The sequence below is a fragment of the Patagioenas fasciata genome, chromosome 30 (genome assembly GCF_037038585.1).
Source record: "Patagioenas fasciata isolate bPatFas1 chromosome 30, bPatFas1.hap1, whole genome shotgun sequence".
NCBI lineage: Eukaryota > Metazoa > Chordata > Aves > Columbiformes > Columbidae > Patagioenas > Patagioenas fasciata.
This window is the reverse complement of record NC_092549.1, coordinates 556,111-626,789: the sequence shown is the minus strand read 5'-3', so window position 1 is coordinate 626,789 and position 70,679 is coordinate 556,111. Positions and strand designations below refer to the sequence as shown.

At 47.6% G+C, this 70,679-nt stretch overlaps 2 protein-coding genes, 1 long non-coding RNA gene and 1 pseudogene across 3 annotated transcripts in view; 3 read left to right on the top strand and 1 right to left on the bottom strand.

The window, feature by feature from the left end:
- The first annotated feature begins 20,601 nt into the window (after window positions 1–20,601).
- LOC139825898 (uncharacterized) lies at window positions 20,602–27,723 on the top strand. Its single transcript, XR_011736053.1, has 3 exons — window positions 20,602–20,827; window positions 26,724–27,172; window positions 27,591–27,723. It is a non-coding gene; the product is annotated as an uncharacterized lncRNA (long non-coding RNA).
- An 8,941-nt stretch (window positions 27,724–36,664) lies between these two features.
- LOC139825889 (ral guanine nucleotide dissociation stimulator-like 1) lies at window positions 36,665–46,746 on the top strand (annotated as a pseudogene).
- A 15,045-nt stretch (window positions 46,747–61,791) lies between these two features.
- LOC139825888 (ral guanine nucleotide dissociation stimulator-like 1) lies at window positions 61,792–63,731 on the top strand. The gene is made up of 2 exons (XM_071800305.1): window positions 61,792–61,989; window positions 62,669–63,731. The coding sequence occupies exons 1-2, from the start codon at window positions 61,792–61,794 to the stop codon at window positions 62,849–62,851; spliced, it is 381 nt and encodes a 126-aa protein (XP_071656406.1). The 3' UTR covers window positions 62,852–63,731.
- Window positions 63,732–67,626: 3,895 nt separating this feature from the next.
- The window catches only part of LOC136112994 (procollagen galactosyltransferase 2-like), a 16,033-nt gene continuing 12,980 nt past the window's right edge, over window positions 67,627–70,679 (bottom strand). The window contains 5 exon segments of the mRNA XM_065857936.2: window positions 67,627–67,822; window positions 67,825–68,033; window positions 68,639–68,845; window positions 69,325–69,434; window positions 70,612–70,679. The exon segment at window positions 70,612–70,679 is cut by the window's right edge and continues 65 nt beyond it. Of these exon segments, the coding sequence (XP_065714008.1) occupies window positions 67,758–67,822; window positions 67,825–68,033; window positions 68,639–68,845; window positions 69,325–69,434; window positions 70,612–70,679 (659 nt within the window). The 3' untranslated portion in view covers window positions 67,627–67,757.

Below are 70,679 nucleotides of genomic sequence, written 5' to 3'. Positions count from 1 at the left end.
GAGGTTGGAGTAAGTGAAGGAACTTAGATCTTTCATGCTGCAAGAAGTCTGACAAACCTTTCTTAAACTTCTGGATGCTAAGAAAGCATCCGGGGTTTTTGAATGGTTGGCCCTGTTATGAGAGAATGGTCAGTTTCAAAGGCAACCAGGAGATTACAGCTTAAGCACTGGAAACACTTGCCTGTTTCAATAAGAAATGTCTTGATTGTCCTCCAGTATTTGATACAGCATTTGGTGTTTGGAGAGCCCAAACCGACAAAATTGTTTAGTAACTAGAGATGGACTATTCCTGTGAAAAGGTGGAATGGAATCTGTGTTTCGTTGTGCAAGCTCTGTCGGGGCTCTGGCTTCTGTCTGAGTTTTGTGCTTTGTCTTTGTTTCCACTTTGTAGGCTGAAGGGGACCAGTTCCCTGCAGGACACACTGTCAGCCCGGACGAGACGTGCAACAGCAGGGCCCTGAAAGCTGGAACTTTGGAAAAGCTGGTGGAGACGCTTCCGACGGCCTTTGCCGATAATGACTTCACATACATCAGCATCTTCCTCTCCACGTACAGGGCCTTTGCCGATAATGACTTCACATACATCAGCATCTTCCTCTCCACGTACAGGGCCTTTGCTTCCACCAGCACAGTCCTGGAACTGCTCCTGGACAGGTGAGAGCCGGGACAGAATGGAAACTGAGCCGTCATTTATTATACACGACAGGGGGACGTTGACAGAAAAGAATCCTGCAAAATTCAGGATTTCAGCGTAAACACACCATGTGTAAATGCACGTTGCCCACATCCCAAATCTCATTAAAGCTTAAGCGCCAGGTGGGGAAAGCGTGCGTGGTCTGACCGCTAAGGAACCAAACTGGGACCGACACAAGAAAACCAATACAGCTTGTCCCTTAAAAAAAGACCAGTGCACGGGGGATATGTGCAAACCCTTCATCTCTGCCGCAGCTTCCCCAGCCACGGTGGAATTGTCCAGCATGAAGCCCTTGTCTTCATGGCAATTGTATATGAATATGCCAATATCTATATGTTTATGCCAATTGTATATGGATTACGCTGTTTGGGTTGCTCAGTAGAGGTTCCTCTAAACAGCCATCTCATTTTTTCAGATACGGAAACCTGGAGATCTCGGGCTCTGAAGAACATGGAACCCAGAATTCCCCCGGATCCAGCACAGTGCTCAGGACGTAAGTTTGGTTTTGCAGCGCCCAGCGAGCCCCAGTCAGGGTTCGGTGCTGGAGCGGGACGTGGGCAGCAGAGCTGTTGTTTCATTTGACAATTCACAGCCCTGTTTGCTTCAAGGAGCTTGTGTAAAGGCCAAGTATCAGCTGTCTCATAACACATCCAATAATACAATGCAGAGAAAATATGAATGACTGCGCTGGTTTCTCAAGGTGTAATTGAAGAAGCAGCCTTTAGTTTCCTATGAAGTATTATCTTAATAATATTTCTTGCCTAAAAAGAACAAATTAAATTCTGTGCTCACAGAAGTGTCCATACTGCCCTCACGTGGGGGATGAATGTCTCAGTGTTCCTGTTGTTATATTAGGTACAGATCCATGCGATTGCATCAATACCTGCTGCATACAACCCATGTGTTCTCTCTGAATTTGCTCACAGTGCGATGACATCGATTTTACAAGCCTGGCTCGACCAATGTGCCGACGATTTCCGAGAGCCGCCCGACTACGTGTGTCTGCAGAAGGTGCTGAGTTATCTGAAGAAGAACATGCCCGGCTCTGACCCGGAGAAGAGGGCGCAGAACCTCCTGGAGCAGTTCCAGAAAGAAGAATGGGAGAATGATGGTAAAGTACCTTTCTCTGCTGTCTGTGTGTTCTCCCAGCGTCAAGCCTGACACATCCCCTTATCCAGGGCACAAAGCTTCCTGTGCCGTGAGCCGAAAAGTCGTAAGAGCTCACGTGGTATGTGAATGAGTACTGGAATCAACTTCCAGCCTTAGTAGGCAGACTGAGTTCTACTACATGCATTTTTCTCACGTTACCTGCGTGTTTCTCAGACCCCGTTGGCTCTGGAGCGCATAACGGTAGGACTGGTGTGCAGAAAAGGCCCAGGTTTAGACTTAGTGCTGCGGCAGCCAAGGCTGCTGATCAATTCTGTACAGCCCTGCAGCCCTGAATCCAGCTCTGGTTTAGTGCCGAGTCCAGCCCAGGGCGTCCGGGGGCCTGTCCTGAAGCTGCTGGAGCCACGATTGGTTTCGTATATTTTGCATTACTTTCTCTCCTCATCAGTAGTACTAGCAAAGCACCTTTTAACTTTCCAACTGGTCTCTCTCCCTTCTCCTCCTCTTCCCTTGAAACGTGGACGTAAGAGCATTCTCAGCGTAATATTTTGGGGGTATAATTGCAGTCTTGTCTCTTTGCAGTTCAGCTGTTTTTCAGAGTATAGAATGCGTAGATGCTGACAAGCAGATTATCAAAGTTCTGCAGTGTTAATAAGGAGTTGTTGTGGGGGGGTTGGTGGGTTTGTTCTTTCCAAAGAATGGTTAGTGAATGGGTTAAGGCACTTCTCAGCTAAGAGACCCTGAACAGCTCAGTTCTCCCTATTTCTTTTTCTTCTACCTTCTCTTTGCCCATTTAATCTTCTGGACCTTCTCTATCTCCCTAAAATATGCAGCACGGTGAGGCCGTTACCCCAGGCAGGTCCCTTTGCATGTTCTGTTCTTCTATGTAGTGATTTTCCAAATACCTGCTTTGATTACTTGTTTTCTGTATAAATTCACTGACTCGTGTTTTCCCCGCTGGCCAGACGCGTTCCACAGCCTTTCTCCCTGCACCCCGGACGAGGAAGAGGAACTGGAGATCAGCGGCCCAGAAGAATTCTCGCTGTCCCAAGAAGACCTGGTGGCAGAACAGCTGACATACATGGATGCGGTATGTAGATCATAGGTATTACTTGAAATGCTCGGGGAAAGAGTTCTGGGCTTCTCATTGTTTGTTTGTTTGTTTTTTAACTTATATCGGTGTAAGTCTGTTGTTCCAGAACCGCTCTGTTGCTGGGACACAGAGCGCAGCTCTGCTTGGTTATCCAGACTTGCTTCATTGATTGGGCTTTTCCTTCAGTTCTTCTGAAGGTGTTTGTCATTTTGTTATACAGTGTGGATGTAGACTGTGTGGCCTCTTTTGCAAAGTTTAGCATTTGACCCCTCAGAAATAGCGTATTTTGACTGTATCTTAGGCTACCTCACCTGAAGATGTAGAAGTACTTTGTAACTGTAGTGCTCCGATTTGGCTTATTTGTATCGATCTCTTTCAAAAGTATCATTATATGGAAATCTTTCCCCCTGGTAATGTAAGTGATAGAAAGGTGTCTTTTATTTTTCCAGGACAGTTTAGCTGACGGTTCTTTTAGGGCGTCAGGCCTAAAGAGTTATACCAAAGTGTATATTTTAAACTGGAGAGAAAACCAATATTTCCCTTTTAATACCATACTGGATTCAGCTGCAGTTTGTACTGTAACCGTGCATTTCTTGCTGTGGGCAGTAGCGCTCCAGGCTGAGTTGGACACCTCTGTTTCCCTCTAGACACTCTTCCAGAACGTTGTGCCCCACCACTGCCTGGGCTGCATCTGGTCCCGAAGGGACAAGAAAGAGAACAAACAGCTGGCACAGAGCATCAGAGCCACCATCTCGCAGTTCAACGCCGTCACCAACTGCGTGCTCAGCACCATCCTGGAGAGCAAAGAATTAAAGACACAGCCAAGAGCGAAGATCTTGGAGAAGTGGATCCGTATCGGACGTGTAAAGCGTTTATTCGCGACTGTTTAACGTTCCTTGTGCGGGTGCCGTGGAGCTGGGAGGGGACAGGGGGGTTGTAGCGGGGAGTGATATTTTTGATGCTCAGTATTTGTAGAGGTGCCCGCTTAGCAGGGAGAATGTGCAGCAAGCAGGACACGGGGCAGACAGAAGAGCACTGACTATTGGTGATGCTGACGTTTAACGCTCCTGTGTTTCTAACCGCTCCTTTCACAGCAATGTAGGATCCTGAACAACTTTTCGTCTCTGAAGGCCATCGTTTCCGCCTTGCAGTCCACCTCGGTTTATCGCCTGAAGAAGACCTGGGCCTGCGTTCCAAAGTAAGGCTGTGCAGTGTGTCACTGGATGTGTTTTGGTGCTTTTATCTTTTCTGTGCCCAACTGTTAACGATTCTTGAGAAAAAAATTGTACCCTGGTCTGATTCAGAGTGCTTACAAACAACTTAAATCATTGAATCTTTTCCTGTACAGGGACACAATGCTGATGTTCGAAGAGCTTTGCGAAATCTTCTCCGACTGTGACAACTTTGCGACGAGCAGGGAGCTGCTGCTGAAGGTGGGAATGAGCTTGAGTTGCCAGGTTGTGATCTCACCCAAAGCCGAGCTCAGCCCTGTTCCTGACCAATGAGCTCCCGTATGCGGTGCTTTGGGGAAGACGGGTCTGTAAATCCCGGCTTTTCTGCTGGGGCGAGAGGTGCCGCACAGCGAGATTTGACGCAGAGGAGTTACGAATGAGCACTTTGGCTTATATACCGCTCTGTGCAGACATGAACCGCTGGCTGAGATACCAAGGATGATGTCGTGAAAGCATCATTTACAAGAGCGCTGTTTGGTGAAGCAGACTAGTTGTATTTGGTTTGCTTCCACAGGAGTATTCTAATTAGTATAATTATGACTTCTCAGTCAATTAATCCACCATTGCTCTGACCGTTTGCAGGGAGTCACACAAGGCACGGTACCTTACCTGGGTACCTTCCTCACTGACCTCGTCATGCTGGACACAGCCCTTCAGGACTATCTCGAGGTAATTTGGGGCAATTTTTGGAATCCTAAATCTCCTCCCTCCCTTGCAGACACTGTGTCTGCTCCTGCATCTTCCACTGGGTGCTAGTGCAGTTCTTAAAAAGAGAGGAATGTATTTAACAAATAGACTCAGGTACACGAGTGCTGTGGCTTATCCTAGAGCTGGAAACGGGTCTTTGTAGAGGCCTTTGGTCAGGGCAGCTCTGGCCTGTCCCTTGGTGTCGCTACTTCATCCTGTTCATCCTGTTTGTGATCAACTCCAGCCGAGCCTGTGCTCTTCTCCTCTGATCCCTTCTCTGTCCTTCCAACAGGGCGGCCTGATCAATTTTGAGAAGCGGCGAAGGGTAAGTGGAACGGTGACTGTTCTGTGATCGTTAGTGCCTGACGCTCTCTGCTAGAGCGTTCTCTTGGCGAGGCCTGTTGTCTTTGCTGGGCGTATCCAACAGCCGCTCACGTTACTCAGAGGGTGAGGAAGGAACAGTCCCCGGCACGCTGTGAACCTCTGCCGGGCTGTGCGGGGCGGCGCGGGAAGAGAAATTCCTTTTAGATGCGGGCAGCAGGGGAAGAGGAGCCGCAGGGCACTCGCTGCCGCGGGAGTTACGTCTGGGGCACGTTCCCCCCGTTTGGTGTTCACGGGAACACGTTACACGAGCGTGTTCTGTGTGCTGGGAGCGCATCAGACCTGCTGGCGTGAGACCTTTGCTGGCCACAAGATGCAGTCTGTGACCATCTTCCTTGTGCTGCAGTAAATAGTTGTGGGTCAAAGGTGCAGAGAGCGAAGCGGGTACCTGGGACCGAGAAATCAAGGCTGAGCGTTGCCTTCCAGCCTGAGCCTTGTTGGTCAGAGATCAGTAGGAGCGAAGGTGCCGGGGTTTCCTCTGTCCGAGGGCAGTTTGTCCTGGATCTGTTGCTGCGTGTGTTTAGTGTATTAACGAGACTGGCTTGATTTTTCTAATTAGAATTCCTATTTTATTATTTGTTTTCTTAGGAGTTTGAAGTAATGGCACAAATTAAGCTGTTGCAGTCCTCATGTAACAGCTATTGCATGAGAGGAGATGAGAAATTCGTGCAGTGGTTTAGGAGGCAGCGGCATTGAAGTGATGAGGAGAGGTAGGGTCTCAGCCCAGCTGGCGAAGCAGCTTTTCTTCCCCCGCAGGCAGGTTCAGGTTCTCTCAGCCTTGAGCTCTGCGCTGCCAGGAGCTGCTCCCGGAGAGTGGAAATACACACGCACAGAGCTGCGCTCCTCCTCGTGGGGATGAACCCTCTGGGACGTGGGAGTGACCCAGGGCTTCTCAAATATGGCCACTTTGAGATATTTAACTAACGGTATTGCCTGTTCTGCAGTTTCCGTCTGTCACGTGAAATCGAAGGAGCAGCTCCTGACCAGAGCACCGCAGCGGGCAGAGCTCAGAAGAGCGTGGTGAAGAGATTCAGCCTGTGAGTACAACGGGGAGGGGGTTTGGTGTGTGAATATGAACTGGAATAAATCAAACACCAGCTGACAAACCTGGCTGGGGATCCAGAGCACTGCAGTGCTGCGAGGAGACACCGCCAGCTAGAAATACGTATTGCTGTTGTCTCTTTCTATTGGTGTAAGTAGCCAGGAGGGTTATCGACTAAAGACTTCAGAAATAACTCTAAGGTGTCAGACAAAGGAACGATTTTAGTGCTGGATTATAAATTCAATTCAAATTTGCAGCAGCAAAACAGAGCAAATAAGGATAGAGTCTAATTTGCTATACACACACAAACAATAGGCCACTCGAGATAGGAAAACACAACAGCAGGTCAGATTGTTGAAGCAAGTGACAGCTGTGCTCAGCCCAGCTCTGTTGTGCTTTCTTTTCTCCCCTAGGCCGTTCCTGGGCTTGGGGGTGAGCGCCCTCAGCACCCCCGTCAACGCGCAGCCCAAACCTGCTCCAGGTGGGAGCTCTGGGGACAGCACCGTCACCATCGTCCCTCCCACCGACACTGCTGAGGAGCCTCAGCACAAGGTAGGGCCCGGGCCCTGTGTTCAGCACAAACAGCCTGTGCGAGGCTGCTGACGCTGCCGGCGGCCCCAGGCGCTTGCCCAAGCCTGTGGATCTTGACTGGAGCGTTGCTGGCAGTGGAATGGAGGGACCTGAGCTCTGGGAAAGGCGATTTTGGGGGGAGGGCTCATGTACATCAGCCCAGCCTAATTCTGGGGCAGGCAGAGCAGCTGAGCAAGTGAGAAGCAGGTGAGGTCAGAGCTCACCAGCCCTGTGGTTTGACCTGCCAGGAACTGCCCAGACCAAGCCTGGGCTGGGCTGGGTTCCGTTCCCAGGGAGCTTTGTCCTGCAGACTCTGCTCTCTTGACCTAAGCTGCCTTAACTGGGTTGCCGAAGCCCTTGTTAAGGCTGTTGTGCTGAAGAGTGTCATCTTTAGCTTTTGGATCTTTGAAATTCAATGGTAATGAATGTGTTTGATCTCGTCTCCCCCCTTGCTGCCATCTGATGACAAGTGCTCCAAGAAGTGCCCCGGCTCCGTGACTCCCGTTCCATCAAAAGAAGTGCCGCCAGTCCTGCCAGTCTACAACCAGCAGAGCGGAGAGAGCTGCGTCATCCGCACCAGCGTAGAAGAGGACAGAAGCGGCAACATCTACAGGAGCATCCTGGTGAGCGGTGGGAACAGCAAAGCGCTGTTACTGTGGGTGGTGTTTTCACCCCAGGTGACTTGAATGGTGCTTTTAGTTTCGGAAACACCTATTCCCCGATCAGACCTCCTTGACAGGGAACGTGACCGATGTTACAAATCAAAACATGCGGAGCAGGGGATGAATGAGAGGTTTGCAAAGAGCATCTCTCAAGGTTTCTGGCCTTGAAATTGAAGCTTGTATTTGATCAACAATGCCAAGGGAAGCACTCTGAGCAAGTGCCGGCTTTGCTGCCCCTGCTCTTCTGCCAGCGCCGGCTGTTGTGTGTCCAGCTCAGCACTGGGGTGTGTGAGCTGTGACACAAGGTGCCCCTTCCCCAGCAAACCCAGCTCCAAGGCCCAGAATCTTTGCAGGACATCGCAGAAAGTGTTTAGCAGGGGAGACTGTGGATTAATGGATGTCTGCAAACAGCAGCTGGGGCAGCTCTTGCTGCGGATTCGATGGCTGCTGAGAACAAGGTCTCACCTCTCCGAGCGGTTGCTCAGGAGAGCAGAGGCTGTGATTTCCTGCTGCATTTCTAGAGCAGTGTCTGTTGTCTTGAACTAACTCCACCCCCAGGTGTCGCAAAGAGCGTGTTTTAGCGTCTGGCAGAATCTGCGACTTGGTTACCAAGCGACTCCTTGCAACTCCCTCTTTGCAGCTGAGTAACCAAGAGAAGGCTCCTGCTGTCATCCAGCGAGCCATGGAGAAGCACAACCTGCAGTCTGGCTCGGCCGAGGATTACGAGCTGGTCCAGATCATCTCCGAGGACAAAGGTGGGGAAGCAGAACTCTGCTGCTGCTGCTGCTGGAAGAGCTCTGCTGCATTTTGCCGGCAAGAGTAACATGCGAAGCGACGTCAGAAACGCCATCGCCACGTTGTCCCAGCTGCCGGTGAGAATAAACCCCCAACGCTGAGTGGGGCGCCCATGAACGCTCGCTCTGCTCCCTCTCTTGCGGAGCTGGCGATCCCACCCAAGGCGAACGTGTTCTACGCCATGAGCACCCAGGGCAACTTCGACTGCATCCTGAGAAGAAAAGCTGCAGCACAGGAGGAGCCCGCACTTCATGGGTTGTAATGGCTGAGCTCTGGATAGGATTTACTGTTTATATCATAAGTATGTAAACTTTTTTCCCCCCAGTTTTAGTCTGGAGTTCATATATTTTAATATGTGACCTGTATATAATGTTTGAGCTTTGTATCATATTTAATATTTCTATAACGAGTATATTAACTTTTTTCCAGTGTTTGTCTGCAGTTAATGTATTTTAATACTCGATGTGTTGATCATATTTAATCTTTCCATACTTCTACAGAAACCTTCAATATTATATCATCTTTTTTCTACTGATGTCTGCTTGGAGTTACTATATTTAAATAGCTTAGCTTTATAGAATATTTTAGCTTGTATAATATTCAGTATTCACAGAATAAGTACGTAAACTTTTTTCCACTAATTTCTCCTTGGAGTTAATATATTGAAATGGTTTAGCTGTATCTCGTATTTGAGCTTTATTTAATGTTTTTTATTTAACATACTGATATTTAATATTTATGTGATATGTTTATTTAATGTACTAATGTTTAATATTTATTTAATATGTTTATTTAATGTACTAATATTTAATATTTATTTACTATGTACATAGACCTTCCCCAATAATTATTTTCTGGAGTTGATATATTTTATTACTAAATCTTTATACAATATTTGATCCTTGTATAATATTTAATATTGATATGATAAGTATATCAACTTTTTTCAACCCATTTTTGTCTGGAGTTAATGTATTTTAATGTTTCTTCTGTAGATAGTGTTTGAGCTTTATATCACATATCTAGAGATGCATATAAAATAAATAGAGAAACTTTTTTCCACCCTTTTTTTCTGGAGTTAATAGATACCAATAACTGAGCTTTATAGAACACATCATCTTTATTTAATATTTATAGAATAAATACTTGAACTTTTTTCCACCAATTCTTGTCTGGCATTAAAATATTCTAATATTTGATCCCTATGTCATATTCAATCTTTACATAGATGTAACATCTCTATCATAAATACGTCACTTTTTTTCCACTAATTCTTCTCTTGAGTTAATATATATTAAGATTTGAGCTTTTATATCATACATAATCTTTATTTAATACATAATCTTTATTTACATAATAAATATGTGAACTTTTTTCCCCCACCAATTCTTGTCTGGCGTTAAAATATTTTAATATTTGATCCTTATGTAGTATTTAGTTTTTATAGATATGTAACATTTCTATGACAAATACATAACTTTTTTCAACTAATTTTTGTTGGAGTTAATATAGTTTAATATTTGATCTTTATATCATATTTAATCTCTATATATTATTGAATGTTTCTATAAAAATACGTAAACATTTTTCCAGTATTTTTTGATCTGGAGTTACTAGGATTAATATTTAAGCTTTATATAATACATAATCTTTATTTAATATTTATATAATAAATACTTGAACTTTATTCCACCAATTCTCGTCTGGAGTTAGTAGATTTTAGTGTTTGATCTCTAGATAATATTTGATCTTTATATGATATTTAATCTTTATCTCATATTGAATGTTTCTATAATAAATGGATTAACTTTTGACCACTAAATTGTGTCTGGAGTTAATATATTTTAATGTTTGATTTTGTATTCTATTTAATCTTTATTTAATATTTAATACTTATATAATAAATATGCAAACGTTTTCCCACCAATTCTTGTCTGGAGTTAGTAGATTTTAATGTTTGATCTTTAGATCATGTTTGAGCTTTGTATAATATTTAATGTATCTATAATAAATAGATGAACTTTTTAACACTATTTTGTGTCTGGAGCGAATGTATTTAAATATTTGATCTCGTGTAACATTCCATCTCTCTATAACCTTTAATGTTTCTATGATAAATACGTCAACTCTTCCCGCTCCTCAGTGTCTCGTTCATCTCTTTTCCTCTCTGAGACTGCACCGCGGTCTGAGAGTTTCCACCTTTTCCCCGTTGTCTCCATCACGGCATTTGTTGCTCCTGGCAAAAAGACGACCCCGAATTTAAGCTGCCTCTTGCGTTCTGGTTGTACTTCAGCTGCCCGGGGAGCCAGCACACTGTTGTCAGGTTGTCAGGTTCTGGTGACAGCCTTAGAACCGGTGACGTGCACCAACCCTGCCTGTGCCCTTGGTGTGAGCAGCTCCACTTGCTCCTCACCCTGGGGAAACTGCTCCTGGCTCCGGGTCTGTCACCCTCGCTGCGGGGTCTGCACCAGCCGGGGCTCCGGGGGCTTCGCTCTCGTGCTCCACAGCAGAGGACAAACCCCACGCTCACAGGAGAACACAATAACTCATGGAGCAGCTGAGCTTCACGGGAAAGGGGAAAAAGAGCAGAAAAAGAGCAGAACAGCGGAGAAGGGTTTGCACTGGCTCCTGCCTTCCCAAAACACAGTCAGTGCTGAGCAGGGAAAGCCCGGACAGCACCAGCCCAGGAGCTGAAAGCACAAGTGCGGTCACCTGCTGAAGTGAAGGGTGTTTGGGGTTGCACTGGGAAGCAGTTTTAGTCCTTCTGGGTGAGCAGCCTGGGTGGTGCTCACCGCATTGGGAAGAAGAAACCCAAATGAACAAACAAGTAGAATTTCTGGTAGATATGGGGGCAACACTAATGAAAACCTGGATAGAAGAAACTCCAACCCCATGATGGGAGGGACCTTTTTCTTGTTTTGTTAACTACAGAAACAGCTGTTGGGAGGGCAGGGAAAGGATGGACACGCGTCTCTCGAGTTAGAGGAGCCCTGACGGAAGAAAGAACCTTGAAAGTATCTCAAGAACCGGGCAAACTGAAATTGAAATTGACACGGGATTGGTGATGTAACTACTATTAGTGTTATTGATGTGAATGCCCAGTATAAACGAAAATGAGAATGGCTTAATAGCTAAATGTGTTGAACCGAGTTGTATATGTAATTCTCATTTTATATCTGATGTTTAGGTTGTAAATGGACTGTGGTATAAGCATATCCACAAAGGGAACTTACCAACAGGATTGTATAAGAAATGTCTAAGAACACAAGATCAGGAAACCAGAGCTCGGTTGAGGATTCCAGTTGCCGCTGGAAGAATAGAAAAAGAATAGCGGAGAATGGTGGGAGGTATTTACGGAAGGGGTGAATGGGAATTTAGAGCCCACCAGTGATGAGGAGAACAGAGTGCAGACAGAGAAACCACATTCCGTGTTGCTCCTGTTGTTCCTGGGAAGTGAAGGCCAAGAGTTGGGAAACGATAAAAAGTCGCCACGCTAACGGTAAAAACAGGAAAGGCGGGGACACGGCCCTTGCTGCCGAGAAGATGACGAACTCGGCTGCGGCTGCAGCCTGGTCGGCCAGAGAGGCAGAGGGTGCAGAACCCTGGACCTGATCCCCTTGCTGGCAGTGGTGACTTATTGTTCCCAACTTAGCCTGGCCAATCCCTGTACCAAGTGCTACGAGCGTGTGAGAATAGGAAGACTAACCCAGCATGTTCTACATTATCACGCTCCTATTAATTCTGGATGTTATGGTAGAACAAAATTGGAGAAGTGTGAAATCCAAGGGCAGGAATGATGGGTAGCAACTAACCTAGAGAAAGGTGGACTCGCTGTAGGCTCTGCCTCCTGCCCTAGGGGAGAACAGAGCATCTGTTTTACACAAGCTGGTAGGAGGGGCTATTCAGATGGAGGGGGAGTGCAAGATCAGTAGAAGGAGGAGTTAGTTAAGAGTGCCACTCAGGAATTAAAAGGAAAGCAAGAGCAACAGAAATTGGTACAGAACAGCAGTGATTGGTATGAGGAAATAAGGCAAAAAGACAAAGGATTACAATTACCGACAGCAGGGAAAAACCTGTTTATAGATCTTATGGAAAAGACAGCCCGAGAATTAAATGTCACCTCGTGCTGGATATGTGGGGGGTCTCAAATGACTGAATACGTTGGACGAACCCCTTGTCAGTTAGCGTTGAGGGCAAATTCGTCAAGTACCTCTATTCCTCCCACTTGGTGGCCAGGTCCACCTAATGGATATTGGTCTCGAAACTGTAGCCTGGTGGAAGAAAATAGGGTTCGTGATAGTATGTGCATTTCTGCGTTTACTGTTTGTGCCATGCATGATCCCGTGCTTTATTCAGTTACTACATTCAGCAGTCCAAGGCATGCAAATCTCAGCCATGCCTATCGATCCTGAAATGGCAGCAAAAGGAACGGGGTATAAATTAATGATTTTAGGCAGGTGCTGGCTAACTTTGAAGTCAAAGCACGAATCAATGGGATAAAAAGCAAAAAGGGGAACTGTGAGAAATGCAGCTGTGGTTCGTGCTGAGAAGATGTTTAATGTTTACAGATATAACCAAATGGGGCACGGGCTCTGAACCTGGAAAAGGAAAAGGTGGTGAAGTTCTATGTAAAAAGTTAGGAAACTTGTTTATGAAGTTCTATTGATAGAGGGAAATAACATTTTAAAGGGTTAACCAACTACATAGTAAGAGCCTACTAACGAACTAACACTTTAAGCCACAGAATGAATATCTAGTTCAGAACTGTATGTAAGCAATTGTGCTAAGAATCTTTAAAGGGCCAGGAGTAAAATCCCAGCGCGTGGTGCGTGTGCGTGAAGCAGCTCCGGGAGCGCTCGCCCCGGGCTCTGCCGCAGCACACGTTGTGTTCCACGCACAGTCTGATGCCCACGCTCCCGGCTCGGTCCGTCCGTCCCGCTCCCGGCGCCTTGTCCGGCTGAGCAAGGGCTCGGACTGCGGGCGGGCTGAGGGCGGGGCAAGGGGGCGCGCGCGGAGCGGCGGCGAGCTGCGATTGGCCGGCTGCGGGCGGCGCGTGCCGCCGCGAGGCCGCGTCCGGTCGCCGTGGTGCCGGCGGAGCCGTCGCCGCCGTTGGCGTGGGGGCGAGCGGTCGGTGCGAGAGAGAGCGGGAGTGCGGGGCTGGCGGAGCCGGCAGCAGCCCTGCCTGCGGACGCGGACACAGCGCCATGTGCGGGATCGGCTGCGGGCCCTGCTGCGGACGGGTATGAGCGAGCCGGGCCCCGCCGCCCGCCCTCCCCAGGTAAATTGTCCCTTTAGTGCTAAAAAATGTAATAGTTCTTTTTGCAGTTTCACTTAATAAAAGGGATTTGTGTAATGCTTTCTCATTTCTTAAAAGGCATGGCTAAAAAAAAGAGATTAAATTTGAAATATAGTGTGATACATCACACTGAGGAAGGAAAACCATGAGCCAGCACTGGGCCCTTGTGGCCAGGAAGCCAATGATACCCGGGGTGGGTTAGAAGGGGGTGGTCAGTAGGTCAGAGAGGCTCTCCTGCCCCTCTGCTCTGCCCTGGGGAGACCACACCTGGAATATTGTGTCCAGTTGTGGCCCCTCAGCTCCAGAAGGACAGGGAACTGCTGGAGAGAGTCCAGCGCAGCCACCAAGATGCTGAAGGGAGTGGAGCATCTCCCGTGTGAGGAAAGGCTGAGGGAGCTGGGGCTCTGGAGCTGGAGAAGAGGAGACTGAGGGGTGACCTCATTAATGTTTATAAATATGTAAAGGGTGAGTGTCAGGAGGATGGAGCCAGGCTCTTCTCAGTGACAACCAGTGACAGGACAAGGGGTGACGGGTACAAACTGAGATACAAAAGGTTCCTCTTAAATTTGACAAGAAACTTCTTCATGGTGAGGGTGTCAGAGCCTGGCCCAGGCTGCCCATGGGGGTTGTGGAGTCTCCTTCTCTGCAGACATTCAAACCCGCCTGGACACCTTCCTGTGGAACCTCAGCTGGGTGTTCCTGCTCCTGGATGAGCTTTCCAGGTCCCTTCCAACCCCTGACATTCTGGGATTCTGGGATTCTGTGAAAGGGTTATTAGACATTGGAACAGGCTGCCCATGGCAGCGGTGGGGTCACCATCCCTGGAGGGGTTTAAAAGGGACATAGATGAGGTCCTGAGGGACATGGGGCAGTGCCAGGGGTGGGTTGACGGTTGCACTCGATGGTCTCTTCCAACCAAAATGTTTCTATGATCCTATCTATTTTTTGCATTGTAATAGTGTCTGAATTTCAGGGTTCATGTGATCTTGTCCCGGTACTTTTGCAAGGACGTTAAAAGTAAATGTGTTGCTATCTGCAATTCAAAACTGTTTTTCCGTTGTTTTCTAACAGGCTCGGAACTTCCCCTTTCGGAACCTGTCTCTTTGGAGATGCTGGAGAAGACCAAGGAGGAGGACACCCAGGCAGAAGAGACACGAGGAAGATGTGGAGTCTCTGCACAGCCTTGAGGAGACTCTGACCAAGCCAACCAAGGAAGAAGTGGAGAGCCCAGAGTGTACTGAGGAGCCTCCAGAGCGCGTTGAGGAGACTCCAGAGCGCATTGAGCAGACTCTAAGCGAGACAAGAGAGGAAGATGTGGAGACTACAAGCAAGGTATCAGACAAAGACGCAGAGACTCCAGAGCGCGTTGAGAACGGTCTAAGCAAGGCAACAGAGGAAGACACAGAGACTGCAGAGTGCACAGAGGAGACTCCAAGCGAGCCAACTGAAGAAGACGTGGAGACTCCACAGAGCCTGGAAGAAAATGTGAGGAACCAACCTGGGGAAGACGTGGAGGTTCCACAGAGCGTTCAAGAGGCAAGTCACTGGTGCACAGACAGTTCTGTATGACTTAGGGATATTTTAGAGTTAAAAGAGGTAAAAAAAAACCAGAAAAGCAACCCCCAAAAAAACCCCAAACCCCAGCTTCCCCAAACCAGGATTTGGTTGCACTGCACTCAAATCCTTTCTAATTGAGTTGTTGCTGTGCTTAAGGCTATGGTAGTCAGTAAAGCCCTGAAACTTTAATTATTCAAGTGGTATGTATGCAGAAAAAGCATTATGTGGTTGCAGGGGGACCAGTATATGTATTTCTGAAGTTAATTGTTACATCTATTTTCAATTCTCTAGTGCTTTGCTCCTCAACATGTATCAGCATGTTAATACAGCGGCTGTTAGTGGTGGGGTTCAGGAGATCTGGACTCTCTGGTTTAATTCTTACCTCTTTCATTGACTTGTGCAGTAAGTTGTGCACTCAGCTCCTCTCTGCTTTCAGTTAAAAGCCCAAAAAGGGCCAGGTAACTGAAGGCAGCTAAAAAGTGGCAACTGAAGTGAGCGTTGTTGAGGTGTTGTGAGATCCTGGTGCTGGCATGCTGGTGTCTGCAGCCTGCGCTTGTGCAGGGACCATGTTCCTTTCTCTCTGACTTGTTTCTCTTGGCCCTTTTCCTGGCAGAGCACAACTGAGGATGGAGCTGAAGACGCACAAGAAGGAGCTGTTGACTGCGACAGCCTGAGAAGAGCGCAGATCCAGCAGACTGACAGCGAAGGAGCAAGATGGCTCGGGGTAAGTAAAGCTGGCATGGTGGCCAAGCCCCCAGCTGATCAAAGTGTCCTCACTTCATTGCAATCGGTGCAGCTGTGGCAGTTTGAGCCAGAGGGTCAGGAGGTGGGTAGAACTTTCATGTTATGTTGCGATGTTTCTACATTTTCTTCAGGATCCAAGGCAATAATATAAGAACTTGCTTTGGTGTAGTGTCCAGGTTGGTAGTATAGAGACTTTGAGTGGCAGATTTCCCATCTCTGCCTCCTGTTTTTACCGGGAGAAACAGCAGAAAGTATTTTTGACCTCCTGTACATTTTCCAGCTGATGGGAAGAGTTCTTAGTGATGCTGCATTTGTAGAGTGATTTGGAGGCTTTTCAGCTGAAAAGCGTTGGCTGGTAGTGGATGTGTCTGAGAGAAATGCAGCTCTAACTGAAAGTTTCATAGAACCCGTGTTGAAAGGAATACAACTGGTTTTGTTCATTTTGAGTGAGTTGGGCTTTATTACCAATTCCTTTAAGTACTGAGAAGCTTGAAACCTTGCTTAGTATTTTCTTGTAGAGGTTGGAGTAAGTGAAGGAACTTAGATCTTTCATGCTGCAAGAAGTCTGAGAAACCTTTCTTAAACTTCTGGATGCTAAGAAAGCATCCGGGGTTTTTGAATGGTTGGCCCTGTTATGAGAGAATGGTCAGTTTCAAAGGCAACCAGGAGATTACAGTTTAAGCACTGGAAACACTTGGCTGTTTCAATAAGAAATGTCTTGATTGTCCTCCAGTATTTGATACAGCATTTGGTGTTTGGAGAGCCCAAACCGACAAAATTGTTTAGTAACTAGAGATGGACTATTCCTGTGAAAAGGTGGAATGGAATCTGTGTTTCGTTGTGCAAGCTCTGTCGGGGCTCTGGCTTCTGTCTGAGTTTTGTGCTTTGTCTTTGTTTCCACTTTGTAGGCTGAAGGGGACCAGTTCCCTGCAGGACACACTGTCAGCCCGGACGAGACGTGCAACAGCAGGGCCCTGAAAGCTGGAACTTTGGAAAAGCTGGTGGAGACGCTTCCGACGGCCTTTGCCGATAATGACTTCACATACATCAGCATCTTCCTCTCCACGTACAGGGCCTTTGCCGATAATGACTTCACATACATCAGCATCTTCCTCTCCACGTACAGGGCCTTTGCTTCCACCAGCACAGTCCTGGAACTGCTCCTGGACAGGTGAGAGCCGGGACAGAATGGAAACTGAGCCGTCATTTATTATACACGACAGGGGGACGTTGACAGAAAAGAATCCTGCAAAATTCAGGATTTCAGCGTAAACACACCATGTGTAAATGCACGTTGCCCACATCCCAAATCTCATTAAAGCTTAAGCGCCAGGTGGGGAAAGCGTGCGTGGTCTGACCGCTAAGGAACCAAACTGGGACCGACACAAGAAAACCAATACAGCTTGTCCCTTAAAAAAAGACCAGTGCACGGGGGATATGTGCAAACCCTTCATCTCTGCCGCAGCTTCCCCAGCCACGGTGGAATTGTCCAGCATGAAGCCCTTGTCTTCATGCCAATTGTTTATGAATATGCCAATATCTATATGTTTATGCCAATTGTATATGGATTACGCTGTTTGGGTTGCTCAGTAGAGGTTCCTCTAAACAGCCATCTCATTTTTTCAGATACGGAAACCTGGAGATCTCGGGCTCTGAGGAACATGGAACCCAGAATTCCCCCGGATCCAGCACAGTGCTCAGGACGTAAGTTTGGTTTTGCAGCGCCCAGCGAGCCCCAGTCAGGGTTCGGTGCTGGAGCGGGACGTGGGCAGCAGAGCTGTTGTTTCATTTGACAATTCACAGCCCTGTTTGCTTCAAGGAGCTTGTGTAAAGGCCAAGTATCAGCTGTCTCATAACACATCCAATAATACAACGCAGAGAAAATATGAATGACTGCGCTGGTTTCTCAAGGTGTAATTGAAGAAGCAGCCTTTAGTTTCCTATGAAGTATTATCTTAATAATATTTCTTGCCTAAAAAGAACAAATTAAATTCTGTGCTCACAGAAGTGTCCATACTGCCCTCACGTGGGGGATGAATGTCTCAGTGTTCCTGTTGTTATATTAGGTACAGATCCATGCGATTGCATCAATACCTGCTGCATACAACCCATGTGTTCTCTCTGAATTTGCTCACAGTGCGATGGCATCGATTTTACAAGCCTGGCTCGACCAATGTGCCGACGATTTCCGAGAGCCGCCCGACTACGTGTGTCTGCAGAAGGTGCTGAGTTATCTGAAGAAGAACATGCCCGGCTCTGACCCGGAGAAGAGGGCGCAGAACCTCCTGGAGCAGTTCCAGAAAGAAGAATGGGAGAATGATGGTAAAGTACCTTTCTCTGCTGTCTGTGTGTTCTCCCAGCGTCAAGCCTGACACATCCCCTTATCCAGAGCACAAAGCTTCCTGTGCCGTGAGCCGAAAAGTCGTAAGAGCTCACGTGGTATGTGAATGAGTACTGGAATCAACTTCCAGCCTTAGTAGGCAGACTGAGTTCTACTACATGCATTTTTCTCACGTTACCTGCGTGTTTTTCAGACCCCGTTGGCTCTGGAGCGCATAACGGTAGGACTGGTGTGCAGAAAAGGCCCAGGTTTAGACTTAGTGCTGCGGCAGCCAAGGCTGCTGATCAATTCTGTACAGCCCTGCAGCCCTGAATCCAGCTCTGGTTTAGTGCCGAGTCCAGCCCAGGGCGTCCGGGGGCCTGTCCTGAAGCTGCTGGAGCCACGATTGGTTTCGTATATTTTGCATTACTTTCTCTCCTCATCAGTAGTACTAGCAAAGCACGTTTTAACTTTCCAACTGGTCTCTCTCCCTTCTCCTCCTCTTCCCTTGAAACGTGGACATAAGAGCATTCTCAGCGTAATATTTTGGGAGTATAATTGCAGTCTTGTCTCTTTGCAGTTCAGCTGTTTTTCAGAGTATAGAATGCGTAGATGCTGACAAGCAGATTATCAAAGTTCTGCAGTGTTAATAAGGAGTTGTTGTGGGGGGGTTGGTGGGTTTGTTCTTTCCAAAGAATGGTTAGTGAATGGGTTAAGGCACTTCTCAGCTAAGAGACCCTGAACAGCTCAGTTCTCCCTATTTCTTTTTCTTCTACCTTCTCTTTGCCCATTTAATCTTCTGGACCTTCTCTATCTCCCTAAAATATGCAGCACGGTGAGGCCGTTACCCCAGGCAGGTCCCTTTGCATGTTCTGTTCTTCTATGTAGTGATTTTCCAAATACCTGCTTTGATTACTTGTTTTCTGTATAAATTCACTGACTCGTGTTTTCCCCGCTGGCCAGACGCGTTCCACAGCCTTTCTCCCTGCACCCCGGACGAGGAAGAGGAACTGGAGATCAGCGGCCCAGAAGAATTCTCGCTGTCCCAAGAAGACCTGGTGGCAGAACAGCTGACATACATGGATGCGGTATGTAGATCATAGGTATTACTTGAAATGCTCGGGGAAAGAGTTCTGGGCTTCTCATTGTTTGTTTGTTTGTTTTTTAACTTATATCGGTGTAAGTCTGTTGTTCCAGAACCGCTCTGTTGCTGGGACACAGAGCGCAGCTCTGCTTGGTTATCCAGACTTGCTTCATTGATTGGGCTTTTCCTTCAGTTCTTCTGAAGGTGTTTGTCTTTTTGTTATACAGTGTGGATGTAGACTGTGTGGCCTCTTTTGCAAAGTTTAGCATTTGACCCCTCAGAAATAGCGTATTTTGACTGTATCTTAGGCTACCTCACCTGAAGATGTAGAAGTACTTTGTAACTGTAGAGCTCCGATTTGGCTTATTTGTATCGATCTCTTTCAAAAGTATCATGATATAGAAATCTTTCCCCCTGGTAATGTAAGTGATAGAAAGGTGTCTTTTATTTTTCCAGGACAGTTTAGCTGACGGTTCTTTTAGGGCGTCAGGCCTAAAGAGTTATACCAAAGTGTATATTTTAAACTGGAGAGAAAACCAATATTTCCCTTTTAATACCATACTGGATTCAGCTGCAGTTTGTACTGTAACCGTGCATTTCTTGCTGTGGGCAGTAGCGCTCCAGGCTGAGTTGGACACCTCTGTTTCCCTCTAGACACTCTTCCAGAACGTTGTGCCCCACCACTGCCTGGGCTGCATCTGGTCCCGAAGGGACAAGAAAGAGAACAAACAGCTGGCACAGAGCATCAGAGCCACCATCTCGCAGTTCAACGCCGTCACCAACTGCGTGCTCAGCACCATCCTGGAGAGCAAAGAATTAAAGACACAGCCAAGAGCGAAGATCTTGGAGAAGTGGATCCGTATCGGACGTGTAAAGCGTTTATTCGCGACTGTTTAACGTTCCTTGTGCGGGTGCCGTGGAGCTGGGAGGGGACAGGGGGGTTGTAGCGGGGAGTGATATTTTTGATGCTCAGTATTTGTAGAGCTGCCCGCTTAGCAGGGAGAATGTGCAGCAAGCAGGACACGGGGCAGACAGAAGAGCACTGACTATTGGTGATGCTGACGTTTAACGCTCCTGTGTTTCTAACCGCTCCTTTCACAGCAATGTAGGATCCTGAACAACTTTTCGTCTCTGAAGGCCATCGTTTCCGCCTTGCAGTCCACCTCGGTTTATCGCCTGAAGAAGACCTGGGCCTGCGTTCCAAAGTAAGGCTGTGCAGTGTGTCACTGGATGTGTTTTGGTGCTTTTATCTTTTCTGTGCCCAACTGTTAACGATTCTTGAGAAAAAAATTGTACCCTGGTCTGATTCAGAGTGCTTACAAACAACTTAAATCATTGAATCTTTTCCTGTACAGGGACACAATGCTGATGTTCGAAGAGCTTTGCGAAATCTTCTCCGACTGTGACAACTTTGCGACGAGCAGGGAGCTGCTGCTGAAGGTGGGAATTAGCTTGAGTTGCCAGGTTGTGATCTCACCCAAAGCCGAGCTCAGCCCTGTTCCTGGGATCAGCTGCCTGAAGCCAGCTCGACCGGAGTGCGAGCGAAATCTCGACGCTACAGAGGTGGGTGAGGGTAAAGAAAGGGGTTTCAGGTCGCGTTTTCGTTTTCGATTTCGCTACCCGGAAGCCCCCGGCAGCCGTTGCGGAGGCGGCTGACGTGGCGTGGGCGTTACCACGGTGACGGTGGTTACGCCCCCTCCACTTTGCCTTGAAAAAGCCTGTGGGAGGGCAGCGGTGCGCTGCCCACCGGGTGCTGGGAGGTGAGCCAGCCTGTGAGGCAGGAGGGTGCTACCCACGCTCTGCCGCAGCAACGACGGTGGTAGCTCGTGCAGTGGGGTGCAGAGGTTCTGTTCCCCCTTGCTGTTAGACCTCTCACCTGTTGCTGGTGACACAGACTGGGGCGTGGCAGTGCAGGTAGGCTGGACACAACCAGCTCTTTTAGGTGAGTTTGTTGGGGGTTTCATTTCGTTTGGGTGGTCTTTTTTGTTTGTTTGTTTGTTTTTAAATAAAGGCAGTAATGGTTTCTAGAAAAAGGAAAGCTGTTGCTGCTGCTGATACAAAGAGTGTGTCTACACAGGAGGTGTCTACACAGACACTACCCTCCAAGAAGGATGCAGCCACCCAGGTTTCTGGCTGTGCAGAGTGTCTGTGCCTGGCATTGGTACCAGAGGATGGTGTGGGAGGCACCTGTGTACGATGCGAGCAGGTCAATGACTTACTGTGCCTAGTGGCAGAGCTCAAGGAAGAGGTGGAGAGACTAAGGAGCATTAGGGAAAGTGAAGTGGAAATTGACTGGTGGAGTCAAACCCTCTTGGCTCCTAAGGGTGTGCAACCAGAGATGGTGAAGCCCCATCCTTCCTGCCATAAGGCGGATGGAGCAGAACTAGCTGATGAGGGGGAATGGAAACGGGTCCCTGATCGGAGAGGCAAAAGAGCACTCTCTCGAACACCATCACCACCCTTGGTGCCCTTAACAAATAGATACGAGGCCCTGGACCCAGAAAGTCCATCAGAGAACAGCCAAGAAGATCTGCCTGGAGAGCCTCCTAGACAGACCTCATTTACAAAAAGAATTACAACCGCAACTATAAGGAAAAAACAAAGAAGGGTGGTTGTAGTCGGCGACTCCCTTCTGAGGGGAACAGAGGCCCCTATATGTCGCCCAGACCCATCCCACAGGGAGGTCTGCTGCCTTCCTGGGGCCAGGGTGAGGGATATCAATAGAAGACTGCCGGAGCTAATTCAGCCCACAGATTATTATCCCCTGTTAGTAGTCCAAGCTGGCAGTGAGGACATTAACAGAAGAAGTATCAGGGCAATTAAAAAAGACTTTAAAGCACTGGGTCAGTCAGTTCATGGGACAGGAGCACAGGTGATATTTGCCTCAGTTCCTGTGCTATCCGGAATGGATGAGGAGGCAAATAAAGAGAGAAACAGAAAAGCCCATCTCATTAACAGATGGCTAAAGGATTGGTGCCACCATAAAAATTTTGGTTTTTTTGACCATGGGGCAAACTCCATGGTACCTAGTCTCATGAAATCAGATGGGCTTCATCCCTCTGGGAAGAGCAAGAGGACTATAGCCCATAAGTTGGCAGCACTGATCAAGAGGGCTTTAAACTAGGTTTGAAGGGGGAAGGGATTGAAACTGGGCTCTCCAAAGATCAGCCTAAGGACAAAAAGCCTGAATTAAGAGTGAAATCAGCAGCCCACTTGAAGTGCATGTACACTAATGCACGCAGTATGGGCAACAAACAAGAGGAGCTGGAAGCCATCGTGCAGCAGGAAAGCTATGACATAGTTGCCATCACAGAAACGTGGTGGGATGACTCGTATGACTGGAGTGCTGCTATGGGTGGCTACAGGCTCTTCAGAAAAGACAGGCAGGGCAGGAGAGGTGGAGGGGTGGCTTTATATGTTAGAGAGTCTCTTGACTCTGTTAAACTTGAGGTCAGTAGTGACAAGGTTGAGTGCCTGTGGACCAGAATCAGGGGCAAGTCCGACAAGGCTGATGTCCTTGTGGGTGTCTGTTATAGACCACCCGACCAGGATGATGAAGGAGATGAATTATTCTACAAGCAGCTGGCAGATGTCTCAAAATCGACAGCCCTTGTTCTTGTGGGGGACTTTAACCTGCCAGATATCTGCTGGGAGCTCAATACTGCACAGAAGAGGCAGTCTAGGAATTTCCTAGAGTGTATAGAGGACAATTTCCTTCATCAGCTGGTAAATGAGCCTACCCGGGGTAAGGCCTTGCTAGACCTACTGTTTACAAACAAAGAAGGGCTGGTGGGAGATGTAGTGGTTGGCGACCGCCTGGGGCATAGCGACCACGAAATAATAGAATTTTCAATAGTTAGAGATGCAAGGAGAGCCACCAATAAAACCTCTACACTGGACTTCCGGAGGGCAGATTTTTGCCTATTCAGAAGTCTAGTTCAGAGCATACCCTGGGAAACAATGCTTAAAAACAAGGGGGCCCAGGAGGGTTGGACATACTTCAAGCGGGAGGTTTTGAGGGCACAGGATCAGGCTATACCAGTGCGCCGAAAGGCTAGCCGACAGGGAAGACAACCGGCTTGGCTAAACAGGGAGATTTTGAAGGAAATCAGAAATAAAAAGAGAGTTTACAGACTGTGGAAAAAAGGGCTGGCTACCTATGAAGAATTTAGGAAAATAGCTAGATCGTGCAGGAAAAAAATCAGGGAAACAAAAGTGCAGTTTGAAGTTAATTTGGCCAATTCTGTTAGGGATAATAAAAAGTCCTTCTTTAAATATGTTAATAACAAAAGGAGGGGCAAGGAAAACCTCCATTCTCTACTGGACTTTGAGGGAAATATAGTTAACAAAGATGAGGAGAAAGCTGAGGTACTTAATACCTACTTTGCCTCAATATTTACCAGTCAAACAGATGGCCCTCAGGATAACTGGCCTCTGGAGATGGTTGACAGGAATAGGAAGCCAAATAGTCCCCTTGTATTCCAAGAGGAAATAGTTGGTGGCTTACTGAGCCATCTGGATCCTCATAAGTCTATGGGACCAGACGGGATCCATCCTAGGGTGATGAGGGAGCTAGCAGAAGAGCTCGCCAAGCCGCTCTCCATCATCTTCCAACAGTCTTGGCTCACTGGGGAGGTCCCAAATGATTGGAAACTGGCAAATGTTACCCCAATCCACAAAAAGGGCTGCAAAGCTGACCCTGGCAACTACAGGCCTGTCAGCCTGACCTCGGTGCCTGGCAGGGTGATGGAGCAGATCATCCTGAATGCAATCACACAGCACCTCCAGGATGGACCAGGGATCAGACCCAGCCAGCATGGGTTTAGGAGGGGCAGGTCCTGTCTGACCAACCTGATTTCCTTTTATGATCAGGTGACCCACCTAGTGGATGAGGGGAAAGCTGTAGATGTGATCTATCTAGACTTCAGCAAAGCCTTTGACACTGTCTCCCATAATATACTCCTTCAAAAGCTGATAGCCCATGGCTTGGACAAGTGCACTGTCTGCTGGGTTAAGAACTGGCTGGAGGGCCGGGCCCAGAGAGTGCTGGTAAATGGGGCTGCATCTAGCTGGCGGCCAGTCACTAGTGGTGTCCCCCAGGGGTCAGTGTTGGGTCCAGTCCTGTTTAACATCTTTATTGATGATTTAGATGAGGGGATTGAGACCACCATCAGCAAATTTGCTGATGACACCAAGTTGGGGGGCAGTGTTGACCTGCTGGAAGGCAGGAGGGCTCTGCAAAGAGATCTGGATAGACTGGAGAAATGGGCTGATTCCAATGGGATGAAGTTCAACAAGGCCAAGTGCCGGGTCCTGCACTTTGGCCACAACAACCCCCTTCAGCGCTACAGGCTGGGCACAGAGTGGCTGGAGAGCAGCCAGACAGAAAGGGACCTGGGGGTACTGATTGACAGCAAGCTCAACATGAGCCAACAGTGTGCCCAGGTGGCCAAGAAGGCCAATGGTATCCTGGCCTGTATCAAAAATAGTGTGGTCAGCAGGACAAGGGAAGTGATCCTTCCCCTGTACTCTGCATTGGTGAGGCCACACCTGGAGTATTGTGTTCAGTTCTGGGCCCCTCAGTTCAGGAAAGATATTGAGGTGCTGGAGCGGGTCCAGAGAAGAGCAACAAGACTGGTGAAGGGACTTGAGCACATGACCTATGGTGAGAGGCTGAGGGAGCTGGGGTTGTTCAGCCTGGAGAAGAGGAGGCTTAGAGGTGACCTCATTGCTCTCTATAACTACCTGAAGGGAAGTTATAGTCAGGTGGGAACTGGTCTCTTCTCCCAGGCAGTCAGCAATAGGACAAGGGGACATGGGCTTAAACTCTGCCAGGGGAAGTTTAGGCTGGATATTAGGAAGAAGTTCTTTACGGAAAGAGTGATCAGGCATTGGAATGGCCTGCCTAGGGAGGTGGTGGACTCACCGTCCCTGGAGGTTTTTAAACTGAGATTGGACATGGCTCTTAGTGCCATGATCTAGTAAATGGGCTGAAGTTGGACCAAGGGTTGGACTTGATGATCTCTGAGGTCCTTTCCAACCTGGCCAATTCTGTGATTCTGTGATTCTGTAATGAGCTCCCGTATGCGGTGCTTTGGGGAAGACGGGTCTGTAAATCCCGGCTTTTCTGCTGGGGCGAGAGGTGCCGCACAGCGAGATTTGACGCAGAGGAGTTACGAATGAGCACTTTGGCTTATATACCGCTCTGTGCAGACATGAACCGCTGGCTGAGATACCAAGGATGATGTCGTGAAAGCATCATTTACAAGAGCGCTGTTTGGTGAAGCAGACTAGTTGTGTTTTGTTTGCTTCCACAGGAGTATTCTAATTAGTATAATTATGACTTCTCAGTCAATTAATCCACCATTGCTCTGACCGTTTGCAGGGAGTCACACAAGGCACGGTACCTTACCTGGGTACCTTCCTCACTGACCTCGTCATGCTGGACACAGCCCTTCAGGACTATCTCGAGGTAATTTGGGGCAATTTTTGGAATCCTAAATCTCCTCCCTCCCTTGCAGACACTGTGTCTGCTCCTGCATCTTCCACTGGGTGCTAGTGCAGTTCTTAAAAAGAGAGGAATGTATTTAACAAATAGACTCAGGTACACGAGTGCTGTGGCTTATCCTAGAGCTGGAAACGGGTCTTTGTAGAGGCCTTTGGTCAGGGCAGCTCTGGCCTGTCCCTTGGTGTCGCTACTTCATCCTGTTCATCCTGTTTGTGATTAACTCCAGCCGAGCCTGTGCTCTTCTCCTCCGATCCCTTCTCTGTCCTTCCAACAGGGCGGCCTGATCAATTTTGAGAAGCGGCGAAGGGTAAGTGGAACGGTGACTGTTCTGTGATCGTTAGTGCCTGACGCTCTCTGCTAGAGCGTTCTCTTGGCGAGGCCTGTTGTCTTTGCTGGGCGTATCCAACAGCCGCTCACGTTACTCAGAGGGTGAGGAAGGAACAGTCCCCGGCACGCTGTGAACCTCTGCCGGGCTGTGCGGGGCGGCGCGGGAAGAGAAATTCCTTTTAGATGCGGGCAGCAGGGGAAGAGGAGCCGCAGGGCACTCGCTGCCGCGGGAGTTACGTCTGGGGCACGTTCCCCCCGTTTGGTGTTCACGGGAACACGTTACACGAGCGTGTTCTGTGTGCTGGGAGCGCATCAGACCTGCTGGCGTGAGACCTTTGCTGGCCACAAGATGCAGTCTGTGACCATCTTCCTTGTGCTGCAGTAAATAGTTGTGGGTCAAAGGTGCAGAGAGCGAAGCGGGTACCTGGGACCGAGAAATCAAGGCTGAGCGTTGCCTTCCAGCCTGAGCCTTGTTGGTCAGAGATCAGTAGGAGCGAAGGTGCCGGGGTTTCCTCTGTCCAAGGGCAGTTTGTCCTGGATCTGTTGCTGCGCGTGTTTAGTGTATTAACGAGACTGGCTTTATTTTTCTAATTAGAATTCCTATTTTATTATTTGTTTTCTTAGGAGTTTGAAGTAATCGCACAAATTAAGCTGTTGCAGTCCTCATGTAACAGCTATTGCGTGACAGGAGATGAGAAATTCGTGCAGTGGTTTAGGAGGCAGCGGCATTGAAGTGATGAGGAGAGGTAGGGTCTCAGCCCAGCTGGCGAAGCAGCTTTTCTTCCCCCGCAGGCAGGTTCAGGTTCTCTCAGCCTTGAGCTCTGCGCTGCCAGGAGCTGCTCCCGGAGAGTGGAAATACACACGCACAGAGCTGCGCTCCTCCTCGTGGGGATGAACCCTCTGGGACGTGGGAGTGACCCAGGGCTTCTCAGATATGGCCACTTTGAGATATTTAACTAACGGTATTGCCTGTTCTGCAGTTTCCGTCTGTCACGTGAAATCGAAGGAGCAGCTCCTGACCAGAGCACCGCAGCGGGCAGAGCTCAGAAGAGCGTGGTGAAGAGATTCAGCCTGTGAGTACAACGGGGAGGGGGTTTGGTGTGTGAATATGAACTGGAATAAATCAAACACCAGCTGACAAACCTGGCTGGGGATCCAGAGCACTGCAGTGCTGCGAGGAGACACCGCCAGCTAGAAATACGTATTGCTGTTGTCTCTTTCTATTGGTGTAAGTAGCCAGGAGGGTTATCGACTAAAGACTTCAGAAATAACTCTAAGGTGTCAGACAAAGGAACAATTTTAGTGCTGGATTATAAATTCAATTCAAATTTGCAGCAGCAAAACAGAGCAAATAAGGATAGAGTCTAATTTGCTATACACACACAAACAATAGGCCACTCGAGATAGGAAAACACAACAGCAGGTCAGATTGTTGAAGCAAGTGACAGCTGTGCTCAGCCCAGCTCTGTTGTGCTTTCTTTTCTCCCCTAGGCCGTTCCTGGGCTTGGGGGTGAGCGCCCTCAGCACCCCCATCAACGCGCAGCCCAAACCTGCTCCAGGTGGGAGCTCTGGGGACAGCACCGTCACCATCGTCCCTCCCACCGACACTGCTGAGGAGCCTCAGCACAAGGTAGGGCCCGGGCCCTGTGTTCAGCACAAACAGCCTGTGCGAGGCTGCTGACGCTGCCGGCGGCCCCAGGCGCTTGCCCAAGCCTGTGGATCTTGACTGGAGCGTTGCTGGCAGTGGAATGGAGGGACCTGAGCTCTGGGAAAGGCGATTTTGGGGGGAGGGCTCATGTACATCAGCCCAGCCTAATTCTGGGGCAGGCAGAGCAGCTGAGCAAGTGAGAAGCAGGTGAGGTCAGAGCTCACCAGCCCTGTGGTTTGACCTGCCAGGAACTGCCCAGACCAAGCCTGGGCTGGGCTGGGTTCCGTTCCCAGGGAGCTTTGTCCTGCAGACTCTGCTCTCTTGACCTAAGCTGCCTTAACTGGGTTGCCGAAGCCCTTGTTAAGGCTGTTGTGCTGAAGAGTGTCATCTTTAGCTTTTGGATCTTTGAAATTCAATGGTAATGAATGTGTTTGATCTCGTCTCCCCCCTTGCTGCCATCTGATGACAAGTGCTCCAAGAAGTGCCCCGGCCCCGTGACTCCCGTTCCATCAAAAGAAGTGCCGCCAGTCCTGCCAGTCTACAACCAGCAGAGCGGAGAGAGCTGCGTCATCCGCACCAGCGTAGAAGAGGACAGAAGCGGCAACATCTACAGGAGCATCCTGGGGAGTGGTGGGAACAGCAAAGCGCTGTTACTGTGGGTGGTGTTTTCACCCCAGGTGACTTGAATGGTGCTTTTAGTTTCGGAAACACCTATTCCCCGATCAGACCTCCTTGACAGGGAACGTGACCGATGTTACAAATCAAAACATGCGGAGCAGGGGATGAATGAGAGGTTTGCAAAGAGCATCTCTCAAGGTTTCTGGCCTTGAAATTGAAGCTTGTATTTGATCAACAATGCCAAGGGAAGCACTCTGAGCAAGTGCCGGCTTTGCTGCCCCTGCTCTTCTGCCAGCGCCGGCTGTTGTGTGTCCAGCTCAGCACTGGGGTGTGTGAGCTGTGACACAAGGTGCCCCTTCCCCAGCAAACCCAGCTCCAAGGCCCAGAATCTTTGCAGGACATCGCAGAAAGTGTTTAGCAGGGGAGACTGTGGATTAATGGATGTCTGCAAACAGCAGCTGGGGCAGCTCTTGCTGCGGATTCGATGGCTGCTGAGAACAAGGTCTCACCTCTCCGAGCGGTTGCTCAGGAGAGCAGAGGCTGTGATTTCCTGCTGCATTTCTAGAGCAGTGTCTGTTGTCTTGAACTAACTCCACCCCCAGGTGTCGCAAAGAGCGTGTTTTAGCGTCTGGCAGAATCTGCGACTTGGTTACCAAGCGACTCCTTGCAACTCCCTCTTTGCAGCTGAGTAACCAAGAGAAGGCTCCTGCTGTCACCCAGCGAGCCATGGAGAAGCACAACCTGCAGTCTGGCTCGGCCGAGGATTACGAGCTGGTCCAGATCATCTCCGAGGACAAAGGTGGGGAAGCAGAACTCTGCTGCTGCTGCTGCTGGAAGAGCTCTGCTGCATTTTGCCGGCAAGAGTAACATGCGGAGCGACGTCAGAAACGCCATCGCCACGTTGTCCCAGCTGCCGGTGAGAATAAACCCCCAACGCTGAGTGGGGCGCCCATGAACGCTCGCTCTGCTCCCTCTCTTGCGGAGCTGGCGATCCCACCCAAGGCGAACGTGTTCTACGCCATGAGCACCCAGGGCAACTTCGACTGCATCCTGAGAAGAAAAGCTGCAGCACAGGAGGAGCCCGCACTTCATGGGTTGTAATGGCTGAGCTCTGGATAGGATTTACTGTTTATATCATAAGTATGTAAACTTTTTTCCCCCCAGTTTTAGTCTGGAGTTCATATATTTTAATATGTGACCTGTATATAATGTTTGAGCTTTGTATCATATTTAATATTTCTATAACGAGTATATTAACTTTTTTCCAGTTTTTGTCTGCAGTTAATGTATTTTAATACTCGATGTGTTGATCATATTTAATCTTTCCATACTTCTACAGAAACCTTCAATATTATATCATCTTTTTTCTACTGATGTCTGCTTGGAGTTCCTATATTTAAATAGCTTAGCTTTATAGAATATTTTAGCTTGTATAATATTCAGTATTCACAGAATAAGTACGTAAACTTTTTTCCACTAATTTCTCCTTGGAGTTAATATATTGAAATGGTTTAGCTGTATATAGTATTTGAGCTTTATTTAATATTTTTTATTTAACATACTGATATTTAATATTTATGTGATATGTTTATTTAATGTACTAATGTTTAATATTTATTTAATATGTTTATTTAATGTACTAATATTTAATATTTATTTACTATGTACATAGACCTTCCCCAATAATTATTTTCTGGAGTTGATATATTTTATTACTAAATCTTTATACAATATTTGATCCTTGTATAATATTTAATATTGATATGATAAGTATATCAACTTTTTTCAACCCATTTTTGTCTGGAGTTAATGTATTTTAATGTTTCTTCTGTAGATAGTGTTTGAGCTTTATATCACATATCTAGAGATGCATATAAAATAAATAGAGAAACTTTTTTCCACCCTTTTTTTCTGGAGTTAATAGATACCAATAACTGAGCTTTATAGAACACATCATCTTTATTTAATATTTATAGAATAAATACTTGAACTTTTTTCCACCAATTCTTGTCTGGCATTAAAATATTCTAATATTTGATCCCTATGTCATATTCAATCTTTACATGGATGTAACATCTCTATCATAAATACGTCACTTTTTTTCCACTAATTCTTCTCTTGAGTTAATATATATTAAGATTTGAGCTTTTATATCATACATAATCTTTATTTAATACATAATCTTTATTTACATAATAAATCTGTGAACTTTTTTCCCCCACCAATTCTTGTCTGGCGTTAAAATATTTTAATATTTGATCCTTATGTAGTATTTAGTTTTTATAGATATGTAACATTTCTATCATAAATACGTAACTTTTTTCAACTAATTTTTGTTGGAGTTAATATAGTTTAATATTTGATCCTTATATCATATTTAATCTCTATATATTATTGAATGTTTCTATAAAAATACGTAAACATTTTTCCAGTATTTTTTGATCTGGAGTTACTAGGATTACTATTTAAGCTTTATATAACACATCATCTTTATTTAATATTTATATAATAAATACTTGAACTTTATTCCACCAATTCTCGTCTGGAGTTAGTAGATTTTAGTGTTTGATCTCTAGATAATATTTGATCTTTATATGATATTTAATCTTTATATAATATTGAATGTTTCTATAATAAATGGGTTAACTTTTGACCACTAATTTGTGTCTGGAGTTAATATATTTTAATGTTTGATTTTGTATTCTATTTAATCTTTATTTAATATTTAATACTTATATAATAAATATGCAAACGTTTTCCCACCAATTTTTGTCTGGAGTTAGTAGATTTTAATGTTTGATCTTTAGATCATGTTTGAGCTTTGTATAATATTTAATGTATCTATAATAAATAGATGAACTTTTTAACACTATTTTGTGTCTGGAGCGAATGTATTTAAATATTTGATCTCGTGTAACATTCCATCTCTCTATAACCTTTAATGTTTCTATGATAAATACGTCAACTCTTCCCGCTCATCAGTGTCTCGTTCATCTCTTTTCCTCTCTGAGACTGCACCGCGGTCTGAGAGTTTCCACCTTTTCCCCGTTGTCTCCATCACGGCATTTGTTGCTCCTGGCAAAAAGACGACCCCGAATTTAAGCTGCCTCTTGCGTTCTGGTTGTACTTCAACTGCCCGGGGAGCCAGCACACTGTTGTCAGGTTGTCAGGTTCTGGTGACAGCCTTAGAACCGGTGACGTGCACCAACCCTGCCTGTGCCCTTGGTGTGAGCAGCTCCACTTGCTCCTCACCCTGGGGAAACTGCTCCTGGCTCCGGGTCTGTCACCCTCGCTGCGGGGTCTGCACCAGCCGGGGCTCCGGGGGCTTCGCTCTCGTGCTCCACAGCAGAGGACAAACCCCACGCTCACAGGAGAACACAATAACTCATGGAGCAGCTGAGCTTCACAGCAAAGGGGAAAAATAGCAGAAAAAGAGCAGAACAGCGGAGAAGGGTTTGCACTGGCTCCTGCCTTCCCAAAACACAGTCAGTGCTGAGCAGGGAAAGCCCGGACAGCACCAGCCCAGGAGCTGAAAGCACAAGTGCGGTCACCTGCTGAAGTGAAGGGTGTTTGGGGTTGCACTGGGAAGCAGTTTTAGTCCTTCTGGGTGAGCAGCCTGGGTGGTGCTCACCGCATTGGGAAGAAGAAACCCAAAAGAACAAAACAAGTAGAATTTTTGGTAGATATGGGGGCAACACTAATGAAAACCTGAAAAGAAGAAACTCCAACCCCATGATGGGAGGGAACTTTTCTTGTTTTGTTAACTACAGAAACAGCTGTTGGGAGGGCAGGGAAAGGATGGACACGCGTCTCTCGAGTTAGAGGAGCCCTGACGGAAGAAAGAACCTGGAAAGTAACTCAAGAACCAGGGGAACTGAAATTGAAGTTGACACGGGATTGGTGATGTAACTACTATTAGTGTTATTGATGTGAATGCCCAGTATAAACGAAAATGAGAATGGCTTAATAGCTAAATGTGTTGAACCGAGTTGTATATGTAATTCTCATTTTATATCTGATGTTTAGGTTGTAAATGGACTGTGGTATAAGCATATCCACAAAGGGAACTTACCAACAGGATTGTATAAGAAATGTCTAAGAACACAAGATCAGGAAACCAGAGCTCGGTTGAGGATTCCAGTTGCCGCTGGAAGAATAGAAAAAGAATAGCGGAGAATGGTGGGAGGTATTTACTGAAGGGGTGAATGGGAATTTAGAGCCCACCAGTGATGAGGAGAACAGAGTGCAGACAGAGAAACCACATTCCGTGTTGCTCCTGTTGTTCCTGGGAAGTGAAGGCCAAGAGTTGGGAAACGATAAAAAGTCGCCACGCTAACGGTAAAAACAGGAAAGGCGGGGACACGGCCCTTGCTGCCGAGAAGATGACGAACTCGGCTGCGGCTGCAGCCTGGTCGGCCAGAGAGGCAGAGGGTGCAGAACCCTGGACCTGATCCCCTTGCTGGCAGTGGTGACTTATTGTTCCCAACTTAGCCTGGCCAATCCCTGTACCAAGTGCTACGAGCGTGTGAGAATAGGGAGACTAACCCAGTATGATCTACATTATCACGCTCCTATTAATTCTGGATGTTATGGTAGAACAAAATTGGAGAAGTGTGAAATCCAAGGGCAGGAATGATGGGTAGCAACTAACCTAGAGAAAGGCGGACTCGCTGTAGGCTCTGCCTCCTGCCCTAGGGGAGAACAGAGGATCTGTTTTACACAAGGTGGTGAGTGGGGCTATTCAGATGGAGGGGGAGTGCAAGATCAGTAGAAGGAGGAGTTAGTTAAGAGTGCCACTCAGGAATTAAAAGGAAAGCAAGAGCAACAGAAATTGGTACAGAACAGCAGTGATTGGTATGAGGAAATAAGGCAAAAAGACAAAGGATTACAATTACCGACAGCAGGGAAAAACCTGTTTATAGATCTTATGGAAAAGACAGCCCGAGAATTAAATGTCACCTCGTGCTGGATATGTGGGGGGTCTCAAATGACTGAATACGTTGGACGAACCCCTTGTCAGTTAGCGTTGAGGGCAAATTCGTCAAGTACCTCTATTCCTCCCACTTGGTGGCCAGGTCCACCTAATGGATATTGGTCTCGAAACTGTAGCCTGGTGGAAGAAAATAGGGTTCGTGATAGTATGTGCATTTCTGCGTTTACTGTTTGTGCCATGCATGATCCCGTGCTTTATTCAGTTACTACATTCAGCAGTCCAAGGCATGCAAATCTCAGCCATGCCTATCGATCCTGAAATGGCAGCAAAAGGAACGGGGTATAAATTAATGATTTTAGGCAGGTGCTGGCTAACTTTGAAGTCAAAGCCCGAATCAATGGGATAAAAAGCAAAAAGGGGAACTGTGAGAAATGCAGCTGTGGTTCGTGCTGAGAAGATGTTTAATGTTTACAGATATAACCAAATGGGGCACGGGCTCTGAACCTGGAAAAGGAAAAGGTGGTGAAGTTCTATGTAAAAAGTTAGGAAACTTGTTTATGAAGTTATATTGATAGAGGGAAATAACATTTTAAAGGGTTAACCAACTACATAGTAAGAGCCTACTAACGAACTAACACTTTAAGCCACAGAATGAATATCTAGTTCAGAACTGTATGTAAGCAATTGTGCTAGGAATCTTTAAAGGGCCAGGAGTAAAATCCCAGCGCGTGGTGCGTGTGCGTGAAGCAGCTCCGGGAGCGCTCGCCCCGGGCTCTGCCGCAGCACACGTTGTGTTCCACGCACAGTCTGATGCCCACGCTCCCGGCTCGGTCCGTCTGTCCCGCTCCCGGCGCCTTGTCCGGCTGAGCAAGGGCTCGGACTGCGGGCGGGCTGAGGGCGGGGCAAGGGGGCGCGCGCGGAGCGGCGGCGAGCTGCGATTGGCCGGCTGCGGGCGGCGCGTGCCGCCGCGAGGCCGCGTCCGGTCGCCGTGGTGCCGGCGGAGCCGTCGCCGCCGTTGGCGTGGGGGCGAGCGGTCGGTGCGAGAGAGAGCGGGAGTGCGGGGCTGGCGGAGCCGGCAGCAGCCCTGCCTGCGGACGCGGACACAGCGCCATGTGCGGGATCGGCTGCGGGCCCTGCTGCGGACGGGTATGAGCGAGCCGGGCCCCGCCGCCCGCCCTCCCCAGGTAAATTGTCCCTTTAGTGCTAAAAAATGTAATAGTTCTTTTTGCAGTTTCACTTCATAAAAGGGATTTGTGTAATGCTTTCTCATTTCTTAAAAGGCATGGCTAAAAAAAAGAGATTAAATTTGAAATATAGTGTGATATATCACACTGAGGAAGGAAAACCATGAGCCAGCACTGGGCCCTTGTGGCCAGGAAGCCAATGGTACCTGGGGTGGGTTAGAAGGGGGTGGTCAGTAGGTCAGAGAGGTTCTCCTGCCCCTCTGCTCTGCCCTGGGGAGACCACACCTGGAATCTTGTGTCCAGTTGTGGCCCCTCAGCTCCAGAAGGACAGGGAACTGCTGCAGAGAGTCCAGCGCAGCCACCAAGATGCTGGAGGGAGTGGAGCATCTCCCGTGTGAGGAAAGGCTGAGGGAGCTGGGGCTCTGGAGCTGGAGAAGAGGAGACTGAGGGGTGACCTCATTAATGTTTATAAATATGTAAAGGGTGAGTGTCAGGAGGATGGAGCCAGGCTCTTCTCAGTGACAACCAGTGACAGGACAAGGGGTGACGGGTACAAACTGAGACACAAAAGGTTCCTCTTAAATTTGACAAGAAACTTCTTCATGGTGAGGGTGTCAGAGCCTGGCCCAGGCTTCCCATGGGGGTTGTGGAGTCTCCTTCTCTGCAGACATTCAAACCCGCCTGGACACCTTCCTGTGGAACCTCAGCTGGGTGTTCCTGCTCCTGGATGAGCTTTCCAGGTCCCTTCCAACCCCTGACATTCTGGGATTCTGGGATTCTGTGAAAGGGTTATTAGACATTGGAACAGGCTGCCCATGGCAGCGGTGGGGTCACCATCCCTGGAGGGGTTTAAAAGGGACATAGATGAGGTCCTGAGGGACATGGGGCAGTGCCAGGGGTGGGTTGACGGTTGCACTCGATGGTCTCTTCCAACCAAAATGTTTCTATGATCCTATCTATTTTTTGCATTGTAATAGTGTCTGAATTTCAGGGTTCATGTGATCTTGTCCCGGTACTTTTGCAAGGACGTTAAAAGTAAATGTGTTGCTATCTGCAATTCAAAACTGTTTTTCCGTTGTTTTCTAACAGGCTCGGAACTTCCCCTTTCGGAACCTGTCTCTTTGGAGATGCTGGAGAAGACCAAGGAGGAGGACACCCAGGCAGAAGAGAGACGAGGAAGATGTGGAGTCTCTGCACAGCCTTGAGGAGACTCTGACCAAGCCAACCAAGGAAGAAGTGGAGAGCCCAGAGTGTACTGAGGAGACTCCAGAGCGCGTTGAGGAGACTCCAGAGCGCATTGAGCAGACTCTAAGCGAGACAAGAGAGGAAGATGTGGAGACTACAAGCAAGGTATCAGACAAAGACGCAGAGACTCCAGAGCGCGTTGAGAACGGTCTAAGCAAGGCAACAGAGGAAGACACAGAGACTGCAGAGTGCACAGAGGAGACTCCAAGCGAGCCAACTGAAGAAGACGTGGAGACTCCACAGAGCCTGGAAGAAAATGTGAGGAACCAACCTGGGGAAGACGTGGAGGTTCCACAGAGCGTTCAAGAGGCAAGTCACTGGTGCACAGACAGTTCTATATGACTTAGGGATATTTTAGAGTTAAAAGAGGTAAAAAAAAAACAGAAAAGCAACCCCCAAAAAAACCCCAAACCCCAGCTTCCCCAAACCAGGATTTGGTTGCACTGCACTCAAATCCTTTCTAATTGAGTTGTTGCTGTGCTTAAGGCTATGGTAGTCAGTAAAGCCCTGAAACTTTAATTATTCAAGTGGTATGTATGAAGAAAAAGCATTATGTGGTTGCAGGGGGACCAGTATATGTATTTCTGAAGTTAATTGTTACATCTGTTTTCAATTCTCTAGTGCTTTGCTCCTCAACATGTATCAGCATGTTAATACAGCGGCTGTTAGTGGTGGGGTTCAGGAGATCTGGACTCTCTGGTTTAATTCTTACCTCTTTCATTGACTTGTGCAGTAAGTTGTGCACTCAGCTCCTCTCTGCTTTCAGTTAAAAGCCCAAAAAGGCCCAGGTAACTGAAGGCAGCTAAAAAGTGGCAACTGAAGTGAGCGTTGTTGAGGTGTTGTGAGATCCTGGTGCTGGCATGCTGGTGTCTGCAGCCTGCGCTTGTGCAGGGACCATGTTCCTTTCTCTCTGACTTGTTTCTCTTGGCCCTTTTCCTGGCAGAGCACAACTGAGGATGGAGCTGAAGACGCACAAGAAGGAGCTGTTGACTGCGACAGCCTGAGAAGAGCGCAGATCCAGCAGACTGACAGCGAAGGAGCAAGATGGCTCGGGGTAAGTAAAGCTGGCATGGTGGCCAAGCCCCCAGCTGATCAAAGTGTCCTCACTTCATTGCAATCGGTGCAGCTGTGGCAGTTTGAGCCAGAGGGTCAGGAGGTGGGTAGAACTTTCATGTTATGTTGCGATGTTTCTACATTTTCTTCAGGATCCAAGGCAATAATATAAGAACTTGCTTTGGTGTAGTGTCCAGGTTGGTAGTATAGAGACTTTGAGTGGCAGATTTCCCATCTCTGCCTCCTGTTTTTACCGGGAGAAATAGCAGAAAGTATTTTTGACCTCCTGTACATTTTCCAGCTGATGGGAAGAGTTCTTAGTGATGCTGCATTTGTAGAGTGATTTGGAGGCTTTTCAGCTGAAAAGCGTTGGCTGGTAGTGGATGTGTCTGAGAGAAATGCAGCTCTAACTGAAAATTTCATAGAACCCGTGTTGAAAGGAATACAACTGGTTTTGTTCATTTTGAGTGAGTTGGGCTTTATTACCAATTCCTTTAAGTACTGAGAAGCTTGAAACCTTGCTTAGTATCTTCTTGTAGAGGTTGGAGTAAGTGAAGGAACTTAGATCTTTCATGCTGCAAGAAGTCTGACAAACCTTTCTTAAACTTCTGGATGCTAAGAAAGCATCCGGGGTTTTTGAATGGTTGGCCCTGTTATGAGAGAATGGTCAGTTTCAAAGGCAACCAGGAGATTACAGCTTAAGCACTGGAAACACTTGGCTGTTTCAATAAGAAATGTCTTGATTGTCCTCCAGTATTTGATACAGCATTTGGTGTTTGGAGAGCCCAAACCGACAAAATTGTTTAGTAACTAGAGATGGACTATTCCTGTGAAAAGGTGGAATGGAATCTGTGTTTCGTTGTGCAAGCTCTGTCGGGGCTCTGGCTTCTGTCTGAGTTTTGTGCTTTGTCTTTGTTTCCACTTTGTAGGCTGAAGGGGACCAGTTCCCTGCAGGACACACTGTCAGCCCGGACGAGACGTGCAACAGCAGGGCCCTGAAAGCTGGAACTTTGGAAAAGCTGGTGGAGACGCTTCCGACGGCCTTTGCCGATAATGACTTCACATACATCAGCATCTTCCTCTCCACGTACAGGGCCTTTGCTTCCACCAGCACAGTCCTGGAACTGCTCCTGGACAGGTGAGAGCCGGGACAGAATGGAAACTGAGCCGTCATTTATTATACACGACAGGGGGATGTTGACAGAAAAGAATCCTGCAAAATTCAGGATTTCAGCGTAAACACACCATGTGTAAATGCACGTTGCCCACATCCCAAATCTCATTAAAGCTTAAGCGCCAGGTGGGGAAAGTGTGCGTGGTCTGACCGCTAAGGAACCAAACTGGGACCGACACAAGAAAACCAATACAGCTTGTCCCTTAAAAAAAGACCAGTGCACGGGGGATATGTGCAAACCCTTCATCTCTGCCGCAGCTTCCCCAGCCACGGTGGAATTGTCCAGCATGAAGCCCTTGTCTTCATGCCAATTGTATATGAATATGCCAATATCTATATGTTTATGCCAATTGTATATGGATTACGCTGTTTGGGTTGCTCAGTAGAGGTTCCTCTAAACAGCCATCTCATTTTTTCAGATACGGAAACCTGGAGATCTCGGGCTCTGAAGAACATGGAACCCAGAATTCCCCCGGATCCAGCACAGTGCTCAGGACGTAAGTTTGGTTTTGCAGCGCCCAGCGAGCCCCAGTCAGGGTTCGGTGCTGGAGCGGGACGTGGGCAGCAGAGCTGTTGTTTCATTTGACAATTCACAGCCCTGTTTGCTTCAAGGAGCTTGTGTAAAGGCCAAGTATCAGCTGTCTCATAACACATCCAATAATACAACGCAGAGAAAATATGAATGACTGCGCTGGTTTCTCAAGGTGTAATTGAAGAAGCAGCCTTTAGTTTCCTATGAAGTATTATCTTAATAATATTTCTTGCCTAAAAAGAACAAATTAAATTCTGTGCTCACAGAAGTGTCCATACTGCCCTCACGTGGGGGATGAATGTCTCAGTGTTCCTGTTGTTATATTAGGTACAGATCCATGCGATTGCATCAATACCTGCTGCATACAACCCATGTGTTCTCTCTGAATTTGCTCACAGTGCGATGGCATCGATTTTACAAGCCTGGCTCGACCAATGTGCCGACGATTTCCGAGAGCCGCCCGACTACGTGTGTCTGCAGAAGGTGCTGAGTTATCTGAAGAAGAACATGCCCGGCTCTGGCCCGGAGAAGAGGGCGCAGAACCTCCTGGAGCAGTTCCAGAAAGAAGAATGGGAGAATGATGGTAAAGTACCTTTCTCTGCTGTCTGTGTGTTCTCCCAGCGTCAAGCCTGACACATCCCCTTATCCAGAGCACAAAGCTTCCTGTGCCGTGAGCCGAAAAGTCGTAAGAGCTCACGTGGTATGTGAATGAGTACTGGAATCAACTTCCAGCCTTAGTAGGCAGACTGAGTTCTGCTACATGCATTTTTCTCACGTTACCTGCGTGTTTTTCAGACCCCGTTGGCTCTGGAGCGCATAACGGTAGGACTGGTGTGCAGAAAAGGCCCAGGTTTAGACTTAGTGCTGCGGCAGCCAAGGCTGCTGATCAATTCTGTACAGCCCTGCAGCCCTGAATCCAGCTCTGGTTTAGTGCCGAGTCCAGCCCAGGGCGTCTGGGGGCCTGTCCTGAAGCTGCTGGAGCCACGATTGGTTTCGTATATTTTGCATTACTTTCTCTCCTCATCAGTAGTACTAGCAAAGCACGTTTTAACTTTCCAACTGGTCTCTCTCCCTTCTCCTCCTCTTCCCTTGAAACGTGGACATAAGAGCATTCTCAGCGTAATATTTTGGGAGTATAATTGCAGTCTTGTCTCTTTGCAGTTCAGCTGTTTTTCAGAGTATAGAATGCGTAAATGCTGACAAGCAGATTATCAAAGTTCTGCAGTGTTAATAAGGAGTTGTTGTGGGGGGGTTGGTGGGTTTGTTCTTTCCAAAGAATGGTTAGTGAATGGGTTAAGGCACTTCTCAGCTAAGAGACCCTGAACAGCTCAGTTCTCCCTATTTCTTTTTCTTCTACCTTCTCTTTGCCCATTTAATCTTCTGGACCTTCTCTATCTCCCTAAAATATGCAGCACGGTGAGGCCGTTACCCCAGGCAGGTCCCTTTGCATGTTCTGTTCTTCTATGTAGTGATTTTCCAAATACCTGCTTTGATTACTTGTTTTCTGTATAAATTCACTGACTCGTGTTTTCCCCGCTGGCCAGACGCGTTCCACAGCCTTTCTCCCTGCACCCCGGACGAGGAAGAGGAACTGGAGATCAGCGGCCCAGAAGAATTCTCGCTGTCCCAAGAAGACCTGGTGGCAGAACAGCTGACATACATGGATGCGGTATGTAGATCATAGGTATTACTTGAAATGCTCGGGGAAAGAGTTCTGGGCTTCTCATTGTTTGTTTGTTTGTTTTTTAACTTATATCGGTGTAAGTCTGTTGTTCCAGAACCGCTCTGTTGCTGGGACACAGAGCGCAGCTCTGCTTGGTTATCCAGACTTGCTTCATTGATTGGGCTTTTCCTTCAGTTCTTCTGAAGGTGTTTGTCATTTTGTTATACAGTGTGGATGTAGACTGTGTGGCCTCTTTTGCAAAGTTTAGCATTTGACCCCTCAGAAATAGCGTATTTTGACTGTATCTTAGGCTACCTCACCTGAAGATGTAGAAGTACTTTGTAACTGTAGAGCTCCGATTTGGCTTATTTGTATCGATCTCTTTCAAAAGTATCATGATATAGAAATCTTTCCCCCTGGTAATGTAAGTGATAGAAAGGTGTCTTTTATTTTTCCAGGACAGTTTAGCTGACAGTTCTTTTAGGGCGTCAGGCCTAAAGAGTTATACCAAAGTGTATATTTTAAACTGGAGAGAAAACCAATATTTCCCTTTTAATACCATACTGGATTCAGCTGCAGTTTGTACTGTAACCGTGCATTTCTTGCTGTGGGCAGTAGCGCTCCAGGCTGAGTTGGACACCTCTGTTTCCCTCTAGACACTCTTCCAGAACGTTGTGCCCCACCACTGCCTGGGCTGCATCTGGTCCCGAAGGGACAAGAAAGAGAACAAACAGCTGGCACAGAGCATCAGAGCCACCATCTCGCAGTTCAACGCCGTCACCAACTGCGTGCTCAGCACCATCCTGGAGAGCAAAGAATTAAAGACACAGCCAAGAGCGAAGATCTTGGAGAAGTGGATCCGTATCGGACGTGTAAAGCGTTTATTCGCGACTGTTTAACGTTCCTTGTGCGGGTGCCGTGGAGCTGGGAGGGGACAGGGGGGTTGTAGCGGGGAGTGATATTTTTGATGCTCAGTATTTGTAGAGCTGCCCGCTTAGCAGGGAGAATGTGCAGCAAGCAGGACACGGGGCAGACAGAAGAGCGCTGACTATTGGTGATGCTGACGTTTAACGCTCCTGTGTTTCTAACCGCTCCTTTCACAGCAATGTAGGATCCTGAACAACTTTTCGTCTCTGAAGGCCATCGTTTCCGCCTTGCAGTCCACCTCGGTTTATCGCCTGAAGAAGACCTGGGCCTGCGTTCCAAAGTAAGGCTGTGCAGTGTGTCACTGGATGTGTTTTGGTGCTTTTATCTTTTCTGTGCCCAACTGTTAACGATTCTTGAGAAAAAAATTGTCCCCTGATCTGATTCAGAGTGCTTACAAACAACTTAAATCATTTAATCTTTTCCTGTACAGGGACACAATGCTGATGTTCGAAGAGCTTTGCGAAATCTTCTCCGACTGTGACAACTTTGCGACGAGCAGGGAGCTGCTGCTGAAGGTGGGAATGAGCTTGAGTTGCCAGGTTGTGATCTCACCCAAAGCGGAGCTCAGCCCTGTTCCTGACCAATGAGCTCCCGTATGCGGTGCTTTGGGGAAGACGGGTCTGTAAATCCCGGCTTTTCTGCCGGGGCGAGAGGTGCCGCACAGCGAGATTTGACGCAGAGGAGTTACGAATGAGCACTTTGGCTTATATACCGCTCTGTGCAGACATGAACCGCTGGCTGAGATACCAAGGATGATGTCGTGAAAGCATCATTTACAAGAGCGCTGTTTGGTGAAGCAGACTAGTTGTATTTTGTTTGCTTCCACAGGAGTATTCTAATTAGTATAATTATGACTTCTCAGTCAATTAATCCACCATTGCTCTGACCGTTTGCAGGGAGTCACACAAGGCACGGTACCTTACCTGGGTACCTTCCTCACTGACCTCGTCATGCTGGACACAGCCCTTCAGGACTATCTCGAGGTAATTTGGGGCAATTTTTGGAATCCTAAATCTCCTCCCTCCCTTGCAGACACTGTGTCTGCTCCTGCATCTTCCACTGGGTGCTAGTGCAGTTCTTAAAAAGAGAGGAATGTATTTAACAAATAGACTCAGGTACACGAGTGCTGTGGCTTATCCTAGAGCTGGAAACGGGTCTTTGTAGAGGCCTTTGGTCAGGGCAGCTCTGGCCTGTCCCTTGGTGTCGCTACTTCATCCTGTTCATCCTGTTTGTGATCAACTCCAGCCGAGCCTGTGCTCTTCTCCTCCGATCCCTTCTCTGTCCTTCCAACAGGGCGGCCTGATCAATTTTGAGAAGCGGCGAAGGGTAAGTGGAACGGTGACTGTTCTGTGATCGTTAGTGCCTGACGCTCTCTGCTAGAGCGTTCTCTTGGCGAGGCCTGTTGTCTTTGCTGGGCGTATCCAACAGCCGCTCACGTTACTCAGAGGGTGAGGAAGGAGCAGTCCCCGGCACGCTGTGAACCTCTGCCGGGCTGTGCGGGGCGGCGCGGGAAGAGAAATTCCTTTTAGATGCGGGCAGCAGGGGAAGAGGAGCCGCAGGGCACTCGCTGCCGCGGGAGTTACGTCTGGGGCACGTTCCCCCCGTTTGGTGTTCACGGGAACACGTTACACGAGCGTGTTCTGTGTGCTGGGAGCGCATCAGACCTGCTGGCGTGAGACCTTTGCTGGCCACAAGATGCAGTCTGTGACCATCTTCCTTGTGCTGCAGTAAATAGTTGTGGGTCAAAGGTGCAGAGAGCGAAGCGGGTACCTGGGACCGAGAAATCAAGGCTGAGCGTTGCCTTCCAGCCTGAGCCTTGTTGGTCAGAGATCAGTAGGAGCGAAGGTGCCGGGGTTTCCTCTGTCCGAGGGCAGTTTGTCCTGGATCTGTTGCTGCGTGTATTTAGTGTATTAACGAGACTGGCTTGATTTTTCTAATTAGAATTCCTATTTTATTATTTGTTTTCTTAGGAGTTTGAAGTAATCGCACAAATGAAGCTGTTGCAGTCCTCATGTAACAGCTATTGCGTGACAGGAGATGAGAAATTCGTGCAGTGGTTTAGGAGGCAGCGGCATTGAAGTGATGAGGAGAGGTAGGGTCTCAGCCCAGCTGGCGAAGCAGCTTTTCTTCCCCCGCAGGCAGGTTCAGGTTCTCTCAGCCTTGAGCTCTGCGCTGCCAGGAGCTGCTCCCGGAGAGTGGAAATACACACGCACAGAGCTGCGCTCCTCCTCGTGGGGATGAACCCTCTGGGACGTGGGAGTGACCCAGGGCTTCTCAGATATGGCCACTTTGAGATATTTAACTAACGGTATTGCCTGTTCTGCAGTTTCCGTCTGTCACGTGAAATCGAAGGAGCAGCTCCTGACCAGAGCACCGCAGCGGGCAGAGCTCAGAAGAGCGTGGTGAAGAGATTCAGCCTGTGAGTACAACGGGGAGGGGGTTTGGTGTGTGAATATGAACTGGAATAAATCAAACACCAGCTGACAAACCTGGCTGGGGATCCAGAGCACTGCAGTGCTGCGAGGAGACACCGCCAGCTAGAAATACGTATTGCTGTTGTCTCTTTCTATTGGTGTAAGTAGCCATGAGGGTTATCGACTAAAGACTTCAGAAATAACTCTACGGTGTCAGACAAAGGAACGATTTTAGTGCTGGATTATAAATTCAATTCAAATTTGCAGCAGCAAAACAGAGCAAATAAGGATAGAGTCTAATTTGCTATACACACACAAACAATAGGCCACTCGAGATAGGAAAACACAACAGCAGGTCAGATTGTTGAAGCAAGTGACAGCTGTGCTCAGCCCAGCTCTGTTGTGCTTTCTTTTCTCCCCTAGGCCGTTCCTGGGCTTGGGGGTGAGCGCCCTCAGCACCCCCGTCAACGCGCAGCCCAAACCTGCTCCAGGTGGGAGCTCTGGGGACAGCACCGTCACCATCGTCCCTCCCACCGACACTGCTGAGGAGCCTCAGCACAAGGTAGGGCCCGGGCCCTGTGTTCAGCACAAACAGCCTGTGCGAGGCTGCTGACGCTGCCGGCGGCCCCAGGCGCTTGCCCAAGCCTGTGGATCTTGACTGGAGCGTTGCTGGCAGTGGAATGGAGGGACCTGAGCTCTGGGAAAGGCGATTTTGGGGGGAGGGCTCATGTACATCAGCCCAGCCTAATTCTGGGGCAGGCAGAGCAGCTGAGCAAGTGAGAAGCAGGTGAGGTCAGAGCTCACCAGCCCTGTGGTTTGACCTGCCAGGAACTGCCCAGACCAAGCCTGGGCTGGGCTGGGTTCCGTTCCCAGGGAGCTTTGTCCTGCAGACTCTGCTCTCTTGACCTAAGCTGCCTTAACTGGGTTGCCGAAGCCCTTGTTAAGGCTGTTGTGCTGAAGAGTGTCATCTTTAGCTTTTGGATCTTTGAAATTCAATGGTAATGAATGTGTTTGATCTCGTCTCCCCCCTTGCTGCCATCTGATGACAAGTGCTCCAAGAAGTGCCCCGGCCCCGTGACTCCCGTTCCATCAAAAGAAGTGCCGCCAGTCCTGCCAGTCTACAACCAGCAGAGCGGAGAGAGCTGCGTCATCCGCACCAGCGTAGAAGAGGACAGAAGCGGCAACATCTACAGGAGCATCCTGGTGAGCGGTGGGAACAGCAAAGCGCTGTTACTGTGGGTGGTGTTTTCACCCCAGGTGACTTGAATGGTGCTTTTAGTTTCGGAAACACCTATTCCCCGATCAGACCTCCTTGACAGGGAACGTGACCGATGTTACAAATCAAAACATGTGGAGCAGGGGATGAATGAGAGGTTTGCAAAGAGCATCTCTCAAGGTTTCTGGCTTTGAAATTGAAGCTTGTATTTGATCAACAATGCCAAGGGAAGCACTCTGAGCAAGTGCCGGCTTTGCTGCCCCTGCTCTTCTGCCAGCGCCGGCTGTTGTGTGTCCAGCTCAGCACTGGGGTGTGTGAGCTGTGACACAAGGTGCCCCTTCCCCAGCAAACCCAGCTCCAAGGCCCAGAATCTTTGCAGGACATCGCAGAAAGTGTTTAGCAGGGGAGACTGTGGATTAATGGATGTCTGCAAACAGCAGCTGGGGCAGCTCTTGCTGCGGATTCGATGGCTGCTGAGAACAAGGTCTCACCTCTCCGAGCGGTTGCTCAGGAGAGCAGAGGCTGTGATTCCCTGCTGCATTTCTAGAGCAGTGTCTGTTGTCTTGAACTAACTCCACCCCCAGGTGTCGCAAAGAGCGTGTTTTAGCGTCTGGCAGAATCTGCGACTTGGTTACCAAGCGACTCCTTGCAACTCCCTCTTTGCAGCTGAGTAACCAAGAGAAGGCTCCTGCTGTCACCCAGCGAGCCATGGAGAAGCACAACCTGCAGTCTGGCTCGGCCGAGGATTACGAGCTGGTCCAGATCATCTCCGAGGACAAAGGTGGGGAAGCAGAACTCTGCTGCTGCTGCTGCTGGAAGAGCTCTGCTGCATTTTGCCGGCCAGAGTAACATGCGAAGCGACGTCAGAAACGCCATCGCCACGTTGTCCCAGCTGCCGGTGAGAATAAACCCCCAACGCTGAGTGGGGCGCCCATGAACGCTCGCTCTGCTCCCTCTCTTGCAGAGCTGGCGATCCCACCCAAGGCGAACGTGTTCTACGCCATGAGCACCCAGGGCAACTTCGACTGCATCCTGAGAAGAAAAGCTGCAGCACAGGAGGAGCCCGCACTTCATGGGTTGTAATGGCTGAGCTCTGGATAGGATTTACTGTTTATATTATAAGTATGTAAACTTTTTTCCCCCCAGTTTTAGTCTGGAGTTCATGTATTTTAATATGTGACCTGTATATAATGTTTGAGCTTTGTATCATATTTAATATTTCTATAACGAGTATATTAACTTTTTTCCAGTTTTTGTCTGCAGTTAATGTATTTTAATACTCGATGTGTTTATCATATTTAATCTTTCCATACTTCTACAGAAACCTTCAATATTATATCATCTTTTTTCTACTGATGTCTGCTTGGAGTTACTATATTTAAATAGCTTAGCTTTATAGAATATTTTAGCTTGTATAATATTCAGTATTCACAGAATAAGTACGTAAACTTTTTTCCACTAATTTCTCCTTGGAGTTAATATATTGAAATGGTTTAGCTGTATCTCGTATTTGAGCTTTATTTAATATTTTTTATTTAACATACTGATATTTAATATTTATGTGATATGTTTATTTAATGTACTAATGTTTAATATTTATTTAATATGTTTATTTAATGTACTAATATTTAATATTTATTTACTATGTACATAGACCTTCCCCAATAATTATTTTCTGGAGTGGATATATTTTATTATTAAATCTTTATATAATATTTGATCCTTGTATAATATTTAATATTGATATGATAAGTATATCAACTTTTTTCAACCCATTTTTGTCTGGAGTTAATGTATTTTAATGTTTCTTCTGTAGATAGTGTTTGAGCTTTATATCACATATCTAGAGATGCATATAAAATAAATAGAGAAACTTTCTTCCACCCTTTTTTTCTGGAGTTAATAGATACTAATAACTGAGCTTTATAGAACACATCATCTTTATTTAATATTTATAGAATAAATACTTGAACTTTTTTCCACCAATTCTTGTCTGGCATTAAAATATTCTAATATTTGATCCCTATGTCATATTCAATCTTTACATAGATGAAACATCTCTATCATAAATACGTCACTTTTTTCCACTAATTCTTCTCTTGAGTTAATATATATTAAGATTTGAGCTTTTATATCATACATAATCTTTATTTAATACATAATCTTTATTTACATAAGAAATCTGTGAACTTTTTTCCCCCACCAATTCTTGTCTGGCGTTAAAATATTTTAATATTTGATCCTTATGTAGTATTTAGTTTTTATAGATATGTAACATTTCTATCATAAATACGTAACTTTTTTCAACTAATTTTTGTTGGAGTTAATATAGTTTAATATTTGATCTTTATATCATATTTAATCTCTATATATTATTTAATGTTTCTATAAAAATACGTAAACATTTTTCCAGTATTTTTTGATCTGGAGTTACTAGGATTAATATTTAAGCTTTATATAACACATCATCTTTATTTAATATTTATATAATAAATACTTGAACTTTATTCCACCAATTCTCGTCTGGAGTTAGTAGATTTTAGTGTTTGATCTCTAGATAATATTTGATCTTTATATGATATTTAATCTTCATATAATATTGAATGTTTCTATAATAAATAGATTAACTTTTGACCACTAATTTGTGTCTGGAGTTAATATATTTTAATGTTTGATTTTGTATTCTATTTAATCTTTAGTTAATATTTAATACTTATATAATAAATATGCAAACGTTGTCTGGAGTTAGTAGATTTTAATGTTTGATCTTTAGATCATGTTTGAGCTTTGTATAATATTTAATGTATCTATAATAAATAGATGAACTTTTTAACACTATTTTGTGTCTGGAGCGAATGTATTTAAATATTTGATCTCGTGTAACATTCCATCTCTCTATAACCTTTAATGTTTCTATGATAAATACGTCAACTCTTCCCGCTCATCAGTGTCTCGTTCATCTCTTTTCCTCTCTGAGACTGCACCGCGGTCTGAGAGTTTCCACCTTTTCCCCGTTGTCTCCATCACGGCATTTGTTGCTCCTGGCAAAAAGACGACCCCGAATTTAAGCTGCCTCTTGCGTTCTGGTTGTACTTCAACTGCCCGGGGAGCCAGCACACTGTTGTCAGGTTGTCAGGTTCTGGTGACAGCCTTAGAACCGGTGACGTGCACCAACCCTGCCTGTGACCTTGGTGTGAGCAGCTCCACTTGCTCCTCACCCTGGGGAAACTGCTCCTGGCTCCGGGTCTGTCACCCTCGCTGCGGGGTCTGCACCAGCCGGGGCTCCGGGGGCTTCGCTCTCGTGCTCCACAGCAGAGGACAAACCCCACGCTCACAGGAGAACACAATAACTCATGGAGCAGCTGAGCTTCACAGCAAAGGGGAAAAAGAGCAGAAAAAGAGCAGAACAGCGGAGAAGGGTTTGCACTGGCTCCTGCCTTCCCAAAACACAGTCAGTGCTGAGCAGGGAAAGCCCGGACAGCACCAGCCCAGGAGCTGAAAGCACAAGTGCGGTCACCTGCTGAAGTGAAGGGTGTTTGGGGTTGCACTGGGAAGCAGTTTTAGTCCTTCTGGGTGAGCAGCCTGGGTGGTGCTCACCGCATTGGGAAGAAGAAACCCAAAAGAACAAACAAGTAGAATTTCTGGTAGATATGGGGGCAACACTAATGAAAACCTGGATAGAAGAAACTCCAACCCCATGATGGGAGGGACCTTTTCTTGTTTTGTTAACTACAGAAACAGCTGTTGGGAGGGCAGGGAAAGGATGGACACGCGTCTCTCGAGTTAGAGGAGCCCTGACGGAAGAAAGAACCTTGAAAGTATCTCAAGAACCGGGCAAACTGAAATTGAAGTTGACACGGGATTGGTGATGTAACTACTATTAGTGTTATTGATGTGAATGCCCAGTATAAACGAAAATGAGAATGGCTTAATAGCTAAATGTGTTGAACCGAGTTGTATATGTAATTCTCATTTTATATCTGATGTTTAGGTTGTAAATGGACTGTGGTATAAGCATATCCACAAAGGGAACTTACCGACAGGATTGTGTAAGAAATGTCTAAGAACAGAAGATAAGGAAACCAGAGCTCGGTTGAGGATTCCAGTTGCCGCTGGAAGAATAGAAAAAGAATAGCGGAGAATGGTGGGAGGTATTTACGGAAGGGGTGAATGGGAATTTAGAGCCCACCAGTGATGAGGAGAACAGAGTGCAGAAAGAGAAACCACATTCCGTGTTGCTCCTGTTGTTCCTGGGAAGTGAAGGCCAAGAGTTGGGAAACGATAAAAAGTCGCCACGCTAACGGTAAAAACAGGAAAGGCGGGGACACGGCCCTTGCTGCCGAGAAGATGACGAACTCGGCTGCGGCTGCAGCCTGCTCGGCCAGAGAGGCAGAGGGTGCAGAACCCTGGACCTGATCCCCTTGCTGGCAGTGGTGACTTATTGTTCCTAGCTTAGCCTGGCCAATCCCTGTACCAAGTGCTACGAGCGTGTGAGAATAGGGAGACTAACCCAGCATGTTCTACATTATCACGCTCCTATTAATTCTGGATGTTATGGTAGAACAAAATTGGAGAAGTGTGAAATCCAAGGGCAGGAATGATGGGTAGCAACTAACCTAGAGAAAGGTGGACTCGCTGTAGGCTCTGCCTCCTGCCCTAGGGGAGAACAGAGCATCTGTTTTACACAAGGTGGTGAGTGGGGCTATTCAGATGGAGGGGGAGTGCAAGATCAGTAGAAGGAGGAGTTAGTTAAGAGTGCCACTCAGGAATTAAAAGGAAAGCAAGAGCAACAGAAATTGGTACAGAACAGCAGTGATTGGTATGAGGAAATAAGGCAAAAAGACAAAGGATTACAATTACCGACAGCAGGGAAAAACCTGTTTATAGATCTTATGGAAAAGACAGCCCGAGAATTAAATGTCACCTCGTGCTGGATATGTGGGGGGTCTCAAATGACTGAATACGTTGGACGAACCCCTTGTCAGTTAGCGTTGAGGGCAAATTCGTCAAGTACCTCTATTCCTCCCACTTGGTGGCCAGGTCCACCTAATGGATATTGGTCTCGAAACTGTAGCCTGGTGGAAGAAAATAGGGTTCGTGATAGTATGTGCATTTCTGCGTTTACTGTTTGTGCCATGCATGATCCCGTGCTTTATTCAGTTACTACATTCAGCAGTCCAAGGCATGCAAATCTCAGCCATGCCTATCGATCCTGAAATGGCAGCAAAAGGAACGGGGTATAAATTAATGATTTTAGGCAGGTGCTGGCTAACTTTGAAGTCAAAGCACGAATCAATGGGATAAAAAGCAAAAAGGGGAACTGTGAGAAATGCAGCTGTGGTTCGTGCTGAGAAGATGTTTAATGTTTACAGATATAACCAAATGGGGCACGGGCTCTGAACCTGGAAAAGGAAAAGGTGGTGAAGTTCTATGTAAAAAGTTAGGAAACTTGTTTATGAAGTTATATTGATAGAGGGAAATAACATTTTAAAGGGTTAACCAACTACATAGTAAGAGCCTACTAACGAACTAACACTTTAAGCCACAGAATGAATATCTAGTTCAGAACTGTATGTAAGCAATTGTGCTAGGAATCTTTAAAGGGCCAGGAGTAAAATCCCAGCGCGTGGTGCGTGTGCGTGAAGCAGCTCCGGGAGCGCTCGCCCCGGGCTCTGCCGCAGCACACGTTGTGTTGCACGCACAGTCTGATGCCCACGCTCCCGGCTCGGTCCGTCTGTCCCGCTCCCGGCGCCTTGTCCGGCTGAGCAAGGGCTCGGACTGCGGGCGGGCTGAGGGCGGGGCAAGGGGGCGCGCGCGGAGCGGCAGCGAGCTGCGATTGGCCGGCTGCGGGCGGCGCGTGCCGCCGCGAGGCCGCGTCCGGTCGCCGTGGTGCCGGCGGAGCCGTCGCCGCCGTTGGCGTGGGGGCGAGCGGTCGGTGCGAGAGAGAGCGGGAGTGCGGGGCTGGCGGAGCCGGCAGCAGCCCTGCCTGCGGACGCGGACACAGCGCCATGTGCGGGATCGGCTGCGGGCCCTGCTGCGGACGGGTATGAGCGAGCCGGGCCCCGCCGCCCGCCCTCCCCCGGGGCCGCGGGGCACACGGGGCCGGGGGTGGGGGGGCAGCTCCGAGTGGCGAGAGGAGGGAGCTGGTGACTGCACAAGGGACGGGACGGGAGGAAACGGCCTCCAGTTGGGCGGGGGAGGCTCAGGTTGGCTATTGGGAACATTTCCTCCCAGAAGCGGGAGGGAGTGCGGTCTGGGTGAGCGGGCAGTGAGGTGACTGCGAACTGGCTGAGGGGAAGAAGCCAGAGAGTCGTGGTCAATGGGGTGGCGTCCAGTTGGAGGCCTGGATCTCATGCAGTGCCTCAGGGGTCAGTGCTGGGGCCTGTATTATTCAATATATTCATCAAGGATTTGGATGAGGGACTAGAGTGTCCTGTCGGCAAGCTTGCTGGTGACACCAAGCTGGGAGGAGTGGCTGATACACCAGAGGCTGTGCTGCCATCCAGAGACCTGGACAGGCTGGAGAGCTGGGCAGGGGAAAATTTGATGAAATATAACAAGGGAAGGTGTAGAGTCTTGCATCTGGGCAGGAACAACCCCAGGTTCCAGTGTAAGTTGGGGAATGACCTGTTAGAGAGCAGTGTAGGGGAAAGGGACCTGGGGGTCCTGGGGACATTTATTCATCTTTCAGATGAATAAATGTAATATGATCAAGACCTCACCTTTTACGGAAAGCACTTCTGATGTCTAAACAAGAGATGTGTTAATGATGCAGCAATAACAATTTCCATTTTGTCCGTTATATAGAAGGTATTTGTTTTGTACTCAGAAGCAGTGATTTTATTTCTGAGCACAAAATTTGACCACCCCACCTCCCCCCACTGCCCCCCTCTCCCCCCAGAAAACCCCAAACCCTACACAGGTAAATTGTCCCTTTAGTGCTAAAAAATGTAATAGTTCTTTTTGTAGTTTCACTTCATAAAAGGGATTTGTGTAATGCTTTCTCATTTCTTAAAAGGCATGGCTAAAAAAAAGAGATTAAATTTGAAATATAGTGTGATATATCACACTGAGGAAAGAAAACCATGAGCCAGCACTGGGCCCTTGTGGCCAGGAAGCCAATGATACCCGGGGTGGGTTAGAAGGGGGTGGTCAGTAGGTCAGAGAGGTTCTCCTGCCCCTCTGCTCTGCCCTGGGGAGACCACACCTGGAATATTGTGTCCAGTTGTGGCCCCTCAGTTCCAGAAGGACAGGGAACTGCTGGAGAGAGTCCAGCGCAGCCACCAAGATGCTGAAGGGAGTGGAGCATCTCCCGTGTGAGGAAAGGCTGAGGGAGCTGGGGCTCTGGAGCTGGAGAAGAGGAGACTGAGGGGGGACTCATTCCTGGTGATCAATATGGAAAGGGGCAGTGTCAGGAGGATGGAGCCAGGCTCTTCTCAGTGACAACCAGTGACAGGACAAGGGGTGACGGGTACAAACTGAGACACAAAAGGTTCCTCTTAAATTTGACAAGAAACTTCTTCATGGTGAGGGTGGCAGAGCCTGGCCCAGGCTGCCCATGGGGGTTGTGGAGTCTCCTTCTCTGCAGACATTCAAACCCGCCTGGACACCTTCCTGTGGAACCTCAGCTGGGTGTTCCTGCTCCTGGATGAGCTTTCCAGGTCCCTTCCAACCCCTGACATTCTGGGATTCTGGGATTCTGTGAAAGGGTTATTAGACATTGGAACAGGCTGCCCATGGCAGCGGTGGAGTCACCATCCCTGGAGGGGTTTAAAAGGCACATAGATGAGGTCCCGAGGGACATGGGGCAGTGCCAGGGGTGGGTTGACGGTTGCACTCGATGGTCTCTTCCAACCAAAATGTTTCTATGATCCTATCTATTTTTTGCATTGTAATAGTGTCTGAATTTCAGGGTTCATGTGATCTTGTCCCGGTACTTTTGCAAGGACGTTAAAAGTAAATGTGTTGCTATCTGCAATTCAAAACTGTTTTTCCGTTGTTTTCTAACAGGCTCGGAACTTCCCCTTTCGGAACCTGTCTCTTTGGAGATGCTGGAGAAGACCAAGGAGGAGGACACCCAGGCAGAAGAGAGACGAGGAAGATGTGGAGTCTCTGCACAGCCTTGAGGAGACTCTGACCAAGCCAACCAAGGAAGAAGTGGAGAGCCCAGAGTGTACTGAGGAGCCTCCAGAGCGCGTTGAGGAGACTCCAGAGCGCATTGAGCAGACTCTAAGCGAGACAAGAGAGGAAGATGTGGAGACTACAAGCAAGGTATCAGACAAAGACGCAGAGACTCCAGAGCGCATTGAGAACGGTCTAAGCAAGGCAACAGAGGAAGACACAGAGACTGCAGAGTGCACAGAGGAGACTCCAAGCGAGCCAACTGAAGAAGACGTGGAGACTCCACAGAGCCTGGAAGAAAATGTGAGGAACCAACCTGGGGAAGATGTGGAGGTTCCACAGAGCGTTCAAGAGGCAAGTCACTGGTGCACAGACAGTTCTGTATGACTTAGGGATATTTTAGAGTTAAAAGAGGTAAAAAAAAAACAGAAAAGCAACCCCCAAAAAAACCCCAAACCCCAGCTTCCCCAAACCAGGATTTGGTTGCGCTGCACTCAAATCCTTTCTAATTGAGTTGTTGCTGTGCTTAAGGCTATGGTAGTCAGTAAAGCCCTGAAACTTTAATTATTCAAGTGGTATGTATGCAGAAAAAGCATTATGTGGTTGCAGGGGGACCAGTATATGTATTTCTGAAGTTAATTGTTACATCTATTTTCAATTCTCTAGTGCTTTGCTCCTCAACATGTATCAGCATGTTAATACAGCGGCTGTTAGTGGTGGGGTTCAGGAGATCTGGACTCTCTGGTTTAATTCTTACCTCTTTCATTGACTTGTGCAGTAAGTTGTGCACTCAGCTCCTCTCTGCTTTCAGTTAAAAGCCCAAAAAGGCCCAGGTAACTGAAGGCAGCTAAAAAGTGGCAACTGAAGTGAGCGTTGTTGAGGTGTTGTGAGATCCTGGTGCTGGCATGCTGGTGTCTGCAGCCTGCGCTTGTGCAGGGACCATGTTCCTTTCTCTCTGACTTGTTTCTCTTGGCCCTTTTCCTGGCAGAGCACAACTGAGGATGGAGCTGAAGACGCACAAGAAGGAGCTGTTGACTGCGACAGCCTGAGAAGAGCGCAGATCCAGCAGACTGACAGCGAAGGAGCAAGATGGCTCGGGGTGAGTAAAGCTGGCATGGTGGCCAAGCCCCCAGCTGATCAAAGTGTCCTCACTTCATTGCAATCGGTGCAGCTGTGGCAGTTTGAGCCAGAGGGTCAGGAGGTGGGTAGAACTTTCATGTTATGTTGCGATGTTTCTACATTTTCTTCAGGATCCAAGGCAATAATATAAGAACTTGCTTTGGTGTAGTGTCCAGGTTGGTAGTATAGAGACTTTGAGTGGCAGATTTCCCATCTCTGCCTCCTGTTTTTACCGGGAGAAATAGCAGAAAGTATTTTTGACCTCCTGTACATTTTCCAGCTGATGGGAAGAGTTCTTAGTGATGCTGCATTTGTAGAGTGATTTGGAGGCTTTTCAGCTGAAAAGCGTTGGCTGGTAGTGGATGTGTCTGAGAGAAATGCAGCTCTAACTGAAAATTTCATAGAACCCGTGTTGAAAGGAATACAACTGGTTTTGTTCATTTTGAGTGAGTTGGGCTTTATTACCAATTCCTTTAAGTACTGAGAAGCTTGAAATCTTGCTTAGTATCTTCTTGTAGAGGTTGGAGTAAGTGAAGGAACTTAGATCTTTCATGCTGCAAGAAGTCTGACAAACCTTTCTTAAACTTCTGGATGCTAAGAAAGCATCCGGGGTTTTTGAATGGTTGGCCCTGTTATGAGAGAATGGTCAGTTTCAAAGGCAACCAGGAGATTACAGCTTAAGCACTGGAAACACTTGCCTGTTTCAATAAGAAATGTCTTGATTGTCCTCCAGTATTTGATACAGCATTTGGTGTTTGGAGAGCCCAAACCGACAAAATTGTTTAGTAACTAGAGATGGACTATTCCTGTGAAAAGGTGGAATGGAATCTGTGTTTCGTTGTGCAAGCTCTGTCGGGGCTCTGGCTTCTGTCTGAGTTTTGTGCTTTGTCTTTGTTTCCACTTTGTAGGCTGAAGGGGACCAGTTCCCTGCAGGACACACTGTCAGCCCGGACGAGACGTGCAACAGCAGGGCCCTGAAAGCTGGAACTTTGGAAAAGCTGGTGGAGACGCTTCCGACGGCCTTTGCCGATAATGACTTCACATACATCAGCATCTTCCTCTCCACGTACAGGGCCTTTGCCGATAATGACTTCACATACATCAGCATCTTCCTCTCCACGTACAGGGCCTTTGCCGATAATGACTTCACATACATCAGCATCTTCCTCTCCACGTACAGGGCCTTTGCCGATAATGACTTCACATACATCAGCATCTTCCTCTCCACGTACAGGGCCTTTGCTTCCACCAGCACAGTCCTGGAACTGCTCCTGGACAGGTGAGAGCCGGGACAGAATGGAAACTGAGCCGTCATTTATTATACACGACAGGGGGATGTTGACAGAAAAGAATCCTGCAAAATTCAGGATTTCAGCGTAAACACACCATGTGTAAATGCACGTTGCCCACATCCCAAATCTCATTAAAGCTTAAGCGCCAGGTGGGGAAAGCGTGCGTGGTCTGACCGCTAAGGAACCAAACTGGGACCGACACAAGAAAACCAATACAGCTTGTCCCTTAAAAAAAGACCAGTGCACGGGGGATATGTGCAAACCCTTCATCTCTGCCGCAGCTTCCCCAGCCACGGTGGAATTGTCCAGCATGAAGCCCTTGTCTTCATGCCAATTGTATATGAATATGCCAATATCTGTATGTTTATGCCAATTGTATATGGATTACGCTATTTGGGTTGCTCAGTAGAGGTTCCTCTAAACAGCCATCTGATTTTTTCAGATACGGAAACCTGGAGATCTCGGGCTCTGAAGAACATGGAACCCAGAATTCCCCCGGATCCAGCACAGTGCTCAGGACGTAAGTTTGGTTTTGCAGCGCCCAGCGAGCCCCAGTCAGGGTTCGGTGCTGGAGCGGGACGTGGGCAGCAGAGCTGTTGTTTCATTTGACAATTCACAGCCCTGTTTGCTTCAAGGAGCTTGTGTAAAGGCCAAGTATCAGCTGTCTCATAACACATCCAATAATACAACGCAGAGAAAATATGAATGACTGCGCTGGTTTCTCAAGGTGTAATTGAAGAAGCAGCCTTTAGTTTCCTATGAAGTATTATCTTAATAATATTTCTTGCCTAAAAAGAACAAATTAAATTCTGTGCTCACAGAAGTGTCCATACTGCCCTCACGTGGGGGATGAATGTCTCAGTGTTCCTGTTGTTATATTAGGTACAGATCCATGCGATTGCATCAATACCTGCTGCATACAACCCATGTGTTCTCTCTGAATTTGCTCACAGTGCGATGGCATCGATTTTACAAGCCTGGCTCGACCAATGTGCCGACGATTTCCGAGAGCCGCCCGACTACGTGTGTCTGCAGAAGGTGCTGAGTTATCTGAAGAAGAACATGCCCGGCTCTGACCCGGAGAAGAGGGCGCAGAACCTCCTGGAGCAGTTCCAGAAAGAAGAATGGGAGAATGATGGTAAAGTACCTTTCTCTGCTGTCTGTGTGTTCTCCCAGCGTCAAGCCTGACACATCCCCTTATCCAGGGCACAAAGCTTCCTGTGCCGTGAGCCGAAAAGTCGTAAGAGCTCACGTGGTATGTGAATGAGTACTGGAATCAACTTCCAGCCTTAGTAGGCAGACTGAGTTCTACTACATGCATTTTTCTCACGTTACCTGCGTGTTTCTCAGACCCCGTTGGCTCTGGAGCGCATAACGGTAGGACTGGTGTGCAGAAAAGGCCCAGGTTTAGACTTAGTGCTGCGGCAGCCAAGGCTGCTGATCAATTCTGTACAGCCCTGCAGCCCTGAATCCAGCTCTGGTTTAGTGCCGAGTCCAGCCCAGGGCGTCCGGGGGCCTGTCCTGAAGCTGCTGGAGCCACGATTGGTTTCGTATATTTTGCATTACTTTCTCTCCTCATCAGTAGTACTAGCAAAGCACGTTTTAACTTTCCAACTGGTCTCTCTCCCTTCTCCTCCTCTTCCCTTGAAACGTGGACATAAGAGCATTCTCAGCGTAATATTTTGGGGGTATAACTGCAGTCTTGTCTCTTTGCAGTTCAGCTGTTTTTCAGAGTATAGAATGCGTAAATGCTGACAAGCAGATTATCAAAGTTCTGCAATGTTAATAAGGAGTTGTTGTGGGGGGGTTGGTGGGTTTGTTCTTTCCAAAGAATGGTTAGTGAATGGGTTAAGGCACTTCTCAGCTAAGAGACCCTGAACAGCTCAGTTCTCCCTATTTCTTTTTCTTCTACCTTCTCTTTGCCCATTTAATCTTCTGGACCTTCTCTATCTCCCTAAAATATGCAGCACGGTGAGGCCGTTACCCCAGGCAGGTCCCTTTGCATGTTCTGTTCTTCTATGTAGTGATTTTCCAAATACCTGCTTTGATTACTTGTTTTCTGTATAAATTCACTGACTCGTGTTTTCCCCGCTGGCCAGACGCGTTCCACAGCCTTTCTCCCTGCACCCCGGACGAGGAAGAGGAACTGGAGATCAGCGGCCCAGGAGAATTCTCGCTGTCCCAAGAAGACCTGGTGGCAGAACAGCTGACATACATGGATGCGGTATGTAGATCATAGGTATTACTTGAAATGCTCGGGGAAAGAGTTCTGGGCTTCTCATTGTTTGTTTGTTTGTTTTTTAACTTATATCGGTGTAAGTCTGTTGTTCCAGAACCGCTCTGTTGCTGAGACACAGAGCGCAGCTCTGCTTGGTTATCCAGACTTGCTTCATTGATTGGGCTTTTCCTTCAGTTCTTCTGAAGGTGTTTGTCTTTTTGTTATACAGTGTGGATGTAGACTGTGTGGCCTCTTTTGCAAAGTTTAGCATTTGACCCCTCAGAAATAGCGTATTTTGACTGTATCTTAGGCTACCTCACCTGAAGATGTAGAAGTACTTTGTAACTGTAGTGCTCTGATTTGGCTTATTTGTATCGATCTCTTTCAAAAGTATCATGATATGGAAATCTTTCCCCCTGGTAATGTAAGTGATAGAAAGGTGTCTTTAATTTTTCCAGGACAGTTTAGCTGACGGTTCTTTTAGGGCGTCAGGCCTAAAGAGTTATACCAAAGTGTATATTTTAAACTGGAGAGAAAACCAATATTTCCCTTTTAATACCAGCTGCAGTTTGTACTGTAACCGTGCATTTCTTGCTGTGGGCAGTAGCGCTCCAGGCTGAGTTGGACACCTCTGTTTCCCTCTAGACACTCTTCCAGAACGTTGTGCCCCACCACTGCCTGGGCTGCATCTGGTCCCGAAGGGACAAGAAAGAGAACAAACAGCTGGCACAGAGCATCAGAGCCACCATCTCGCAGTTCAACGCCGTCACCAACTGCGTGCTCAGCACCATCCTGGAGAGCAAAGAATTAAAGACACAGCCAAGAGCGAAGATCTTGGAGAAGTGGATCCGTATCGGACGTGTAAAGCGTTTATTCACGACTGTTTAACGTTCCTTGTGCGGGTGCCGTGGAGCTGGGAGGGGACAGGGGGGTTGTAGCGGGGAGTGATATTTTTGATGCTCAGTATTTGTAGAGCTGCCCGCTTAGCAGGGAGAATGTGCAGCAAGCAGGACACGGGGCAGACAGAAGAGCACTGACTATTGGTGATGCTGACGTTTAACGCTCCTGTGTTTCTAACCGCTCCTTTCACAGCAATGTAGGATCCTGAACAACTTTTCGTCTCTGAAGGCCATCGTTTCCGCCTTGCAGTCCACCTCGGTTTATCGCCTGAAGAAGACCTGGGCCTGCGTTCCAAAGTAAGGCTGTGCAGTGTGTCACTGGATGTGTTTTGGTGCTTTTATCTTTTCTGTGCCCAACTGTTAACGATTCTTGAGAAAAAAATTGTACCCTGGTCTGATTCAGAGTGCTTACAAACAACTTAAATCATTTAATCTTTTCCTGTACAGGGACACAATGCTGATGTTCGAAGAGCTTTGCGAAATCTTCTCCGACTGTGACAACTTTGCGACGAGCAGGGAGCTGCTGCTGAAGGTGGGAATGAGCTTGAGTTGCCAGGTTGTGATCTCACCCAAAGCCGAGCTCAGCCCTGTTCCTAACCAATGAGCTCCCGTATGCGGTGCTTTGGGGAAGACGGGTCTGTAAATCCCGGCTTTTCTGCTGGGACGAGAGGTGCCGCACAGCGAGATTTGACGCAGAGGAGTTACGAATGAGCACTTTGGCTTATATACCGCTCTGCGCAGACATGAACCGCTGGCTGAGATACCAAGGATGATGTCGTGAAAGCATCATTTACAAGAGCGCTGTTTGGTGAAGCAGACTAGTTGTGTTTTGTTTGCTTCCACAGGAGTATTCTAATTAGTATAATTATGACTTCTCAGTCAATTAATCCACCATTGCTCTGACCGTTTGCAGGGAGTCACACAAGGCACGGTACCTTACCTGGGTACCTTCCTCACTGACCTCGTCATGCTGGACACAGCCCTTCAGGACTATCTCGAGGTAATTTGGGGCAATTTTTGGAATCCTAAATCTCCTCCCTCCCTTGCAGACACTGTGTCTGCTCCTGCATCTTCCACTGCGTGCTAGTGCAGTTCTTAAAAAGAGAGGAATGTATTTAACAAATAGACTCAGGTACACGAGTGCTGTGGCTTATCCTAGAGCTGGAAACGGGTCTTTGTAGAGGCCTTTGGTCAGGGCAGCTCTGGCCCGTCCCTTGGTGTCGCTACTTCATCCTGTTCATCCTGTTTGTGATTAACTCCAGCCGAGCCTGTGCTCTTCTCCTCCGATCCCTTCTCTGTCCTTCCAACAGGGCGGCCTGATCAATTTTGAGAAGCGGCGAAGGGTAAGTGGAACGGTGACTGTTCTGTGATCGTTAGTGCCTGACGCTCTCTGCTAGAGCGTTCTCTTGGCGAGGCCTGTTGTCTTTGCTGGGCGTATCCAACAGCCGCTCACGTTACTCAGAGGGTGAGGAAGGAACAGTCCCCGGCACGCTGTGAACCTCTGCCGGGCTGTGAGGGGCGGCGCGGGAAGAGAAATTCCTTTTAGATGCGGGCAGCAGGGGAAGAGGAGCCGCAGGGCACTCGCTGCCGCGGGAGTTACGTCTGGGGCACGTTCCCCCCGTTTGGTGTTCACGGGAACACGTTACACGAGCGTGTTCTGTGTGCTGGGAGCGCATCAGACCTGCTGGCGTGAGACCTTTGCTGGCCACAAGATGCAGTCTGTGACCATCTTCCTTGTGCTGCAGTAAATAGTTGTGGGTCAAAGGTGCAGCGAGCGAAGCGGGTACCTGGGACCGAGAAATCAAGGCTGAGCGTTGCCTTCCAGCCTGAGCCTTGTTGGTCAGAGATCAGTAGGAGCGAAGGTGCCGGGGTTTCCTCTGTCCGAGGGCAGTTTGTCCTGGATCTGTTGCTGCGCGTGTTTAGTGTATTAACGAGACTGGCTTTATTTTTCTAATTAGAATTCCTATTTTATTATTTGTTTTCTTAGGAGTTTGAAGTAATGGCACAAATTAAGCTGTTGCAGTCCTCATGTAACAGCTATTGCATGACAGGAGATGAGAAATTCATGCAGTGGTTTAGGAGGCAGCAGCATTGAAGTGATGAGGAGAGGTAGGGTCTCAGCCCAGCTGGCGAAGCAGCTTTTCTTCCCCCGCAGGCAGGTTCAGGTTCTCTCAGCCTTGAGCTCTGCGCTGCCAGGAGCTGCTCCCGGAGAGTGGAAATACACACGCACAGAGCTGCGCTCCTCCTCGTGGGGATGAACCCTCTGGGACGTGGGAGTGACCCAGGGCTTCTCAAATATGGCCACTTTGAGATATTTAACTAACGGTATTGCCTGTTCTGCAGTTTCCGTCTGTCACGTGAAATCGAAGGAGCAGCTCCTGACCAGAGCACCGCAGCGGGCAGAGCTCAGAAGAGCGTGGTGAAGAGATTCAGCCTGTGAGTACAACGGGGAGGGGGTTTGGTGTGTGAATATGAACTGGAATAAATCAAACACCAGCTGACAAACCTGGCTGGGGATCCAGAGCACTGCAGTGCTGCGAGGAGACACCGCCAGCTAGAAATACGTATTGCTGTTGTCTCTTTCTATTGGTGTAAGTAGCCAGGAGGGTTATTGACTAAAGACTTCAGAAATAACTCTAAGGTGTCAGACAAAGGAACGATTTTAGTGCTGGATTATAAATTCAATTCAAATTTGCAGCAGCAAAACAGAGCAAATAAGGATAGAGTCTAATTTGCTATACACACACAAACAATAGGCCACTCGAGATAGGAAAACACAACAGCAGGTCAGATTGTTGAAGCAAGTGACAGCTGTGCTCAGCCCAGCTCTGTTGTGCTTTCTTTTCTCCCCTAGGCCGTTCCTGGGCTTGGGGGTGAGCGCCCACAGCACCCCCGTCAACGCGCAGCCCAAACCTGCTCCAGGTGGGAGCTCTGGGGACAGCACCGTCACCATCGTCCCTCCCACCGACACTGCTGAGGAGCCTCAGCACAAGGTAGGGCCCGGGCCCTGTGTTCAGCACAAACAGCCTGTGCGAGGCTGCTGACGCTGCCGGCGGCCCCAGGCGCTTGCCCAAGCCTGTGGATCTTGACTGGAGCGTTGCTGGCAGTGGAATGGAGGGACCTGAGCTCTGGGAAAGGCGATTTTGGGGGGAGGGCTCATGTACATCAGCCCAGCCTAATTCTGGGGCAGGCAGAGCAGCTGAGCAAGTGAGAAGCAGGTGAGGTCAGAGCTCACCAGCCCTGTGGTTTGACCTGCCAGGAACTGCCCAGACCAAGCCTGGGCTGGGCTGGGTTCCGTTCCCAGGGAGCTTTGTCCTGCAGACTCTGCTCTCTTGACCTAAGCTGCCTTAACTGGGTTGCCGAAGCCCTTGTTAAGGCTGTTGTGCTGAAGAGTGTCATCTTTAGCTTTTGGATCTTTGAAATTCAATGGTAATGAATGTGTTTGATCTCGTCTCCCCCCTTGCTGCCATCTGATGACAAGTGCTCCAAGAAGTGCCCCGGCCCCGTGACTCCCGTTCCATCAAAAGAAGTGCCGCCAGTCCTGCCAGTCTACAACCAGCAGAGCGGAGAGAGCTGCGTCATCCGCACCAGCGTAGAAGAGGACAGAAGCGGCAACATCTACAGGAGCATCCTGGTGAGCGGTGGGAACAGCAAAGCGCTGTTACTGTGGGTGGTGTTTTCACCCCAGGTGACTTGAATGGTGCTTTTAGTTTCGGAAACACCTATTCCCCGATCAGACCTCCTTGACAGGGAACGTGACCGATGTTACAAATCAAAACATGCGGAGCAGGGGATGAATGAGAGGTTTGCAAAGAGCATCTCTCAAGGTTTCTGGCCTTGAAATTGAAGCTTGTATTTGATCAACAATGCCAAGGGAAGCACTCTGAGCAAGTGCCGGCTTTGCTGCCCCTGCTCTTCTGCCAGCGCCGGCTGTTGTGTGTCCAGCTCAGCACTGGGGTGTGTGAGCTGTGACACAAGGTGCCCCTTCCCCAGCAAACCCAGCTCCAAGGCCCAGAATCTTTGCAGGACATCGCAGAAAGTGTTTAGCAGGGGAGACTGTGGATTAATGGATGTCTGCAAACAGCAGCTGGGGCAGCTCTTGCTGCGGATTCGATGGCTGCTGAGAACAAGGTCTCACCTCTCCGAGCGGTTGCTCAGGAGAGCAGAGGCTGTGATTCCCTGCTGCATTTCTAGAGCAGTGTCTGTTGTCTTGAACTAACTCCACCCCCAGGTGTCGCAAAGAGCGTGTTTTAGCGTCTGGCAGAATCTGCGACTTGGTTACCAAGCGACTCCTTGCAACTCCCTCTTTGCAGCTGAGTAACCAAGAGAAGGCTCCTGCTGTCACCCAGCGAGCCATGGAGAAGCACAACCTGCAGTCTGGCTCGGCCGAGGATTACGAGCTGGTCCAGATCATCTCCGAGGACAAAGGTGGGGAAGCAGAACTCTGCTGCTGCTGCTGCTGGAAGAGCTCTGCTGCATTTTGCCGGCAAGAGTAACATGCGAAGCGACGTCAGAAACGCCATCGCCACGTTGTCCCAGCTGCCGGTGAGAATAAACCCCCAGCGCTGAGTGGGGCGCCCATGAACGCTCGCTCTGCTCCCTCTCTTGCGGAGCTGGCGATCCCACCCAAGGCGAACGTGTTCTACGCCATGAGCACCCAGGGCAACTTCGACTGCATCCTGAGAAGAAAAGCTGCAGCACAGGAGGAGCCCGCACTTCATGGGTTGTAATGGCTGAGCTCTGGATAGGATTTACTGTTTATATCATAAGTATGTAAACTTTTTTCCCCCCAGTTTTAGTCTGGAGTTCATATATTTTAATATGTGACCTGTATATAATGTTTGAGCTTTGTATCATATTTAATATTTCTATAACGAGTATATTAACTTTTTTTCCAGTTTTTGTCTGCAGTTAATGTATTTTAATACTCGATGTGTTGATCATATTTAATCTTTCCATACTTCTACAGAAACCTTCAATATTATATCATCTTTTTTCTACTGATGTCTGCTTGGAGTTACTATATTTAAATAGCTTAGCTTTATAGAATATTTTAGCTTGTATAATATTCAGTATTCACAGAATAAGTACGTAAACTTTTTTCCACTAATTTCTCCTTGGAGTTAATATATTGAAATGGTTTAGCTGTATCTCGTATTTGAGCTTTATTTAATATTTTTTATTTAACATACTGATATTTAATATTTATGTGATATGTTTATTTAATGTACTAATGTTTAATATTTATTTAATATGTTTATTTAATGTACTAATATTTAATATTTATTTACTATGTACATAGACCTTCCCCAATAATTATTTTCTGGAGTTGATATGTTTTATTACTAAATCTTTATACAATATTTGATCCTTGTATAATATTTAATATTGATATGATAAGTATATCAACTTTTTTCAACCCATTTTTGTCTGGAGTTAATGTATTTTAATGTTTCTTCTGTAGATAGTGTTTGAGCTTTATATCACATATCTAGAGATGCATATAAAATAAATAGAGAAACTTTTTTCCACCCTTTTTTTCTGGAGTTAATAGATACCAATAACTGAGCTTTATAGAACACATCATCTTTATTTAATATTTATAGAATAAATACTTGAACTTTTTTCCACCAATTCTTGTCTGGCATTAAAATATTCTAATATTTGATCCCTATGTCATATTCAATCTTTACATGGATGTAACATCTCTATCATAAATACGTCACTTTTTTTCCACTAATTCTTCTCTTGAGTTAATATATATTAAGATTTGAGCTTTTATATCATACATAATCTTTATTTAATACATAATCTTTATTTACATAAGAAATCTGTGAACTTTTTTCCCCCACCAATTCTTGTCTGGCGTTAAAATATTTTAATATTTGATCCTTATGTAGTATTTAGTTTTTATAGATATGTAACATTTCTATGACAAATACATAACTTTTTTCAACTAATTTTTGTTGGAGTTAATATAGTTTAATATTTGATCCTTATATCATATTTAATCTCTATATATTATTGAATGTTTCTATAAAAATCCGTAAACATTTTTCCAGTATTTTTTGATCTGGAGTTACTAGGATTAATATTTAAGCTTTATATAACACATAATCTTTATTTAATATTTATATAATAAATACTTGAACTTTATTCCACCAATTCTCGTCTGGAGTTAGTAGATTTTAGTGTTTGATCTCTAGATAATATTTGATCTTTATATGATATTTAATCTTTATCTCATATTGAATGTTTCTATAATAAATGGATTAACTTTTGACCACTAATTTGTGTCTGGAGTTAATATATTTTAATGTTTGTTTTTGTATTCTATTTAATCTTTATTTAATATTTAATACTTATATAATAAATATGCAAACGTTTTCCCACCAATTCTTGTCTGGAGTTAGTAGATTTTAATGTTTGATCTTTAGATCATGTTTGAGCTTTGTATAATATTTAATGTATCTATAATAAATAGATGAACTTTTTAACACTATTTTGTGTCTGGAGCGAATGTATTTAAATATTTGATCTCGTGTAACATTCCATCTCTCTATAACCTTTAATGTTTCTGTGATAAATACGTCAACTCTTCCCGCTCCTCAGTGTCTCGTTCATCTCTTTTCCTCTCTGAGACTGCACCGCGGTCTGAGAGTTTCCACCTTTTCCCCGTTGTCTCCATCACGGCATTTGTTGCTCCTGGCAAAAAGACGACCCCGAATTTAAGCTGCCTCTTGCGTTCTGGTTGTACTTCAACTGCCCGGGGAGCCAGCACACTGTTGTCAGGTTGTCAGGTTCTGGTGACAGCCTTAGAACCGGTGACGTGCACCAACCCTGCCTGTGCCCTTGGTGTGAGCAGCTCCACTTGCTCCTCACCCTGGGGAAACTGCTCCTGGCTCCGGGTCTGTCACCCTCGCTGCGGGGTCTGCACCAGCCGGGGCTCCGGGGGCTTCGCGCTCGTGCTCCACAGCAGAGGACAAACCCCACGCTCACAGGAGAACACAATAACTCATGGAGCAGCTGAGCTTCACGGGAAAGGGGAAAAATAGCAGAAAAAGAGCAGAACAGCGGAGAAGGGTTTGCACTGGCTCCTGCCTTCCCAAAACACAGTCAGTGCTGAGCAGGGAAAGCCCGGACAGCACCAGCCCAGGAGCTGAAAGCACAGGCAGAGAACCAGCGCCTGTCGGAGCTGTGGAACCGCTGGGCAGCCACCGGGTCTTGCAGATGGAAATAAATAGAAAAGTGCACCTACACGCACACGTACGGGTGAAAGAACAGTCGGCTCCACTGAGGCCATGAAATGGACACATTCATCTAATTCATTACATTTAGATCCTTAATTATTTCTCTCCCGTCCGTGAAACCTTCAAACCTCTTGTACTATTAATAACTCGCTTCCTAAATCAACTAAAAAAAAAAAACCCACGCACCTCAAAACAAACAAATAAAAAAAGCAAAAACCCCAGCTGCAGTGTCAAGTAGTTTTTAATAAATTGCTACTGCTCTGCTTAGGGAAATCAAAGTTAAACAGAGCTCTGCAGTGTGTCTGTCCCTTCCGTCTCCAGCCCCCAGCGGGGAGAACTGTGAGGAACACCAGGGCCGTTTCATGGAGAAACTGCTCCCGTGGGATCACAACGGGTCAGGAGAGGAACGGCTGGGAACCCAGAGCTGTGCTGACACACGTGCTGCTCCTACCCGCACCGACAGCGGCACCGCGCTGGATGCTCCGCTTCGCAGACGTCCTGCTGCTGAGGGCCGCGCCAAGCGTCTGCCGCCGTCTGGAGCATCGCCGTGCTGCACCGCGCTTCACACAGAGCCGGGCTGCCGCTCGGAAAGCCAGAGCTGAGGAGGAAAGGAGAGGAGCTGTCAGAGAGCGACGCCCCCGCGGCGCAGCCGCTCCGCACGCTCACCACGCAACATGGACGCTGCTCCGGCCTGCGGAGCAGAAGGAACTCGGCTTCCCGGCACAACAGGCGCATTTCCACGGGCAGGGACTCCGTGGTAGAGCGACAGAGCTGAACGGCCTGCGCTGGCCTTCCCTGCCAGGCCTGCTCCCACCCCATGAAACAGCACACACAGCTGCCATTTTGCACCGGGTTTTATGTATTATCAAACCGGCTGACAGGTAAGAACACATCTTCTTGAGCAGAAAGCACAACATCCGCCAGGAGTTATTAAAAACCAAACACAAATGAAAGCCCAGGTACACATACCCAACCGTACAGATCTCCAGCAGGTGAGTTTCTCGGTGGGAAGCGCAGGAGAACATCCCAGCCAACCCAAGCAGTGCAGGCCGGCATCACCTGCCCTCTGAGAATCGTTTGTTTTTAAAAATAATCACCATACTCTGCAGCAAGTACATCAGAACCCATCCAAAAAAAGAGACAAGTTTGCTCCTCACGTGAAAAAATATCCAGCCAAGCTGCCTTTCCGTCCTGTAACGCACAATAATTCTGTCGGGGCTGTCGAGAACAGTACGGATGACACCACCAACATCTTGGTAAGTTGCTTTGGTTTGATAAGGATAATGTCAAGCAGTTCGTAACCAAACATTTTAAAGTTCCTGAAAGTCCTAACACTTGGTTTTACGGCCTAATTAAACAGGCCTGCAAACAGGCTGTGGAGATTTGTTTTCCTGAAGGAATAAGTGGAGGCACAGGGGGTGAAGCAGGACATGGCATGGACCAACTCTTCCCTTTTGCAACCTCCACTCCTGCTGCCAGCTCCCAGGATTTTAGGCACGCCAAGATGGCAGCTCCGGACTGGGAGGCCCGTTCAGATCTGGCAAGTTTTGTGATTTGCAGAGGGGAAGCCAGCGATCCTTTTCTATCAGCGTGCGATGAAGGAGATGACCCTACATGGAGCGCTGCTCCAGGGAGCTGGATGGTTTTGGAAACCATTTTGATTCCCTTTGAAAAAACAAACCCAAATACCCAAACACTCGCCCGCAGTTTCTCTCAGCGAACAGGGTTATAAAAAGCCTATGAACCTACGAGGACTAACAGTTACACAGTAGCCTAGTTACAGCGATCCAGAAAGGTATGAACATTTGTACACCTCTATATATTAATCTTTATAAATACAGTATTCTACACAAGGAACTGTAGAAAGACGTCATTCAAGGTTTGGTTTTTCTTTTACAAAAGCTTGCGAGGGCTTTTGTTCAGATCTCTGCTTTTTCCCTGCCAGTCTGCATCACTCGTTCTTTTTCCTCCTTCATCTCCCGCCTCGCCCTGCGCGTCTCGGTCAGTTGTCACATCAGCTCCAGGCTCTGTGCTCTGCCACTCGAAGCAGCGGGATGGAGACCACACGAAGAGCGGCTCCGCCACTGCCAAGGGTGAAAAGCCGAAGCGCGAGGCAGGTTCAGCGCCGACAGAGCCGCGGGGCCGCGGGCGGTCATAGCTCGTCCCTGGAGGACGGCGCGTCCAGAGACGACTGCGAGGGCAGAGCGTCCTTGTTCTGGCGTCGCTGCGGATTGTGCCCTGCTGCCGGGATTTCCAGGAGTGCGTTCTGTCCCAGTCCGTCGACACGGTCTCGTTGTCCCAGATGGTGGAGGTCTCTGTGTCGCTAAGGTAGCCGGGCTGCCCTGTGTAGTGCGTGGGGTAGACGAGCAGGGGTTCTGCTGAAAAGGCTTTCAAGTCTCTGGACTTGTAGTACTCCATGTACTTTGCTCTAAAGAGGAGAGAAAAATCATCAGGGACAGAGTGAAATGCTTATAACTGCGAGATCCAAGCCCATCCACTGAGTGAATGTGTCCCAAGCAGCACAGGTCGTTGCTGTGGTGGGGTCTGACCTTCTACCCACTGCATTCAGCTTTAGAAAAATAAAACGTGAGCATCACAACATCACACGCTGCATACTAAGCGCCGCGAGGTTTTGCGTAGCTTGAGTCAAACAGCATTAAAACACTAAAGAACCGAATGATTATTAACCTGATCTTTTGTTGGTTTAGGTCTCAGTACTGATTGATAAATCAACATTTTTGCAGATGAAGCTGAAGAGCACCAAGTGAGCTCCATTTTCTGAAGTGCCCCACAGAGCACTCAAGTCATCAACCTGCTGAAAACTGTAACGTGAATAATTTGGACTCCAAGCTCCAAAATTAATCATTTATACGAACCACACTAAGTGTGCACACATAAACAAGGGTATACATAAGCATATATAGATATTAACACATATGATATACACTACACAAATCTACGAACCAGATCTTAATCATTCAGCAAGACCAAGCTCACATGAACCCAAGTAACGAAGACATCCGACCTACTCACACCGGGTGCTTGTTGTACATGACTGGCAGAAATTCATCCACCGGCAACATCTTGCCGAAAGGCTCCGCTCCGATGAGCTTCTGAGCCCCCTGGAAGGAGATCGCGTAGCCCAGGGTCCAGTACGAGTAATCGGCTTCCACCAGGTTCATGACGTTGGGAACCGCTTTCTCAGGCTCCTGCACCTGCATCCTTTTCCGGCCAATGTAGCTTAAAGGGGGAAAAGACCACAGAAATCGGAACCTAAATGTGAATCTGCAGCAGTTAGGACTACACAACCGTCCATGTCAAGCGGGGAAGGACAAAGGGTGGATCTAAGAAGCAATCCCTGACACATTTCTATCCTGTACCACTCTCAGACATTCAAATCTTACCCCAGCGGGTGGTACAGATGTGAAAGACTTGATAAGGCAGCTGAGCTGACACGGTCCAAGCCTCAGCGCTGAGCTGTGGCCGTTCCTCTGTCACAGCAGTGTCTCCAGACGACCAGCACTGCCCACAAAGCGCACCAGTGGTACCCAACACAGCTGGGGCACCCCAGCACCAGCCTGGCCCAGAAGCTGAGTTATCCTGATGGGAAGAGCCATCAAGAAGCCTCTGCCACTTTTCCCTGCACTCCAGCATCACCCTCCATCGCTGCTGCTCATGTCCCCTGTGTGCCCAGAGCTTCACGAGGGCCAGTGACTTACATCAGCTCCCAGTCTAGCTGGGCTTGTTCAATGACATCCATCAGCTTCATGAGCTTCCTCTTGAACTCGTCCTCAATAACAAGCGTCTTCTCCAGTTCTCTGTTCACCACCTGAAAGAAGATGGTTCAGAAGTGATCACAGTGGCCCTGAAATCTCTGGGGGTCATCCTGACCTGGTCCTGGCCCTCTGGACCATACAGGTAGGGAGGCTGGAGAACCAGCCCCAGATTCACAGCTCAGCTGGGACGAGCTGTCCAAAAATATCCTGTGGCTGAGCATCTGCAACCTAGAAAAACCCTCCATGTGATGCTGCAGCACCTCAACCCCGTGAGCTACCATCTTGCACGACCACCTCCTCCTTTGACAACAAAACCACTGTTCAGAAAAACCTGTTTCTGTTCGGAAAAAAAGTGTTTCTGGAATCTGGAGAATGATCCAGCACATCCAAAGTCTGGCCCTGGCAACTTCAAGAACACACATGCAAAGGCATCCTGCAAGTGGGTTCCCATCTTACCATCTGACCATTGGTGATGCAGAAGTCTCAAGCCCCAAATCATTGCCTGATTTCTCAGTGCTGAAGTCCCTGCTGCTGGCTGAAAGGTATTTGGATCATCCAACCATCACAGTCACATTTGGGCAGCTGCTGCCTTAGACCGGTCTTCTCTAAGCACCAAGTTGTTCTCCCTGCCTCCACATCCCACCTCGCTCGAAATGATCCCTCCCGTCGATGTCAGGCTGTGTAACTCCAGCACCTCCAACCAGCACAGCCCAGATCCTCTCAAGTGTGACTCCCCAGGTGACCAGGACAGATGGAAGCTACAGCTACTACAACCCAAACAATACCTGTTAGCTCAAGTAACAGAGATCCCTGCTGCTAAATTTATTTATGATATACCAGCTCAAAAAAAAGCAGTTAGCAGAGCCACTGGAACTTGCTCCAGCACACATGAAGAACCAGGGAAATAAAACAGGAGTTTCTTTAATACCATTTGTTCTTCAAAACCTTCCTGCCTTTCTCCTAAACAAACTCACTCCAAACAGGCTATCAGATGGTCTGCAAAACCAACCGTGAAAACATTCTGATAAAAATCACTTGGCAAACGGAGAGTAGAGCTGAGAAAGCTGAGCAATGTGTTCAAGAGAACCCCTGTACGCGATCCCCTACAAACCAAGTAAAACCATCCTACACTTCCAGAAACCGGTATTAGATTTGTCCTGGGACCGTCCGTGTGCCTCCCCACTGCTCCTGCCCTCAGCACCCTCCCCAGGGCACCCGCACCCCCCTCACCTCCTCCCAGATGCAGCAGTGGCTGAGGAAGCAGCCGATCTCTCCCTGGGTGAGGGGCCGCGAGGAGC

Excerpts from the sequence above, each read along its gene's own strand:
- LOC139825888 (XM_071800305.1), top strand. The coding sequence starts at position 61,792 with ATGTGTTTGATCTCGTCTCCCCCCTTGCTGCCATCTGATGACAAGTGC. Across the intron at positions 61,990-62,668 it reads ACATCTACAGGAGCATCCTG|CTGAGTAACCAAGAGAAGGC; the intron begins GTGAGCGGTGGG and ends CCCTCTTTGCAG.